Consider the following 72,089-nt stretch of genomic DNA (forward strand, 5'->3'; position numbering starts at 1 on the left):
CTTCCATTCGGGCAAGAAAAAGTCAGGGCAAAAGATAAGCGATGTTCACTGTCGATAACAAGCAGATGCTGATTGGACTGATCTTAAACGTAAAAAGTGCATTATTTTTCTCATATTCTATACTGTTCAATATGATACGTCTAAATGTCTTGACACTGCAAGTGCATTACTGACGTCATGATCATTCGTCAGTCACTGCTCGAGAATGCCCTCTGCCTCCTCCGAAATGACATTTACACTCATAGCTTTTCATCCTCTGACACGATGATTGTATAATTATCAAGATTTACGGAATCGAGATATTATGTTTGTCACATCCTGTGGAGATAGTGGTCCGATGCGAATTCTTTAAACTTCGAAATTCATGAAGAGCTATTACAGCTATTTCTTTTTTTTTAGTCCAAAGGGGCTTTGTCCCTGAAGGACTATTGTTTTAGTTTTGCGACTTTGCGTTGAATCACTATAAACGGCGAATCACTTTTCAAACTGTTGCCACCAAATGTTAGAGTCCTGCATTATATTTGAAAAAATTAAATAATAAGAAATCTGTATAAATGTATGTATATTTTTCGCATTGTGATATAACAACGGTACATAGAGCCATCGAATTGTAAATGATGTAATCCTCCTATGGATATAGGCATGTGGAAGACCAAATTTGGAATTTTTTTTTATGATCGATTTCATATTTTGTAAAACTTTACGAATTTTTGAGTAACAAACTCAAGGATTTAAAAGGGAGCAATGGCAACACTCTACGGAGAAGAAAAGACCTTTTTTATCTCCAGCGCGCGGAACTGTGTATCGGAAATTCTAAAGATATACTCATTTTAAAATAATTTTGTGACATTCCTATTGAACTGAATTTTATGGTTTTAGTGCAAAGAATATGATATTTAATAAATAAAAGTAACACACAAAACGTTAAAAAAATGCCCCCTTTGGACGTAATTTAAAATCTAAAACCTTTGAAATTCTTTTTCTTTTTTTTTTTTTTTTTTTTTTTTTTTTTTTTGTAAAACAGGAAAATTGTTTAATTATGATATTAATGCAAGTTCATGAAACTAATAATGGCCGTAATTGAACGAATGCTATTCACTCGACGTCTAAAATATTAAAATAGCCAATAACTATTTATTACATGTCTTTTCAGGCATTTAGTCTGTAACACGACATATAGCGGAAATTTTTGGAACTAATTTCTATCGGAATATTTCAATGCATGCCTTGAAATGTCTCTCCTTGAATTTTCGAATCAATCCGTATTTTAATTACAGCTACATTCTATGAATAAGCAAAGTTTAATTATGATCATCCTGTACATTTCAGAAATTTCTATTAACTGAAACATTTCAGATATTAAAACTTAGACGTACATTTTAAGGAAAAAAAACTGCTTGTCTTATTTTTGCAATAATAATAGCTATAAATTAAAAGTAAAGTTGTATGGGTTCCCTCAGTTTGAATAACCAATTATTCTAATTTTTGTTATCTGTTTTGAACTCCTTATTTCCCCTCGTATTTCCTCGCCAAAATGCAAAAATCAAGTGAAGAAGAGTATTTAAATGGCCGAAAAGAGAAAGTTATGCAGAACGTGATTTCACAAGTATAGCGCATATAGCTATTCTGTCCTTCCTGCTGTTAATCTTAGTTACTGCGACGCCTTCTGGTCGTTTTTTAGAGTCTATCACCTATGAATGTTGCTGAGTCAGCCTGTTAGTTTTATGTAGTCCAGCACTACTTTTTTGCCATTTAAAGTTACTGTTAAATTATTCGTAAGTTCCCACCCCAAGTAGTCGCTGTTATTTTGAGCACGATGTACGTGCAGGTGGATATGTGTAGTCTTATGCTTCCGGCTGTGCTAGAATTTCTTTCTCACTGTAGTTTGGTGAAGAATGTAAGAAGTGACAGTAGATGAAATGTATATTGCTACAGAGGTCTCTTGTGCAACTTCTCAAAGGAGGAAATATGTATCAGCATAAAAATTCAGCACATGTGTTGCCAGAATGTCCAGGATTGTCTTGACCTTTGAAAAATGCCTTTTGTTTGATAGCAACTATAACAGATACAAAATGTTTGAAGACATTTTTTTCCGATATAGGTTAAATTTTTTAATTACAGTTCATAACACAGATGAATAACTAACAGAAATTACATTAAAATATGAGGTATTTTTGAACCTGCATACGTTACTTCGACCAGTGATATAGTATGCTCTCTGCAGCCTATGCATACTTAGAGTCAGATTGAGGATTACTTATTAAAGTATTGTTCATTTTAAGATCCTTCGAACAGATACCAGTGAACGTTCATTGGATATATATATACACTGACTTAAAAAAGTAAAGTTCGGCATGGTGAAATCAATAATGACTGAAAAGTGAACTTTTGATTAACATCAAATTTCACTTGAAGGTAGAAAATGTATTTTTGAAAGAAAGGAAACAAGCGTTATAGAATATGAAAATATTTGAGTAATTAAGGAAATAATATTTAAAGCTAAAAAGAAACAAATAAAACTTACATTAATAAGAAATGTGACCATCCGCACCTTTATAGAAGCATCACTAAGAGTACCCATGCTTCCAAATTTCTGGCTATGACGAACTGGCTGGAAGAAATAAAGGTGCAGAAACAACAAACCCGGGGTTATCCCAAAGATTTTCAGGGGAATTAAGAAACAAATAAGACGGTCGCTCCATATGAGAAAAGTCCTCACACTTCAGGTACAATCTAACAATACTGGTTCATGCGGAGAGATATTATCAATCACAAGAAAAATTCAGAGCCAACTGCTGCAACGTAGAATATGACAATAGTATGCCAGACATCCCAGAACCTCGCAATTGTCTAAGAATCGTCTTTAAATGTGTTTAGCTGGTTAGCTGGGTGCTAGGTCCCCAGAAATTCCAATCCACACCATGACGCTGCCATTTCTGAATGCCTATGTTCGATGATGGTCTAGACCTTCTACCTTGTGCTTTGCTTTCTCTGGAACCTTGGATGTTTATCATTTGAATCCACGGAAAATCCGAAATGGTCGGTGAAAACATTGCATCAGTCCAGAAATAATCCGACTGAAATGTTGGCCGTACATCATTAATCTTGTCCCTATGTATTGGGAGGATAGTGGAACGCGGACGTATAGTCCTTTTATGTAAAACCTTCGACACATAGTACTGGAATACATTGTTCTAACAAATGGCATTGCAATCATAGATCGAATTGTCATAGAGGTCGTTCGTCGATCCCGCATGTGCGCTGTCAAAATATACCAATCTTCAGAAATTGTGGTATTTCTTGATCGTGTGTGCTCAGATCTTGGATTAGTTGTTTGATTTGTTTGGAATTGTTTTTGTATTTGGCCACAGACGGGTTGGTTACAAATGCTCATCTGGCCTCCTCCTAACTAACACACTTCCATCACCGGCACCAAGGCAAAACTGGCTTTCTTCAGAATACGCAATAGATCTCCACTCAATTTTCCAATGAGCTCTAGCTTAATACCACTGACATGGCAAACGGCAGTGGTTTGGAGTCAGTACAATGTGCGCTACAGGCCACCTAGCGCAGAGCTATCCTTCAAGTAACCGATTTGTTATAGTTCACTGTGTCACTATGGTGTCATTTGCAGCTTCAATATCTGCTGCAGACTCAGTATGATACCCCACAGCTAAAAGACGAACACGGCGGTCTTCCCGGTCAACAGTGATAGGTAATCACCCTGAACCGATCTTCTTTAGTCAGTACATTCCCTTGATCACTGCTGCCAACAATCATGCAAAGTGGATGCGTTCCTGCCAAGTCTTTCTGCCGTATCGCAGAATAAAAATACACTTCCTTGCAGTACTATTACATGACGCCTTTCAAACTCACTGAGCAGCTGAGGCTAAACTCACTAGGCTTCTTCCACTTTTAAAGGCATTCTTGACTAACATCATCTAACTACGTCAACTAATAAATAACACTTACAAACTTTACAGCGCGTATTTAAAACAAACTTGATTTGCATACTTATAATGTCACGACACTTATGTGCCTAGCATGAAATTTGAGTATACGTCATATTTCTGATGTATAAACACGCATACCAAAATTCGTTTATCTGAAACAAACAAAAAAAATATTCTCACCACAACGGAATTACAATACCAAGAATTTTGGATATTCTTTCAGTCAGTTCTACGTGTTAATTATGTCTTTATAGATCTCACTACATGGCTTAATCCTTATGATCTCCATTTGTGAGAGGCTTTTGGTCACCGCACCACCCAAGGGCCCCCATTCCTTGAGAGGTGGATCAAAAATTGTCTCTCAGATATACCACGAAAGATGTGAAGTTTGTAGATACTGGTGAAACCAACTTTGATTGCCGAAGCCAGTATGCTCTGGCAGAGTATAGGTTGCTATTTTGGAAAGCATTTTATACCTCAAGTGCCGAGACTGTCAGAAAACGGATTTCACCAGTACAATAAACGACTTCGGAGAGAGATATTTCTGTAGTAAGAAAAATTGAAGAATGCAGAGAAATAATTTAGGATTATAAGAAGTTAAAATTACGCTTTACCCATGCATGGTTTTCTGGTGTAACTCATAGCACGTAGAACTAGCATTAAACGTTTTTCGATTCAAATGTCGGCAGAGGTATATGGATATCGATAAAATTACGAGATCCAGTAAATAGAACAGTGCTTCTCTAGTGTCTGAACTAAGAGAATAAAGCGTCTCTAGCCTTTCTAGCAATCGATTCCAATGCCAGAACTGAAATGTTGCGTACTATAATTCCTCGCCATCTCGGTTTAGTCGAATGGGTTCTTATCTTCTCCCCAGCCACTCTTGCGATAAGAGTTGATATAAAGAATTGTAGCTTCCATTTTGAAGGAAATCATTCATGTCTTTTTGTAATACATTCTCACAATATTTTTTTAATCAGGAAATATTATGCTGAACCTGAATATGGTATTTTCCCCATAGTTTTTTAGGGTCAAGTTCTGAAAATTTGTGAAATATTTACAGAAATTTTTCTTTCATCAATTCGTCTAAGAGAAATAACTCCCTTAAATTTCGAAATGAGTTCGTCCATGTAGGATATTTTCATTTTATTAACAAAGACAAACTCTCACAAGCTAATTAGTGTATAAATATATTTCTATGCACCATTCCTCATTAGTAATAGCCTGCATGTAAATGAGACTAAATATAAAAGTGAATAATTCGAAATTAGAAATACAGAAGCAAAATCTTTTGAACTGAGAGTCAAACAGAAATTTTAAAGAAAACTTTGTACTCAATACTAGAGCTTACAATTTGGTTTACAAATGATACCCTTTCATTTGAAGATTTATTTCCCATTCGAGAAATCTTAATAAGCAAGGGTCGATATCAGATTCCTCCATCAGGTTAGATAATAAGCGTATACTGTTTGCTTTCTGTTTAATATCTAATAAAGTTCGAAATTTCTTCGAATTTAGATTAATTGGATTGCATTAATTGCAAGATAAATTTAATTACGATTATGCTTATTTTAATTTCAAGCAGAATATTCGCCCATATTTGATGTTGTTATCTTTTCTTTGTCTGATTTTAATTTTTATACTTACACATAAGAAATATATTCGCTTCTAATGTAAATATTAAAATATGTATGTACTAACTGATAGAATAATATCATACAGTTAGTAAAGTATATATTTCAATATTTATCAGTCTTTGGATTTTTTGCAAGTAAATTCTTGTAATGAATTGCATGAAATCAATTTATAAGGAAAAGGTAAATTTTAGTTTTCATAACTTATATTACTGTTGCGCTTCTTACAATCCTATATATTGCTATTCTTTCATGTGCTAATAATACAAATATTAATTATATATGTAGAATATTTTTTGTCACAAAGTATATCCTGTTTAGTTCATTGCTCTGTTGAACACCCCGTAACAACTGAAATTTTGCAATGTCAAGAATTCTTGAGAATTCTGATTTCAAAGAGGAAACAAATCGTTCTCCAGTGGGTACCTGGTTATTTTGGTCTTTGCGGAAATGAATAAAATGCGAAATTACAACTTCCTAATATGGCCATTTCGCATTGAAGCTTAATGTTTTCTGTATATTTTCTTCTAATACCTTAGAGATCTTCAACTCGTAAAGCCTTAGAAAGTTGGATTATGATAAGTCCTTCTCCTTTACCCAATAGACCCAGACGCAATGCAGTTGCGGCTTTCCGTCTGTCTACAGGACATGAATGCCTTGCCGCTCAGCTGCACTGCATAAACACTTCAAAGCGATCCCATTTCCTCACTTTTGTGATTCTGGAGAAGAAATGGACAGGGACCACCTGCTTCGATGTGAGGCTCTTCGTGAACTTACTGAACAGTCTAGATACTAGGAGGAAAGACAGCTCATAAGCAAAGGTCTAATGTCATTTTGTCCTTAGTTCTAGTTTTGTAATCTCTGTTCATAAGATTTTAGTTCTTTGTAAAGTTTTGGAAATGATCTTTGTAATGTTTTGGAACGTTAGCCATTGGAAATGAGAAAAAGTATATTTTAAGTATTCGTGGTGGATATCTCTGTCGAAGATGGTATATATTTTATTGAATTCAGTTTTATTGAATTGTTTTATTGAGTGCAAATTAACAGACTATTAGCATTGAGAATAGGTATCTTTTTCTGTAAAATTTGGTAAAAGCGTGATTAGAAACTGGCTACAAATGAATATGTGGGTACGCATAAATAATAATCATAATGGATGTAACTCATGAAAGAATAGATATATGCTACTTATGAATCATATTTGGTAAACAATAATTTGAAGCAGTTACGCGAGAACATTCAAAACAGCTCTTGTAGTACTAGATGTCGATACTAAGCAACCCCAGAGACAAATATAATGGAGTTTTAAAGTTCCTTTGAATTCATGATAGAGCTTTTGAAAACCAGCTGAATTGAGATACGAATTTGCTACACAGAGATTTGTAATACTTTTAAATTTTCAAGCATTTAGAACTATCCCACAAATAGATGCATGTCTTACTTGGTGCGCATAAACGCTAATTGTAAAGAGTGAATGGTTTATGTGCGGGAAGAGAAGAAAATAAACGGAAACGAACATTTGATTGCATAACTTTAGGTATGGCTGATATTTTGCTATATCGACTTCAACTAGAGTAAAACTGAAGAGTAAGTAATTCAGTGCAGTTTTTGAAAATTTGCATTAAATAATTGTCCTTTGTCAAAACACGTCCTCTTACCTTCATTTCATTTTTGTGCAAGATGTATTATTCCACAATTCAATTATTAGTACATTTTTTTTATTTTTACGAGTTTTTGCAACAGTAGTCAAAGTATTGCTTATTTATGAACTATTTTAAATGTTTCCCATGAATGAATTTCAAATGAACATAATTCTTATGAGAACAGTTTTCATTTATTGTTTTCTCTCTGTTTCAGGAAAATCTTCATGATACGCTTTTTTTTCATTAATTTAAATTTTTCGCTTACTAGAGCAAATTTTTCTTTTTTTAAAGAGGAATAAAAGCGGTCACGATTTCGCCTCTCAAGGGAAAGAAAGCAAATGCTTTTCTCTGAAGTTATGCTTTTTGAAATATTTAAAGTTGTCTTTAAGATTAATACTTGTTGCTTGATGAAATTTAAGAGTTACTTATTGTCAAAGTCCTTACATTTTTGAAGTGAGAAATGAATAGTAAATTCATGTGTGCGAAAGGACTCACCTGAAATGAATGCAGAATTCTCAAAAATATTTCAACTTAGGAGTCACGCTACCTATGGCAAAATAATTAAGAAGCACGCAACTTATAAGGTTTGGGAAGATGAATTAATTATTCATTCATTTACTTGAAAAGTTAATATTCATTGCAAAAGTAACACATGAGTGCAATGGAATTAAGAAGTCTGTAATGTTCACGAACTCAAAAGGTAAACTTTATTCGCAGCAGGAAAATGTCAGTGCAAATTGATATTCTTAAATCATCAAAAACTGCAACAACGACCTGCTGACAGAGTGGTGAATATATAATAGGTTCCTTTGGCTTTGACAGACAGCTACACGAGTTTCTACTAAGATTGTTAGAATTTTTAATATGCATTTTAACTCGAAGCAGCTATATGACCTGTAACTAATATTTCAGCTTGATTATCGCAAAGAATAATGTTGCTATCTGCCTAAGGGAAGGGATGCCTTTTCGGAGATTTTCTAAAAAATTGGCTCGTGTGCACGTTACACAGAATGAAAACCACGAAAACGCCCATGAAGCCAGCCCGTTTGTCTAGAAACGTATCCAGGTCGGAACTACCAGTGTTTAGCGATTTTACCGCTCTACTACTTGTAGACCAAAACGTTTTTAGAATATCTAATGGAAACATTAAGACATTTTTCATGATTATAACAAATACTCTTATCAATTCGATAGCCGAACATTAATTCTGTTGAATAATATATAAGCAAACCTATTTGAGTAAAATTTTACAGCCCTTTTTTCAACCAGCAGTCATTTAAAAATAATATTTTTTGAAACATCTAAAGTAAATATTTTTCCTTTTTTTTTCTAATAAATGATGTGTACCAAAAGGAAGTTTTTTTTTTCTTTCCAGACAAGTTATTAATGAAAATATCAAGAAATTTATTTACGACTTGTCGTTTTTGTAAATAATGTAATTCCAGGCTCTTATCTGACGTATAATTAGTTCCATGACCGCCTTTACGGGTCATATGTTATCTTGTGATTTAATATATGCTAAATTATAACTTAAAATATTTTGCTTTCTTACTTCCTTAAATGATGTAAATAACAGCTTAATGAATGCAAATTTATGAAACGCCGAGTATAAAATAAGTACTGATACAAACTTAGTTTATAAATAATTTTAAATATAGGTCTTCTTGAGAAGATCCCAAAGGCTGTGCCACTCAGAGAACATTAGAACTACAGTATCGATATTAGTGCGATCATCCGGCTTTGTTACTTGATTAAGACAAAGCACGAGGTTAACTGCCTAAGGAGAGTGATACCTTCGTTGAGAAATTGCTAAGGGAAACTGGCTGGTATATACGTTACATACAAGGAAAGTTGCAAAAACTACTCAAGTAGCATACCCATTTGCCCGATTAGAATGCGGATCTACTTATTATTATTTAGCGGCCTAAAATCTACTAAGTCATTGGTGAAGTCGGTGCAAAAGCCTGAAGCCGAAATTTAAAACTCAAAACTTTCAAGCCAAAATTCAGACTTTCGGGTCATCTTGTATTTAAAGCGTATGCTATCCGCAAAGATACTGCATACTTATAGACACAAACCCATGAACGGAACTAGACCCCAATTCCATTATTATAGCAGCCAGCCGCTCAAGAAGAATGCTGTACTAAATTGACCAAAGTTCAAATATCCGAGAAGGTATGGATGATTTAAAATGTATAATGCCATTGAGGCAAGAAGGTATTCAAAATACACTGCGAAACGAAATCTTCTCAAGAGATTCGTGGTTATGAAACAGAGGTGGGAGACACTCGGATTACAACCTGGAGTGTTCTCTTTCGGATTTCCATCTTAGTTGAAGCCTTAGAAGTTAGCAAGGTCAGGTGATACTAATATACCTACTTGTATGAGCAGGTGCCAGCCTTATTTACTGCAACTTGCACCTTTATCTCATATGGCAGGTAGTAACTCTAACCATAATACAGATCAGGTTCGATGAATCATTAGATATGTTGTGACTAATCCGAAAGCTGATATTATTCAAACTAATTAAAATATGTATCTATTTATGAATCTGGTATAAATCTTCATTATTCATTTCTTTACATCTTCTGTATTGTCAGATAAATAACTAACTTCAAATCATGCTCTGCTGTGACAAACAGCAATTGTTACCTTAAGAACAACTCTCTTTATAGTACTCCCATGATAGAGAAGATACTAATGCTACATTATGGCAGAACAAAGATATAATATCTTTCAAGCACATGTCTACAAGAATATTATATGCGCCTAAGATTATCTACTCCACTGAAAAATGCAATGTGAACAAAAAACTCTTCTTTCATGCAGCTGTCCCTGTTGGCCATCTGATCAAAGTAATCTGCAGAATACACCAAGTACGCTGAAGCCAGTGTCCCAACCATAATGGTCTCCAGGGACGCATAATCCCTTTACTGCACTACACGTTCACAAATTAGATTCCGGAAGTTTTGCAGTTTTTATTCTTTATTTAAGTTATGTATTCATTTCTTTTTATGAGTATTGTTCTGCCTGTCGTATAACACCAGAGAAATACGAAAGTAAAGAGACCAAATTTTTATATAGTTCTTTTGAATGCTAGTGCTTTAAATGAAAAGTGACTAGAGAGAGATATTTTGCAGGTACTGCAATGTATCTGCATATTTTGGGAAGTTTAACATATTCTTACTACCTCATATATTATTTTACTATCCAATATTATACTATTAGCCGTCCTTTTTTTTTTTTTTTTTTTTCTAATTCATTTATCTGTTATGTACTTGTTAGCTAATTAAAATTGGCATTACTTTTTTTAATTGACAAGATTTTAATTTTAAGTTTTTTTATTTAAAAGTGGTTTGAATTTATTGCATATCTTCAAGACTTTTTTCAAAGCTAAGAATTTTACTGATATGAGCTGTAATTGTTTTTTACCTAAACTGGTTTTTGATAATGCTTAATCTTTTAATAACTTTAAAGTATAAAAGCTCATTATATTTAAGTACATTTGAAAAATTAATTATTTATTTTTGTTTGGTTTTATTTTTTAATTAACTGATGCTTGATCATTTTGGTAAAAGAGGTAGGTACCTTAATGTTTAATAAATTTTTATTTGATTTTATGTTACACTTAACGGTTTTTAAACGTAATTGTTTTGCTAGTTTTAATTTACTTTACTTCTTTCTCTTCTTCCTGTAAAAGTAATAAATCTTTAATTTTTTGCTCAGGTATTATTACAACAACTTATAACTATGATAAAAGAAATTTTTTAAATTGTAAATAATTAGGCTAGGTATATGCAGCCTGGTTCCTACACACACTAGTGGCGGCTTAAGGTTTCACAGTGGACTGTAAAGGTTTTTGTCGGTTGATGAAGATCATGCAAGATAGAATCGGGCTTCATTTTATTAAATAGGGCGAGCGGTAAAGTCGCTAAACACTGGTAGTTCGGTCCAAGGTTCGAATCCCGCGAACGGGCTGGCTGCATGGGCGTTTATGTGGTTTTCCCCATGTGTAACGAGTATACGAGCCAGTTTCCCTTAGAAAGTCCTCCACGAAGGCATCTTTTCCCTTAGGCAGATAGACCTAGTGTGCTTTGCCATAATTAAATACACCACCACACACACACACATCATTTTATTAAATAGATTTTCTATAACTTATAAATATACACACAGGCAAAGTATAAATAAATGGATAAATTTAACTACATATTTTTATTAACCTGTCCATCAAAAATTTCTTTCTAGTTGCATTAAATTAAGTTTCGATCGAACTAGTGGGCGGTAAGGACGTTTTACTACCTACAAAGTGGGCGGTAGATATAAAATGTTGATTACCCTTGAATTAAACTTTTGAATAAGGAAACATAAAAATATTTCAAAAAAGACTGTACCTAAATTCTAGAATTTGTCTGAATTGTTCTTATAATCTTTCGTGCTGTTTGGCTTGGTGGTACGAAGGGCTGACCTTCGCTTCAGGATAACATCGTCTTGCTAAAAGAATAGGGAATACCTTGTGACTTTGACCAAAAGGTGCCTGGTAGCTATAACCTTGGATGAAAGGGGACGATGTTTGGAATTCCAGGTTATGATCATGGAAGAAAGGGTCTCGCAGCGAGGCTACCGGCTGCATTTTGTTTTGTTGTCTTTCTCAACGTGAAGAAAAAAATGTCTACGTGATGTGCAGAGTTTTCTCTGGTTGTTGACTTTGCCAAGAGACACTGATGCTACGGGGGAGAAGAAGAAGAGATTTCACCCAATCTTGTAGATCCCCTTTTGATGCTTTAAGCATTACTTTATACTAGTGAAGATGGCTGGCCCTTTGGGTTTGGCTGAACGTAAAGAGGTGGCTTGCTCACCAGAGAACAGTCAGTCGTCGCCGAGAAGAATTCAGAAGGGGCTGGAGTCTCTTGTCGAATTCTGTGGTGAGCTGGGAACATTTTGATGGCCGCAGACTTGTTGAGGGCTTGAATGAAGCTATAGCTCAGCCACCTCACCTGCCTATTTTCGGGTATACATATATATATATATATATATATATATAATTCATTTTTTTTTCCTTTTTATGTAATTAAAGTGGAATTCTATTCTTGGTTCCCGGTTATGGATTTTCCCTGCCAGAAAAAAAAATAAAGTCTCCAGCTCGGAATGGTCGCTCAAGAACATTTATTCCTACTAAATGATTTATTAAAAGAAAATTCGATTTAAAATTGTTCCCTTATCAGTTAAAATCGGCATTATAAATAATCTGCTATTAGAAATAATAACAAAAAAAAAATTTTATTCAACATAACGAATATAACGATCCACTATAACGTCTATCGATAGGTTGTATCTTTCACTATGTCATCGCATTTACAGGGAAGATTATTTTTAGTCATGTAGTAATACTGTAATGTGATAATCTAATTTTAGCTTTTAGATACTTCACATGCTCCTGTTGCTAAATTAATGAAGTTTAAGAAAAAGAAATTTAATCGTTTTAGCTCTTTAACTTTCACTTTAATCCCTGCTCATAATTTGAGGTTTGTATGAGATAAAGTCCATGAATTTATATGAATATCAAATATACCTGCAAAATCACATGAATAATTCTTATTAATAATATTAATTCACATAAAATAAGTGTGATATATTCCACCAACCTGATATAGTAAACACTTTAGCCTCTTCTTTAAATTTCCAATTTTAAACACGAAAAAATTTGATAAAGATTCAATTTTCCATTCGATAAAGATATTTTATGCGATATAATTTTTAATAAGTATGTCTATGAAACTAAAGATCTTTTGTACGTTCAAATTAAATCTAATAACTATTAAGAAGATTATATTTTGAGTTGATTAGAGAGAGAACAGCTCATTCTAAACTAAAATTTCGCAAGTCCTGTTTCGAATAAACATACGTGCAGATAAAATAATTACAATATTTTATGAGAAAAGAAAAGCTTCTATCAAATTAATGAAAGATTAACCAAAAGTTTAAAGCAAAAAAATAAGCATATTTTTATTTAATTTATCTATTGTCACTGAGCAAATCCATTATTTTTCTGAACTTTATCCTGACTTAGCTTAATTTAGCCTTGTAATTATTTGTATTTTGGCTGCAATCTGTAGTGTAACATCATATATGATCAATATGATTCTCACACATTTGAATATTACTCACAACCGCATTTTGAAAAAAAAAAAAATCAGTGAAGCTTTTCTCAAAGGAGCACCCCTAAATCTTTTCAAATAATCTTTTGAATTCTTCGGTGTGCAACAAATCAAATTCAAGTAATTCAAGTTCGAATCTGTTTTTTATTTAATATATAACATACAAATGTAATTAGAAGAATAGCAAGGGGAAGTAGAATTCAAAATAGGTTAAAACATAATCTCAGACAGAAGAAGATTTTCAGAAGAATTTTTTTTTATTTGCAGGGCATTCAGTCACATCCCATCTGCTATCTGCTTATAAAGAAAATTGTTTGAGAAACGTGGGGAAAATATAAACCACATGTATACAGAAATGAGCGGCCGGCAAAAACGAAAGTATCTGCACTATTGGTAAAAAAGTAATTAGGATTGTGTAACTTTTAAAAATGTTAAATTTGTTTTGGGTTGTGAAGAAATTTTCAATTGTAATTGGTGTTACTATCTAAGGTTAAGAAGGTAAGCCTCACTAAAGAAATTTTTAGAATAACCTTTATAGAATCAAAGCCGAAACTTTTACTAAACGAGAAGCTGAATTTGATCATATCATTTTCTAATTTTGGAACAAAGAATATGTGCACTTTGATCTGAAATTTAAAACTGTTTGATTTCAGCATTAAATTTGATTTTAGCTCTATTGTTTACCTTAAATCATTCTGTGTTTTCTTGTCTCCCCATGTGGAATAATTCTTGCCAAGAAAACAAGAGAAATTAATTTTTCTAATATTTAAGTATAAAAAAACTAAATTTTAAAGTTTTATTCAATTCTCAAGCTTGCTCAGCTCTCTCGTTTATTCTTTAGAGACTTTTCTTTGTTATGAACTCAATTATTTGGAACAGAGGATTTGTTTTCGAGGATGAAATGTTTCACATTTTTCTCTTATTTCACTGTTCGCAATAATCGGAGTTATCACTTTCAGTTAATTTATGAGCTACAAAATTATTCGGATCATTATTTTCGTAATTATCAGGAAATTCCTTAATCGATTTTTGAAGATCTTATCCTTGATTCTAATACTTGGACAATTTATAGTATCATTCTATAAAAACAGCGATAAAATCTTGCATTACAGAGCTCGTACACTCTGCTTGGAACTTCAGATTGAACTAATCTGTAATGAAAACTTGAACGTTAAAAAATGCATGCATAAATATATTTAAGATATTTTCAGTAAAGTGCTTCTTATAAATTAAATTCAAAACACATCAAGGAACGACTCAAAAAATTCTTAGATTTCAGTTTAAATTATTTTGAAGATGCAATGAAAGTTATGTATTAAACAAGCATTTAAAACAGCAATCAGAAATCTTTCTAATGGGAGCGCAAGGTGGGAATATGCAAAATCATGTTTCTAAACAGAATAAACAATAAAAATACTCAGGTTACCATTTCTCAAAGTAGCTGCTTTATACGCCTATAGTAAAAATTGTAAAGCAATTAATTTGAATCACTTCACCGTTTCCCTCGAGGAAGATCGTGTAACTGAAAAATTTAGTCAGGCTTCAGAAAAGAGATTCACTCACGGGTATTAAAACTCAAGGAAATTAAATGGGTATTAAATGGGGCCTAGATCATTACCCCATGAGTAAGAGTCATCATTGCGTTTATGTGGTGAAAATGAAAAGAGATTATTGGTCTAATTGGTCATGATCTCTCCAGTGCGGTGTTGTATCAGATTTATGCAAAGCAAAGTTCGCTTAAAAAGATAGAAAACAGGAATGCACTTCCACTATCTTTTCAGATTGTGTTGCATAGGGAATTTCCTGCTTGTTTGAAATCGTGCATTTAAGGTATTGTCTTTATTAGTTTTGAGATAGGAGATTAGGGAACACAAATTTGCTCTCTAGGATAGGACGACGTTGTGAATTTCCTTGAGTTTGACACGTATCAAGGTAAATTGTTGAGAACTTCTAAATAGTTCTTGACAGTCGGTCAAAGAAGAAAGGGAACATTTCTGAATTAAATTTAATGACAGTTTCAGAGAAGAATCAAAAGTGTTATCTCTCGGAGAAACGAAAGTCTACTTTTGTAGGAAGATGAGGTGTTCAAAATAAATAAATTATATCCACGCTTACAATAGTAAATCATACAAAAATATTTTAGCATGTAGAAGACCAAATAAGACTTGAAATATTTTGATTACAGAAATAAAATCCTACATTTCTTTTGAAATCTTTATTTGTATAATCTAATACAAATACTCACTAATGCTGTTTAGAAAAATTTTAAAATATATATAAATTATTTGAGAAATCTTTACTCAGTTTGACAATATGTACCTATGAAAACATAAAGTAGAGAGAGATATAAAGAGCGTTTTAAAAGTTAAAAATAATTAGGTTAATGATGGAAATTATGGACTGAGAAGAAATTACACAGAAACAATAAAAAGGGATTTTAAATGCTTTAACATTATTCTGTCAAATATAATCCATTATTATTCAAGGCTAAATATATTTTAAAACAGAATGCCAGAAACGCATTACCGTAATTTTTACGAAAGTATTAACTAGAAAATGCTTTTAATCTTTCACATTTTGTCATTCTGGTGGTTTATAAATTAAAGAATTAACCGTAATTAAATTACGAAATTAAGTTATTAATGAAAACGTGCAGTAATTTTCTCCACATATGTACAATCGTGAAGGCAAGAACAAAGAAAAATTACCACTAGGCTGCTACTGCATAATATTATAATGGCATATGTTTCGATTTTATTAGCAACGACCACCATTCATTATATTGTGCTTAACTTCATTTTTCGTGCGCGTTAATGATGCCTCATAGTTCTTTTTTACTGCCACAAGATAATTTAATAATATTTTTTCTTACCGATGTTCGCATTCCATTAAACGGCTACACAAGATAGAATTTTCGGAATATTTATTTTTGGTCGCTCTGTGCGGCATCTAAGAATTAGCATTTGCTTTATTAAAGAGTACATTAATCTCGCAAATGTATACCAATAAAATTAAAACAAGTTTCCCTTAAAAAATTATTGTCTGTTAAGCGCTGTCGTTTTATACTGTTGTCAATATTTGAATCCATTCTTATTGCATTTTTCCCTGTATTAGATTTTCTTGTTTGCTTTAAGTGAAACTTGGATGCAGCTCGTGTGTAGATTGAAGGACATTTGCCTCATAAAGTTTTTCAAGAATGATTCTTAGACTTCTTTACAAGCTCTTCGGTTATTCTCAATTATGTTCATTGCATTCGTATCTTGTCTCAAATTTGTGAAGTATTCTTATTTGAATACCTGCATTTTAATTTATTTAATTTACTTTAAAGTACGTTAAATGTGTTGGAAATGAGGATCGCTAAAAACGAATTGTTCTCAGCACTTACATTGTTATATCTTAATCTTTTTTTCTTAAGAGTACACCTTTTAGAAGAGAAAATATGCTTGGTATTTTGTGGGATGTGTCTGCTTTACTTAAACGGTCATGGGAAATTAAAAACTTTAAGTTAACAAATGCGTAGAATAATATCTTAAAATTATAATATCTTAAAATGTCAATATTGCTAAATATGTAAATTGTTTATACAGGATTTTACTCATAGTGTCCAATAACCTAAAATTCAAATATTCTTAAGTCTGGAAGCGTTCAGTTTTAAATAAAATATTTGATGTGAAATGCGTATCTTTCAGCTTAAGTTAGAATAAATATATTAAAAAATTTCAATAATAAAAAAATATGGATGATACGGACTAGGAAAAAATATTCCATGTTGAGAAAAGTTTATATTCCAAGCTAGGGAAAGAAGATAAAGTTTCATTTCAATGGCTTAGCTCTACGATTGAATATTATTCTATTCCTATTAGGTTTCGGTTTTCGTTTTCTTTCACAGATCGGATTATAATTCGTATTTAAGTAATAAGTGACAATGTAGATATTCGTCTGTATAGTTAAAAGTAATTCCATTTCCACGCTTACTCTGAGAAAAAAAAAAGTGTGAGACAGTTCTCTATCTCCCGCACTACTGAGCCGATTGAGGATATAAATTAGATTTATATATAACATTGTTTTAACGTAGGTATTTTGACCCGAAATCGAACTTTTTGTGAAATTAAATACAGATCTTTTTTTCCATATTTTTATTCCACGACTCAAATTTTCCAAAGTTCTAAGTTTTGTAAAAATCGTAAGATTAGATTTTAAAAAATTAGCTTTAGAAATTTTAGTTCCTCAACGCAAATTAAATATGGTATATATTTATTAATAGTTTTGTTTTATTAAATTTACTTGATTCCTCATTTCAGAGGTAGAAACTTAGATTCAATCAAAATGAAATTCGTAGAAAATTTCTGATTTATTTTTTAATTTATATTCTTAATAATTTTTACGAATTTTTCGGAAAACATTTTTTAATAAAACAAATTTAAAAATTTTTACGGTTATCTTAAATTATATGTAGTTATAAGCACACCAGTAACAAATTAGAGATTTTTATTCGAAATTTTCTAAGACATACATGAATTTACATATTGGCGCGTTTTGAAATTTGACATTTTTGTTTTAAGCAATAATAACGCCAGAGGTGTCTTGCGGTTCTGAAAATAACAACTATGATCAAAAAACGAAATATAAAGAAAATTATTTGAAAGAATGAAGTATGCAGCTTTTTTTCGCTCCTATACAGTGAAAGGTAAAAGAAAGTAGTTTTCCATATAATTAAGAAATAGATTATTTTTGGCGTAGTCTGAAAAGTGCGGAAAGATAAATTTTTCAATTTATCCTAAGTTCCGGAACTAATTTTACAAAATTTAATACTTAGGCATAATTTTAGCCGTAGAATCGAAAAGCGAAAAAAAGGCAAATGTCATATCAGAAAATGTCCAATTTTGTGTCAAAATACTTATGCTACCACAATGCTATAAAAATCTAATATATATCCTAATACTAAAGCGCTTTCGAGACGCAAGTTAAACTTCATCAATCGGGCCTGTAGAACAGGAGTTATAGAACTGTACTTTTTTTCCCCTTTTTCTTTGTGCAGAGTGTACCTTGCTGGGAAGTTCGTATATATTTTACGGTTATGAGTTTCTGAAGTAGACTGCTGTAACATGTTAGAATGAGTGTAATATAAATTTGTAAATTTTTGCATTTTTTATTGATAATTGTTACTACAATTGGATAACTAATTAATTCATATATATATATATATAATAGAAGCATATATATATATATATATATATATATATATTAGGGAGTTACTTAGAGGTACTGCATTTGCGTTCGGAGTATTAAGAGATTTCCTTGCGAACTTCGCTTTTTAGATGCGCATTGCATTACATCGTCTTTAACATTCTTTGTAGTTTGAAGTGGTAGCTGCTGATTGGTCTCTGCCATATTGAGAAGCGCTGTACGAGTACTTGTGTAGTAAGTTCTAGTGTTTCTATTGTAAAGTGTTTCTTTTGGGAAAATAAATTTTATCAAGCTATGATCGGTTCTGTGCACATAAAATCCATTACGAACGCGTACGCAAGCAACAGTAAAATATTTACATTTGTTAAACAAAAAAGAAAAAATTAAAATGTATTTTCGAATTAACATTAGAAAAAATAAAAATTAAATATTGCATTTGCGAACTTGAAAATTGAAAAAAAAATTAACTTTTGTAAAATAAATAAAGTCAAAATGTTAAAACATTTTTCTTTTTTCAATAAAAATAGAAAGGAAAATAAATGAAACTTGTGAAAATGAGTATTACTTCTATAAAATAAACCAGGGCTTTTGAAATTTTTTCAGTTGCAAATCCTTTTTATCATTGAGGTTTTTCTCGCGGCTCCAGGACACCCACAATGCTTAAGAAAATTTTGTAAGACCCTATAAAAGCATTGCGCAAATCCGACACACGCGGGAGTGAAGCTGTCAATTTTATCACTTGTACTGTAATATCTTTTAGATCATTAACTTTAATTTCTGATTTTAAGACAAAGAGCAATGTGGAAAATTTAAATAAATAACAGACGGAATGACAGCATCACGTCCCAAGTAGAACAGCAACGTCATAACGACGTTGCAAACTCGTCGCGGATATCGTTGCAATATGTCGTCTTTAAGACGCCCATATGTCCGCGAAGCTCCACTGTTTTGCAACCGTTGCAAAGACGTCTTTATTACATCATTCCAAATGAGGTTTTTATCCCACAGACGTCGTTATTACGTCTTTCTTGGGTTATATTTCGGTTGTGAAAGCACCGTATCACGACGTTTTAATGACGCCTACATGTTGGCAGAATTCGACCCTTTTTGCAACGGTTGTGAAAACGCCGTTGTTATGTCCTTGTGATGTACATTGATATATGCAGAAAAATAAGCTTAATAATTAATATACTTTTCTTCTTTTTTAAAATTTTATATTCCTTGTATTTTTCCAAAGTTTAAATATTTTATCATTTAAATATTTCATCATGAAAACCAAAAGGTAATAGATTTTTCTCTTTAGAATAATTATGGGTAATTAATAATAGCCTTAATTATTTTCAGTACTTTTAACTATATTTTTTAAATAACTTAAATTCCAAGTTACGATTATTTAAGATTTCAACACTTTTTTTCTTAATCCTTTAGTATGTAAGTGAGAGTAATTATCAAAGTGGTTGTTATAAATATATAACCTTTATAGTAGGTTTTAAGTAAATAAAACTCAATCAGACATAAATAAAAGTAAAGATATATATGTAGGTAAAAAAAAAGAGCGTTTCTGATTTATAACAGCATTATCACATTTATTTCTGTTAAATCTCAGAGACAATGAAAAATGTTAAAATTAGGAAGCGTAAGGTAACATAATCAGTATTTTATCTGAACTCAAGTATAAATTTATTCGCGTTTTATAGTAAAAATTATAACCATTAGCTTCTATATCTTCAAGATATGCAAATGAAACACTGTATGGAGTAATTCAGGCACAATAACACGCCGAATAAACACTAATTCAGAAGTCAAACAACAAAAATCACCGTTGTATTTACAAAATTTTCACAGGACTAGTTTCGATGGTTTTACCGAACCACCATCCTCAGCTGCAAAACCGCAAATGAACAAGATAGGAAATAATGATTAGATAAGACAAGAAAGCCTGGACAAGAATAAGCAAGTGGCGCCATCTGTTGGTGAAACCTGAACTAAAACATAATATCTTTAAAGGCCGAAGGCAAATTTGAATAGGAATTAGGATAGTTAACTAGAATAGAAAGATTTTTATGAATGTGAAATGCCTCTAGAAAATCCAGTTCTCCAATGGAAGATGTTTTTTGAATAATTATGGCAGCAAAAAAAATTGAAAGTGTGATTTTCGGACCAACAATGTTGAGCAATAGAAGACTTCTGTGTTTCCTTTTTTCTGACATATGCCTCATGTTCCTTGACGCGAAATTTTAAGGCTGTCTTAGTTTGGCCAATGTAAATTAAACCACACTGGCAAGGAATCCTATAAATACCCCAGGAATTCATATCCGGAATGTGGTCTTTAAGTATGGAACTCCGAATTCTATTGATGGGAGAATAAACAACCGAAAAGTTAAATTTCTGCAAAATATGTGTAACTTTATAGCTAATTGATGGAAAGAACGGAATGACAACAGAATTTTTATAATTTCTAAAACAAGAGTGTGCCTTTTAGTGTGTTGAGATGAGAATTTTTTAACTGCTTGATTAATAATGTTGGGTGAAATGCCCCTGTCAATAGCTACTGTTTTTAAATAATTTAGTTCTTCATCAAAAACTAATTTGGAGGAGCAAACTTGAAGAGCACGGAAAACATAGGAATAAAATGAAGCTAACTTTTGTTTAGTCGGATGACATGATTTAAAGTGTGGTGGAAGGCAAACCGATGAAGGTTTACGGTAAACCGTAGTACTGAAGTTGCATGTGTTACGTGTGACCAGAATGTCGAGAAACGGAAGGGAATTCCAAGTCTCAAGTTCAAAAGTGAACTGAATAGCAGGATCAATAGAATTCATTGTTGAAAGAACTTTATTTAAATCATCTTTATTACCTTAAAACAGGGTAAAAGTATCGTCTACGTAGCGGAAACATGCCGGGAAGTTTAAAGTTTCAAACAATTTTCATTCATAATAATGCATGTAGATATCAGCCAGGATGGGACTGAGAGGGCTTCCTATGGCTAATCACTCAGGTTGCTTGTAATATTTATTTTGGAAAACAAAATGTGTTTGTTTCAAACAGAGTTGAGTGAGAGAAATTAGCTCATCAATTTCGATGCAAGAGAAATGAAATTCGCGAAGTCTGATTTCTAGACATCTTAATGCACCCTCGACTGGAACATTGGTGAATAATGATTTTACATCAAAAGAAACCATGAGTAAATTACTAGGAGAAATGTTTTTAACCTTTTTTACAAACTCTATTGAATTTTTATAGTGTAAATGTTATTGCCTAATAGAGTTGAAAATCTAGAAACTAAATATTTAGCTAATGGATACGAGGCAGTACCTAAATTTGATACAATAGGGCGGAAAGGAATACCAATTTTATGAATTTTGGCTAGAGCATATAATCTGGCACAATTCGCAACAGATGGGATAAGTGAATGTTTTAAGTTGCCTGAAATGATTTGCGAAGATTTGATCGCAGTTTTTATTTTTGACAAGTCCGAAGGTGAAGGATCTTTAGGGATTGGATTATATGGTCCTTCGTTTAAGAGTTTAGTGGCACCATCGATGTAAGTGTTCTTATCCATGACGACTGTCTGGCCACCTTCGTCGGCCTTTGAAATGATAATATCTGGGTTATAATGAATTTCGCGCATTGTAGCTCTTTCTCTCGCAGTTAGATTTGGTTTCAAAGGTTTATTATTGAATTTCATGTTATGAGCGATAAGATGCATAATAATTTCTTTCTGTGAATCAGAAACTTTACTGAACTTGAAAGCTTTTTCGATAGGAGCCAAAATCTTTGGAATCGAGGGTTTACAGGTTTGTGAGAAGTTAAAATTATATTTTAGAATTCTCTCTTGTTCTTCTGAAAGACTAACATTAGAAATATTAACTATTGGCTTGATGTATACAATGGGAATATTTTTTGAACTACTTGAACTGGAAGATTGTAAAAGAAGTTTTTCGAATTTAACTGCAAGGGTGTTTTTATGACGGTTAACTGCATTCTCCGTTCTAGACCAAGACTTTTTTTCAAGGGTAGTGAATTTTAGATATAATTTAGCGAATTCCAGATGAAGCTTATAGAGTTCACGTTCAATTTTGGACAATTGTTGATGTGTATCCCTTATGACGGACCGAAGTATGGCAAGCTTGCAATTTAACAGAATTCTTGAAACGCGACTCGAAGGTTTTTGATTAGATTTGATTTGAATAAAATTGGGGATCAATTTTTTTACGTTTACATTTAAGTAAAAAGTCAAGATGATTCAGGAAATTTTCCCGTTTCAGGCGTAATTTAGTGAAACGATTAACGGATGAAGGCATGATAAGCAATGCAGAAAATCAAACTAAATTAACTAAACAATAATAAAACACACACAAAACAGCAGATAAATCAATCACTGAAATGAATAGAAAACAAAACGTTTGTAAGCAAAATGCATGAAATCGGACAAGCAAAGCACAATATCCAATTATACAAAATATAAACATAACTTGTAAATTGCAAAAAAGTACTTACCGAAACTCACGCAATCACAAAATGGCGGCCACACCACGTTCAAAAAAGAATGCAAAAAATAAGCCTGTTTGGGGCTTCTATAATTAAGACAAAATAACACGCGGAATAAATACCAATTCAGATTTACATTTTATAACTTAGTTGTTAATATATTACAGTATGTAATATATTAACAACTAAGTTATATAATGTAAAATATATTCTACACTAGTATTTACTCTTCCTCGTACCTATGAAAGGAAAACATTCTGCCACTTAATAGCCAGGTACAGTTTTAGGTAGAATTTGACAAGTCATCATAATTTCACCTTAAATTACACAGGTCAAAGTGTTGCCACAGTAACTATGCTATTAGACGGAAAAATAAAAAACAGCAGTGTCGCTGTTCTAAAGCATACATATTACTTAGAAAGGAGGTGGAAATAAGACCTAATCATTTTTAACAGTAATGGTATATTCGTATAGATTCCATGTATCTGTAGCATTATTAATCTTGGATTTTGTAGCCACCGTTGTGGAAAGTAGAACTTTAAACATTTGGTGGTAACACTAAAATATTTGCTAATTGTCAACAGCCGAGATTGCCGACAAAACATTCTTATGACTCTCAAATTGGATGTGGGCTCAAAATTTAAAACGTTTGCTGCATCCTTACATAAAGTTCAGCACTAAACATTTCTATTCTCCGTATATAGCTAATTGACACCAAATGATGGCGAAAATAGGACAGATCACACTGGCGACCGTGATTAAAGTACTATATTTTAGCTAACTGCAGGATTCTTAGCTTAACTTATGAAACTTTCAGAAATTATCTTTTTCTCTATCAGTTGTTCTAAACTGCAGATATCAAATCACCGACCACGAAAGTACGATTGTATTTTAATTTGAAGACAAGTCTTGAAAGTAACATATGATTAAACTGCAGCCAAATTCAATGTTTCTGATAAACTATTTAATATTTTATGTAATTTCTTCCTTTTGATTGAATTATAAATGCTTATCTCTTACTTGATTATTGCTTACCTGTACATTTCTAGGTAGCGTATTTGTAGAATACCAAAAATATACAGTGGGTTTTTACACATTTTAGAAAAATTTCGATAAAAAATAGAATATAAAAAAGGGACGTATTACAACAAATTATTATCTAAAATGAGAAATGTTGTCTGCTACATTTAAACCCATTCTTCTTTCAAATTATCGCAGGTTAGCAAGTAGTGGATCTAAGTATATGCTTTTGCGCTTTCCGAAGAGAAATAATCTTATCTTGTAACTTCGAAATTTTAGAAATGCAAGCCCAAACAAAAAATAAGCAACATTATTAATCAGAAAGGAAAACACCTTCAGTCATAACTTCTGCATGGAAAGAAAACTCCGAAAAATACCCGAAAAAGGTAAGTACTATTTTTAAAGTTAAATCGTTGGTAACAAGAGAAAATCTGCCAAAGCACAAATAAATTGCAATGCCTTTAAATACTTTTTAGAGACAATAAATAAAATAATAATATGTCTTATACTACTTAGAAAAGCTAAAACACATCATGTTCACCAGCTTTTGCCTACGCATGTGGCTCAAAACAGAAAAATTTGCAGAACCCTGTATCAAAATTCTTTTGCAGGAGGTAAATAGAAATGCATTGTGGCACTTGACGAAGTGTGGATTTACCTAAATCATTGCAACAAAAAAAAAAAAAAAAAAGAGTCTATTAACGAAACCAAAGAGAGAAAACTGAAACAATCTCGTTCCATTGACGCAAATAAAATTTCAGTAAGGGATTTGTGATTGCCACAGGATTCTCTTACAAAGGGAAATTAGAACTAAAACCAGAAGGAAAAGTGTTAAAATCAACTCAACATAGTATCAAGTGAACGTTTTGGGTCCCGCATTTACAGAAAAAATTCCATGTCTTCCTCCCAATGAATTTCAAACTGTAAAACTTAATCAATACAAAACATGCAGTCATACTTCGAAAAGTATTATACTATTCCTTGAAAAATTAAGACAGATATATGTGTTGCAAATATACTTTACAACTTGGTACTCCGAGGCACTAGACCGTTTCACTTCTTCATAATTGTACCTTTAGTCTCTTTAAAAGAGCTCTTTCTCTGTTCAAAGCCACTCCGAAGGATGGACTCTGGAAAATAATGAAAGAGGAAAGAAAATCTATACAACTGGAAATTTTGCGAGAAGCCGTTGAAAATCGTGCAATGGAAATCACGATGCAGATTTGTAATCCAGAAAAAAGGCAATCAGATCAAAATAATCTTTCCATATTAGTTAAACATTAATTAAAGGAAAAAAAACATTCATGCCCTATTTTTTAATACCTCAGTATTAATTTTGTTATATTCACGTTACGGATATTAATACCTTACTGTCTTCTAGATTATACATTATTTTGATTTCTGCAGCCTCTGAAGAATAACACAATGATGCATCTGGAGGGCAGGACGAAGTACCGTTAAACATATGCCTGTGTATTGATCTTAATTTTCTTTTCGCACATGGCGTACACATGTTACATATTTATTTTTAAATTCGTATTCCAAATGCATTTCAGTAACCAAAATTACAGGAACCAAATACTGTAAAAGTCCGAGGGAGGATAATAACCTCGCCCCTTACGAAGAAAGACACCTTCTGTCAAAGCACAAATAGCTTTAGTTCCGGCCGGGGAACATTAGCTCGAAGAAGCTTATAATTCCCCCTCTGTTAATATAGATTCATCCATCGATGAAAGTAGAGAGGCTCGTGAGGAATAACATCTCTTTGCTTTTATCTCTTACCTTTGTAGAAAGAAATGATTGTCTTCTTCACTGCTGTATTGCTATTTTGGAGAATTGCCAAGGTGCTAAAATGCGACGGGCCATTGGATTTCATTTTATTTCTAGTTTTCTTCTGTGGAAGGGAAAAGACGATGATGCACTTCTGTAGGCTCCTCTTTTTTTTTTTCTCCAAATTTTTAAACTGCCGTTATTTTTGCTCCTTTTAAGCACTTAGCAATAGGTTTCCTACAATAAAGATTGCTCTGTACATATTATATAAGAGCTTTGTCGATTGGTATTTTGACTGAATGCTTTCCTGTGGAAAATTGTCACTTTTAAATTTGTTAGCAGTTGCACTTAAACGTGTATCAATCTTTGATGAATTTCTCGTCATAATGGGACAAGAATATGACGCAACTTGTCTTTGGCAATTAAAAGAATCTTCAAGAATTTACAGGAAAAGAAAAAATGTAAAGCAATTTCAAAGATTATTTTCATTTAGAATACTTTTCTGTTAGATATATTATGAAACACCTAATAGCTAAAAGCACGTAACTCCTTGATATTTGAAAACATTTAATTTTAATGAATCAGCGTAATGAACAGATATTTACATATATTAAGAATTTTACGTGGAAAGACTTTTTATTGCATATAACAAATGTATAAGTAGCAGGACATAAGCGATTTATCTTTCACATAAAATTATAAATCTCATAAAATTTTCATAAACTTCTGTTCAAGACCAAATTCAAATAACCAATCAAATCATGATTTCGGATGAAAGATAACAAAGATTTCATGTCTCCATTTATTCATTATTGAGCAAGATACAGAAAGATTTTTAAAAGATATCTGAAAGAAAAGAAATAATGAATAAATTTACATAATAAAATTTACGGTAAATATTGAGAAAATAATAGTTTATCACACAGAAAAGTAGTTTAATATGACATGAATTAAAAATTAATCATTTACACCTCATTAAAAACGGACAGAAAAACCACAATTAAATATCTAAGATACGAAAAAAAAAAAACACATTTGTAAAGGTCGAGTTTTTAACGGTGGCCAAAAGAGCTATTTTAATGTATCAATAAAGATGGATTAGGTGGAATAGCGAAACATTTTATAGTTATAGCATGAATATCAAGGTATACTTTCATCGTATCTCGAATTTCTCGTATATAGAGGTGCTCGTATCTCGAGTTCCACTGTATACTGAATGAAACGCTAATTAACTGACTTTTAACATAAGAGATGCAAATTACAAAATTTCCCCATGTAGAACCAAACGTAGAAATAAATAATGAAAACCTACTTTCTTTCTTTTATTTACTAAACTTTTCGATGACGCATGCATAAAAATACACGCATTTGTATATAAATAATAATATTATTTTTTAGTGCAACTCTCAGCTTTATTTAAACTTTATTTCTTATTTCAACTCTCAGCTACACCTCATGGCGCTTCGTCTTGGACAAATTTTGCAACCTTGGAGAAAATTAACCAAAAATGATCTTCCTCACGTATTATAGGTGCTCATGAATCAATCGGGTCCTTTTCTTAGTAATTTTTAACTTTAAAAAAAACGTTCTTTTATGAATTCACTCAAAAACAGTGCCTTTTTCTTATTGCAAAAATTCGTTATTGAGAGTATTTATATATCTTTTGACAAGCACGAATAAAGATTAATCAAGTAATGTAAATAATAAGAAGAATGAATAAGATGTGACAGTGTAAACTAATTAGCCCTATTTATAGATTATTTGGAACGTTACACATGCTCGTTTTTGGAGACGAAAATAATGGAAACCTGGATTCTAAATCATTAAATTCTAAAATTTTTCTTCATAGTCATGTCATAATAATTAATGTTTTAAAAAGGATAACGAATTTGCTAGAAATGCACCCGTGTATATTCGCTGTGTGAAATCCTTCGTGTGTATGAAATTCCACATTTTTGAAGCATCACTGTTGTTAGCATTTATGTCATCCTATCGTCTCCGTAATGTGTGAACCCAGATCGTCAACATCGACCACAAGTTTACTTTTTCCTTCACAATCCGCACAGAATAAAATTTAAATAGTTCACGTCCAGTGACATTTGAAGAAAACTAAGGGAGTTAACTAGAGAAACTAAAATCTAATGAGGACACATTGTAGAGACATTAGGTTATTTGGAAGCAGGAAAGATGAAAAATAGCAAACGCCTTCGCCTTCCGGAGTCGAACCGCGGGTCTCTCAATTACGCACTGAGCGTGCATAACACTACACCACGAAGGCAGGCTAAATGCTTTATATATTTCGCCCTTTTGCTGTTTAAGAAGGCGGGAGAAATACCTTATAACATAAGATTATCTAAAGAGAGTAAATCCGCTTTTCGACCTGTCTCGACGGAAAACAAAAAGTTTTGAATTCTTCTTCCCAGCTTAAAATGTATTGCTATTACTACCTTTAATTTTGGATACAGGTGTCATAATTTTTCATAATTTTTGTCACGAACACCTTGTATATGACGCACGTGTATATAACATATTTAAATTCTATAATGTTTGACGTCAATTCTAGAGACTTTTTTTAATTTAAAATGCGGTCGTGGTTACGTAACTGTTTACATGAAATGTACATTCTATAAAATATGGATATTAATAGTTCACATATAAAAAAGGAAAAAGGAACATGAGATAGTAAATTGCTGGTGAGTTCAGACATTGACACTTATCACTTTAATATAAGACGTATGTACGACGTAAATATTTGTCGTTATTCCTGGAATATAAACGGAGTTAACTAGTGCATATTCACTGGACGAAGTTTTGCGTTAGTTATAGTTTGAAGCAAAGCAAGTGACTAGGAGTGAATAAAGCAAGGTCTTTAATTGTTCATAAAAGAACTATATAACAGTTCCTAATTGTTACAACACTATTCCATTAGTACTATCATACGGACTTTATTTCATTAGGATTATCATGCGGTCTTTATTCCATTAGGGTTCGCAAGGCGTCCTTTTCAAACTTCAAGGATCCTCAAGGAAGAGGAACATGCCATAGGCAAGTGGCCTCAAATTGCCCCTGAAGAAATATTATGTGGCCCTCGAACATTTTTCCGTTATGTGATTTTTACAAAAGGTTTCAAGATTTTAGTTACATGAAGTCAGAGTTTATATTATTTTTAACTATTAAGAATTTTTATCTTTAAGAAAAAGACCATGAAAATCCCACCAGAAAATCTATAAATGGATCTGATTAATTTGCAATGAATATAAATCTTGCTCAAAGATTTGAAGATACAGATTTTATTAATATGGTTTCGCGTTTGTCAGAATAAAATAAGTTCAGTTGCGAATATTTTCACTATTAACAAAAGCTCTGTTTGGAATACTATATGTGAACAAGCCTTTTATTGCTATTAAAAATTCATAAAAAATGCGAATGAAAAATGAGCATCTGCAATCAGTGCTGAAGATAATTTCTAGTAATGTCTTTCTAAGGCTACAAACTATTAATTAAATTAAATTATTAATTAAAACGCTATCAAGTGTCAAGCTGTAGTAAGAAATACGTTTATAATTATTGACATTAAAATATTTGTATTTCTATCTATGCATCGAAAAAACATTGATAAAATAAGCGAAAGGGACTAGTTTGTCATTATTTATTCTCAAGTTTTGCCCTCTTGTTTTGCTGCTCTGAAAACTTAGAAAGTTTATATATATTTCTTAAATTTTTAGTTTAAATTAAAGTACGTTCTTCAATGATTAATTGTACTGGAATTATTTGAAATAAATATCAGTCTGAAAATTTAATATTTAGCTGTCAATATATTGCGTAAGCAGCAAAAATGTCTTACTGGTACCCAACTTTAGATATGATACGGAAAATAATTATAAATTTGAATTATTTTGCTTTGAGATATTGTTATTACTGTTACATAATTTGATATTTTTTTTTTATTTTGTTAAAAAAATCAGGTCAATCAACTGCTTAAAAATTTTGCATTGGACCCACATGCCATTTGAGTTACAGAAGGTAGCATTAGACTTCGTGTTCTTTAAAGGAAACAAATTCCTCAGATATTTTTTAAAACACATAAATAAATCTGAATAACATTGTAGAATCATTAGTTTTCTGAGGCAGGAGATGTAACAAATGCGCAATTCCCTCGCCGGGACTCGAATCTGGACCTTTCGAATAACGCGCTAAGATAGAACCTTTACGAATTTCGAGTAGAACCTTTACACCACGAAGGCATACTGGAAAGAGAGTGAAAATACTTTAAGACATATTCCATGCTGACATAAAAAAAGAATTTTTAAAAGCTATTTTTTGGGTACATAGAGTGCATATATAAAGAGAGAGAGAGAGTATGAGAAATAAACTATTTATTTCTCACAAGGCAATTCTAATTGTTTTATTTCGCTTCTAAACTATGAAGCAAGAATTTTATAAATAAGAGAATTTGCAGTTTGTTCTTGAACATTAAATAATACTTCATTTAAAATTTAAATTATATCTTAGGAAAACTTTTACTGTAATAGACAAAGTAAAACTGAACTTGATTTTTTTTCAGCGTTGAGTTCGCAATAATTGGAATTTGTGCAACTGTTCCAGTATTAAATACTGTCTTATAAGTTTTGCAAATAAAATACTTTTCATTGTTATCGCAAAATCGGATCGAATATTTTTAATGATCATAATCTGAATGCCGAAACACGATCTCGGAAAACCGTTCTCTAAATAATGAAGAGACAAAGCAGCAAAAGAATTAAATAAAAGGAAAACTTTCCAAACTGTTCACGGCGAGTGACCAGAAGCCACATTAGGATGCTACAGACGCTTGAGTGAATCGCTCATTATTACGCTTAACTACGTCTTCTGTATGCAGTGTATCATGCGACTCCAAAGGCTTAAAAACCGTAAATGTGGCTTGGAAAGTCATAATAAAAACAGACCCACGAAACTGCTCGTAAACTCTGGTTTTGCGGCTTAACAGATCTTTTCCTATAGTACTTTTCCTATAGTAGTATAGTTAAGGTACATTGTTAAAGGAGCTTTACATAGAACTTTATTAAAGAAAGTAAACCTACAATTTAGTTATTGAATTTTCAGAAGGAAAAGGCTGATATATATGAATATGTGTTTAGAGCATTATTTTACATTCGAATATTCGCATTTTAGCAATTGTCTGCTATGTGAAGAATAAAAAAAGAACCCTTTTTCACGGTGAATAATAAAGAAGTCAAATACAATTAACAGAGAGAAATATTGAAACTAGTATTAATTATAAATATTAAACATTTGAGGCTAAATTAATGGTAGTCACATATTTTATTATAACTTTATCACATTTTATATCACATTTTATTTTATTTTATTTCTACCAGTGTTCAGCGACTTTACTGCTCGGCCGCTGGTGGGCCAAGAAAGGTGCGGAAACTCGCGCATAAAATACCCGTGCTTGCAGATACACGCGATGTTAAAGTTAAATGTAACGCTTTGACATCGTTGAGTTTGTTAAAGAAACATTAGTTAAAAAGTTTTGCAAAATACGAAATAGGTAATAGACCAATTCCAAATTTGGGCTTCCACATGCCAAATTTCGAGTGGAGGACTACGTTATTCAAAATTTGATGTCTCTATGTACCGCTGTTCTTTCACAATGTGAGAAATATGAATATATTCATGCACATTCTTTATTTTGTAATTTCTTTCAATTTTCAATATAATTCAGGGCTCTAATATTTGGTGGCAACAATTTGAAAAGTTATTCAGACTTTTGTAGTGAATTAACGCAAAATGCCAAAAAGGAAATTAATAGCCCATGTGGGTTAACGCCAATTTGGGCCTAAAGACGACTACACATAAGTTTGCAACTGCACCACATCAAACGTCTGTTAAAAAAAATTGCCCAATCAGAGCTTAACATATACCTTCTCTTCATAACATAACGATGGAAGGAGTTACTCGCCTGTAAGCTGAGGGCTCCATTGCTAAATAAAATATTCAGAGATACCAGTTTCAGAACTTTCAAATATTTTAGCATCGTAGGCTATAGGGTTCTTCAAAATTATTTTTTTTTTTAATTTTCTGCAGTTTTATTTGGTGTTTCAGCAAAGCCAAACACCATAACCTCAAGCAATAGCTAACATTTTGTCAACACGAAAGAAGACTTAAAAACTTAGAGAACATCACTGCTACTGCGGTGAGAATATAATGCCGACCATCCTGCATAGTGGCTCGAGACGCTGACTGCCATACTCAAGGTCCCGGGTTTGAATCACTGAGAAGGCATGCATACATGAAAGCGCATAGTTTCTGCGCGGCAAGGGGCATTTAAAATACACAGCGAATCCTCTCGAGAGGTCGAACCCTCCTAGGAGAGTTCTTCCGAGGAACTGGGGAGAAACTTAACTGTTATCTAGGTTTAGAAATACCTCAATCGCCTGTAGCCTACAGATTCTACCTGTACATGTGAAGGTACGTCGCCACTCAGATGGTACAGTAGTTATTGTCACTGACTGTTGTAGCAAAGGTACTGGGTTCGAATGTCGGGGACGGCATGGATGTTTGAAAGTATAGGGTATCTGTGCGTTAAGATAGGGCTCTTAATATCTGCACCGAAACGAAAGTCTGCTCAAGTGTTGGAAGAGCAAGAGGGCAAGCAGACATAAAGATTATCTCCTGGGCGTTCTTCTTCGGAATTATGTCCAGGGCGGATGCTTAGCAGTTAAAAAATATACGTAGATGGCTTATACCTGATTTGCTTAGTACAGCTATACCGAACACGTCTAAATGGATGGAGAGTTCCAGCCTTGCTTCAACGTTTAGCTGTGAAGATACGATTTTACTTACATTATTTAATGCAAATCAGTTCCATGCACTGTTCATTACGTTCTCACAGAATAATCCCATTTAATCCCTCATGGAAAGAAATAACAAAAGACCTATATGGCTTTGAAAAACGCATTTAGGTTCATTTATAATTTAAATTTCTTAATTACTTGTGAAGGATATTTCATTCATAAACAAACTTGAACTAAACATATTCAGTTTTTTAGTACCAAAATAATGATGATCAGCAAGCATAAATATGAACATATAGCTTTTTTATTACTAAAATAATAATGACCAGCAATCATTAATATAAGCATGTAGCTGGGTAGAACATTATATGGTACAAATCCTTTCAGAGGCACTGCTTTTTGGACCTGTTTGTGAAGACCTGTATTTAAACAGCTTGTATTAGCTGAATTTTTAATTTCTTATTTAGTCCCTGTTTTTATAGACTGACATTCAATAAGGTGATATTTATATTATTTAAGAAAATATGAAAGTAAAATGGCTTAAATTATAATCTAACATATACCAAGTGACAAAACATTTCGTATTAAGCAAACTCAGATGCAAAAAGGAGGAATGAAAAAGTAAATACTGATAAAATGAAAATAGTAAATACTGATAAAATGAAAATAGTAAATACTGATAAAATCTCCATTCTAATGTGCTCACTTCTCGAACAATAATTACTGCTTGAATGCGGCCTGTTTGGCCGTGGGCATAGTGAAATTTCTATTAACTTAATCAAATAAATTTGACAGAATCATGCTGTTTTAAAGAATAACCTTCTTTCGAAATGCGTGATGTGACTGGAAGCACATCCGGCTTGCAGTCGCAAAATTGGGAAATCAAATCTCATGAGAGTGTCAGTGATTTCTGTGCTGTTGTGTGCATTTATGAAGGTCTAACAGACCCTGAAATGGATCTTGTCAAAATCGGGCAAATGCAGTGGGCAGTAACATTTCAATATCTGGATTTAGTACTTAGCTCCCTATTAAGTGGGAAAGAATGTAAACAATTATCTCCTTCCTAACTGCGCGCCTTCATGGTATGATTGGAAGCACAGTCAGTTAGCAATTGAAACATCTGGACTTAGAATCATGGCTAGGGTATCACTGACTTCCCATGCTTTTGTCCTCCGAGAAATACTTAATTTTTCCACTAGGTTTTACTTCTCTACTTGGGAATACGTCTGTGGAACTTGAGAAGGTTTGTGATATGATTTTCAAATTAATATTTAAAGAACGTTCTTTCCCATATGTTTTGGAGATCAGGAATAAGATATTACGAAAAACCACGGACCTGGTAGCAGTAAACCGTTTTGAATTATTAGCAGTTAACAGGAAAAAAACTGTAACTATTATAAAAGAAAAATATGACTTCTGACTATATATATATATATATATATAAGAAGTTAAGAAAAAAAGTTGAAATCTTTTACAGTCATCATAAAATGACTTGTAATACTTAACTGCACGTAATTCAAAATTACAATGTCCTATGAGTCAGAATACAACATGCGATAACTTTTCTCTTCAGTAGATCATGAACTAAGGAACTAAGCCAAATGGCCGTAATCTATGACACTCCAGTTCTGATTAAAATACAGCTACATATAGCTATTATTTTAAATACTAATTAATCTAAAGTTTATGATAATTTTGTTTGTGTGCCCCCTTTCTTCTCAGTTGCAAATGTTTCATAGTTATGCCTTAAACAATTCTCCATATCGCAAATACTAATGTATTATATACTTTATTAAGAAAGTATTGCATTGATATAATGATACTTAATTGCAGCTTTTTGACACGGCTGTATCTGTCAGATCAACGCGCCCGATGGAGTGTTAACCATAATTGGAGTCTGATCCATAGACGGTTTAGAATTATCCTGATCCGTAATCGATTCGTTAGCAATTTCAGAAACCTGACCCTGGTAACCACTCCCCTAAGCTGAATCATCCGGGGAGGAGAACATAAGGTATTAAATCCTGACATAAGAAAAGTAAAAGGCTTACTAGAATTGGCGAAATACAAGATGCACACCAGAACATCCAGGAGATGAAGCAGTTAAACTCCCACATGCGACATCACTCTGATGCCTCTAGTTCTTATCGCAACGCCGCACAAACCTTGGAATGAATTTCTTATTGCAAGAGATATTCTGATTTCAGTGACTCAATCAGAGACACTTTTATTTTAAGCTAGTAGAAACTGGCCAACCAGAAGCGCCAAACACGATGCAAGCAAGTAATTGGAGTTGCGTAGATATGGCAGTTTCCACGAGTTGTTGCTTGCAAAGGTAATAACAAAGAAAGGATATTACTGTTTACAAATGTAAGTTGAGTTAAAAATGTTACAACGTAGAAAGGTTGCACAAGTTGCATGGCTTTGAAAACGAAATAACTACTGTAACGTTCACGTAATTGATTGTTGTGGTTTGTAATACGACTTGTTATTGATGCGGCGTGATTCCGATACAGAAATAGTGCTATTTATTTTTATTAATTTATGTTTAATGTAAACATCACTGAACCAGAGCTTTTTATAATTTTATCTTTTTTATAAAAATGATGCATCTGAAAGCAATTCTACACTGCCCATAAGTAAGTTCTTCGAAAAACGTTATTTTTTAAGCTACTTTCAGCGTCGCGGCACAAATTCTTACGCGTGAGAAGAACTAAACTGCATTACGCTACATATTATTCGTATATATATATATATGCTACACTCTATACATATATGATTTATTCTCGAATTACTTTAGGGATTACTGTCAAATAAATATTAAAACTGTATCTTATATCGGCTCATTCTTCTTTCTCAAAACAGTATTTTTATCAACAATTTTAATAAAAGCAACCAATTTCTATGCCTGATGCGAAAAATATATTAATAGTGTTTTGCCTGGACAATCAGCTAGCATCTTAAAGGAGGAACTCACAGAGTCGGCTCATAGAACGCTGATTTTATGGCACAATTTGGGGGGGAGGTAAAAACGTGCATCTTATGGGGGTGAGAAATAAGGTAAATATTTGAAAACGTTTTCTTAATGTCTAAATTATAATACATTGATCTGGACAAAAACGAGTTTCTGAATAGTTCAAACAAATTTTATATTTATACTGCATTTTTGTGTAAACAAAGATTTGCTATGAATATTTAGTTTGTATAGACGTGACATTATTGTTTAGTTGTATAGACAAGACTTGTAAGGATTGTTTTTATAAAGGATGCGATGAATATTGGTTAGTCATACTGAGGCAGCCTTTAGTCTGGTTGCAGTAAACTGGCGCAGGACAATGGAGCCCTTCATTTGAAGTAAGAGTTACCAGATTAGGAATGCTAAAAGCAGATGGTGTTTGGCGATCGTACGTTTCTTCAAACGATAATTTTAATTACAACTGTTATAATAACTGATGATTTGAAATTATATTTTCTATGAAAAAAGGACTAAAAGGGCCAAATCACGAAACAATTATCGTTACGTTTCCAAGGAAACATTACCTCTTACCTTATTTTAAGAATGGAATCGTCCTAAACCATCGAATTCAAACGCCTTCACTTCAAAACCGAGTTAAGTCTCACCCTTGGGATACATTAAAAAGTGGATTTACTTAGCTATCACTTTTAAAAACAAAAAATAATGTGGTACGATCTACACCGAATGTTGCACGTTGAGACATTGTTATTCCCGGGGTTTCCCCCCCCCCGGATTTTGATATAGCATTACTGAATAAATTATACCGAATTCATTACTCAGTTTTTTCAGTGATTTTATGATTTTATTTTTCTAAAGGTTTTCTTTAGATCATGGCTTTAACTTGCATTATATCGTGTTAGCGGTAACAAGAGTTATAGCAATTAGAATTAAGGAGACAGTAAATTTTAATTCCTTTAATTTGTTACCAGTAATTCTCCTGGAATTTTAAGTAAGAATTCGGTTTTTCTAATTTAATTTAAAGAGTCTGTGCCCGTAAGCACAGTTACACATTGTGATTACTTCAAGAAGTCAAGACACATTTCTCAGAAAAAACGTTTGCATGGTAACAGGAGCATTTCAGAAGAATAAAGATTTCCATCGTTACCTAGTGTTTCAAATAATTTTTTAAGAATATTAGAGAGCATCTTTTGCTGAAACTTGAGTAAACTTCTAAGCAGAATGTAACCGAAGCGTGTATTGTTTAATATTCATACTTCTCTAAGTATACTTGTACATGAAGTATTCTACTTTTTACTTCAAAGCAAATTCAGAAACACCTTTACTTCTAACAAAAGACAAGGAAATGAAAACTTAGTGCAAAAGAAACAAAAGCAACCATCAAAGCAGAGATGAAACATCTCAGAAAAAAATTTATAATGGAAAAACGTGCTGTTACATATAATGAGTTTGTTTTTATCACTCTGTATTTGACCGCAAAAATTAAACAAAAGAAATACGGGGCAGAAAAATTTGCTTTATTTTTTAATCCACGAAAGGTCCAAAGAAAAATGTTATTACTCTCCTGAAGGCTGATTTAAATCGTAAGGTGTAAGGGGCTGAAAAAATATATAACAAGACAGCCAAAGATAAAGAATATGATAAAAAAAACTGAAACGGTGATATAGAAAACTACAGAAAAACATTTTTCGATTGTAGTTTCAAAGGATATTTTAAAGAAAGACATATAAAAATTCATAAAAAAGAAAGTGGTTGCCAATGTATATTTACATGTAAAATGTATCTTTTTCATATATTTTTCTCATGGTTCTTTCATTTTATAAGATTTTATATAGATCGCTCATCGTGCTTCATTATGGTTGGAATTATTTTATCGATTATTAAAGTATTTACTGTTACGCTGTATCGATCCATATTTTGTACACTGACTCTGTTTAAAAAAAAAATCGATGGCTCTGGCTTGTGATAAGGCAAATGTTTCAAGATACGATTTAGATTTTTTCTATTTTATGTTGAAACTATTTTTGCAAAGGTTTTATTTAACAAACAAAATAAAAATAACAGAATTTTACTATTTGCACCATGGAATGGAGTAAAAGAAAAGAATATCTTTTAAATAAAACTCGTGTGAAAATTTTAATTTATTTTATGAATTTGTGGAGAATTTTAGGAAATTGCTTGATTTTTAGGACTCATTTTTGACGTACATGATTTTAGAATTTTAACATATAAAAATCTGAAAGGTTTCAGATTTTAAATTACGTCCACACGGCGTTTTTTAACATTTTGTCTGTTGCCCTTTTTTTATTAAATATCACTTTCTTCGCATTTAAATCATAAAATTCAGTTCAAGAGCAATATCTCAAAATAGCTTTAAATTGAGCATGTCTTTAGAATTTCAGATACAGAGTCCCGCGCGTTGAAAGATAAAAATGTTTTTTTTTTTTTTTTTTTTTTCTGCACAACGTTGCCATTGCTCGCTTTCAAGTCCTTGAGTTTGTTAAGAAAAAATTCGTTAAAGTTTCACAAAATATGAAATTGATTATAAAACAAATTCCAAATTTCAAATTTGAGCTTACACATGCCCATATTCGCAGTAGGATTACGCAATTCGAAATTCGATGGCTCTTTGTACCGTTGTTTCATCACAATGCGAGAAATATACATACATTTATGCAGATTTTTCATTATTTAATTTCTTCAAGTATAATGAAGGACTCTTAACATTTGGTGGCAGCAGTTTCAAAAGTGAAACGGACATTTATAGTGATTCAACGCAATATCGCAAAAAGAAAGCAACAGTCCTTCAGGGGTAAAGCCCCTTTGGACTAAAAATGTTGTTATTGTGACTTATCTTACTTCTTTGACAGTAAGATCAGCAAAAAACCAACGATGTTCATCGTGGCAAGGAGTGCAAAACAGGGCCTGTCGTTGGTAATCTCCTTGAAAACCGTACAGGTGACAGTACGTATTTGCTCAAATACATCCTAATTTTTATGAAAAGCACCCTGAGTGAACGGTCCCACCCCTCTTCCACCATCATCCTCTCGAGAGAACTTTCGGCTGATCGCATATTTAGAGAGACTTCTGGACAAACATTATACATTTACAAACATCGATTCCCTTCTCTGGGAGAGAAGCTAATACATAACTTTGAAATTTATCATATGATTACGTATTCATTCGTACGTATTTGTATTCATTAGCTCCAAAAGGACAGAGTTTAAGGTTTAAGAAGCGTTCAATTTAATTTTCAGTGGTAAAGTCTAATTGAGACTAAAAAGCAGAAATTAATGAACAATTAAAGAAAAAAAGGATTTTTATATAATAAGCTTTTATTTCAAATCGGTATAATAATTAAAAGGTTCAAAATAGAACAATGATTTATCACGCAGTTGTATGGAAACTGGCAAAGTTTGGCAAACAATACTGTGCAAAAAATTCATATACAATTTTATACCACGAGTAATAAAAGCGAGGTCTGTCCATGAGAATAAAAAAACTAATTCTAAAATATATTTGTAATGAGTAATTATTTGAGTATAAATATCAACGTCACCCAAGGCTTGAATTTTAGTAATGCAAAATTGCATATGAATTGTATAAACAGAACTGTTTAATGTTCTATTTTCACAAAACTGTTTGATCAACTGTTTGAGTTTATTAATCAAACTGTTTGAGTTTATTAATTATCATATCCATTTTAAATAAAAGCTTATTATATAAGAACATTTTCCTTATTTATATTTGGTTTACATATTCCTTTTAACTTTCTGTCTGTTTACAGAAACTATTAGAAATGAAGTCTAACTGCGTAGTTTTATAATATTTGTTATTTCTATGAACTATTACTTATTGCTTCCATTTCGAACATTTTATTACATTAGTACCGAATAACTCAGCAACTAAGCCTTTAAAACAGTCTGCTGGAGACGCTGATGTTGAGCATGCTATATCCTGTTTTGGTAAATGTGTATTTGAATTTCTGTCGGTCTAAGTAAGCTTGTAGTCTCTACTCAATTAAATTTAAGTTAATGAATTTATGCCATTGTGAAAAGAAGCGTTAAGTTTAGGTTGGCTGGTAAATTTGTACTCATAATTTTTGATTTAAGTACTCACAATTGGTGAGATAATGTAAACTTAAAGTGCTATAATTATATGTGTTTGAATGGCTGATAATTAAAACAAGATAGTTTGTTGGCAAGTTAGTTTTCTGATAATTCAACCTCATAGAACATATATAACACCTCATTGATATTGGAATTGACGAAGCTAAGTAATTTGGAGCCCATATAAGATATTACAAGCTTATTAATATTTTTTTTTGAATTTTTTATAATTCTGGCAAAATCAGAAAGTGACGTTCATTGGAGTACTGTGGCAATATGTTTTTTTTTAAAACTACACGTGAGTAGTAATTGTAAAAACTCTGAACACATTGAAAGATGACATTACACATTTTTACATATACCCAGCTGTTAGTTCCGAGAAACATAATAAAAATTCATAAAAATTAAACTACTCGAACGATACCAAATTTTATTGTAGAAGAAATTTTATAACAGAAGCTAACACTCTGCGCCACTTGAAATTTTACTTGAAGACACTAGAAAGCTGACTGATAAAACCGTTGATTGAAAATTAATAAGAATCTTGTTCAAAAGACGAAATCATCATATACTCACTAATACGGTAGGTAGACAGGCATTGTTATACTCTTTTAAGATCAAACCTTTCGTAGCTTACCTTTCTACTCAGACTTACGAGTCGAGGACATCGACGTCTTCGATAGTTGATCATGGTAAAGAAGAATAAACGTTGTCCTCTAATACACTGAAACAAGACCATGTAATACCTCACCTAATATTTGTGATTAGTATGATGCACAGTATGAAAAGATAATGCGATGGCCGCTTTGTGATTACATTGTGAATCCTATATAAAGTTTTCTGCAGAGGTTTCCACGGATACTAATTTAGTGGCTCTTTTTTTTGTAAATTTAATAGATCTTCACAGCGTGTCACTGATATTGTTTCGCTGCAGGGTCCTAATTCCGCAGAATTAATTCAAACTCCTTCAAACAATATTAAACTGAAGAGAGAGTTATCGTTCTGTTTAAAATATTATGACATAGTCTTAAGAAGATAGTAAATAATATTTTATTAAATCTTTAAATGAACAGAAAGCACAACTTTTGAGCACAAACACCATTTAAATGTAACATAGTCAGAAACTACACAATTTTGATTATTTAAGTGGGGATCAATGCTTTAATGGCGTGTTTTTAACATTGGCTAGAGAAATGGCGAAAGCCGGAATGTTCACATGCAGATCTGGACGATAGAACGTAAATTGTAAACGACAATGATCTCTATCGATCCAGATCTCTATCGCTAAAACACGCGAAATCCTCGAATACTCTACCATCTAGTTTGCATCCTGGGGAAGACTACAGAAAGCTGAAGTTACAGTAAAGGTTTTTAAATCATTGTAATTGATTAATTTACATGAAATACTCTGTAAACCATGCAACATATTCACATGTTTAAGAAAAAACGGATTACTGTATAAACTTTTAGCGTATCACTAAATGTGGATGCAAGAAATAACTCATGTCCATAAATTAAGGATAATTCGGAGTCACGCGGAAATCGAAATCTAAAATAAATATATCACCTGTAAAATCACTACACACATCTTCAAAAATCATATGCAAATTTCAGGAAGTAACCAGATGACACCGATGGTACGTCACAATGACGAGAGTGTAAGAGAGTGATATATAAGGAATACAGGCAAAGAAGTAAAATTGTTCGCAGGCGCTTTATAAGCATATAACGTTGCGCGCCTCTAACTAGCACGCAACCAAGAGGTGACTGTGAAAGCTTGTATAAACCACAGAGTCTTATAAAGGGTTTAAGTCCCTTTTTATTCAACGTACTAATTTACAATTGCGTCCTCTTGACGCTTACAAACTTTGCCAACTAGGCAGTCAAAATAAAATAATAACCTGAAAAGAAAATAAAGACAAGATTCTAACTACGAGGCTCTCTAAAATAACTAACTCACCGCGTTTTACAAATACCGCAGCTAACTCAGCAGACTTGAAGCTCACTGGAACAATTGCAACTACTTCCCGCCAAGCACATAGGCCGCAACGCGGGGTTCTTTAATTCTCGATTTCTACCTCCGCGCTCGCTAAGTAAGAAGAATAACTAACTCACCGAACTCGTTTCCTTCTATTTAAATCATACTACTTCCGCTGATAATTTGAATGCTTGCGCGTTCTACTCAAATTTACATATTCTGGCATTGGCAGTTCCAGGGGAAAGTAAGGCTTGACAGGAAAGATAGTTTAAACTTAAAATAAATGTTAGTTAAAATAAATATAAACCCTACAAGCATTTCAGTGCAATAACCGAATAGTTATGACACAAAGGACGCATTTGGATGCTTTTTTGCGTGGTAGAATTATCGGCCGTCTGGAATGTGGGCCTACCCAACTGGAAGTATCAGACGAACTTGGAATTGCACAGAGTGTCATCTCCGGGCTTTGGCAACGATTCCAAGATGATGGTAATGTGAGTAGACGTTACAGCGCAGGTCGCCCCAGAGTTACAACGCCGAATGAGGACCGGTATTTGGCAGTTACTGCCAAAGGAAACAGGCAGAGCACATCCTCAGACATGTCTCGTCAACTCTCTTCAGCCACTGATACGACAATTTCAAGGCAGACCGTGACAGACGCTTAGAGCAGATTGGTCTATATGCTCGTAGACCTGTAAGATGCGTTCCACTTACTGCAACTCACTGTCGCCTGCGGTTAGCCTGGAGTAGAGAGCATGCATTGTGGACACCGCAACAGTGGGCTTGTGTGATGTTTTCCGACGAGTGCAGGTTTAGCTTGCAGTCTGATTCTCGCCAGACTTTCATATGGAGAGCTCCAGATACACGTTACCACCAAGAAAACCTCATTGAACGACACCGTTACGGTGGTGCAAGAGTCCTTTTTTTGGGTGGAATTATTCTGGGTTCCAGAACTGACCTGCGTGTCCAAATTGGAACCATGACAAGCCAAATCTATCGGACGTCATTCTGCAACAACATGTACGTTTATTTCGGAGCGCCACGGGCGCACAATTTGTGTTTATGGATAACAACGTCCATCCTCACCGTGCAAATATCGTAAGCGAATACCTTCAATCGGAGCATATCACCCGTATGGACTAGCCAGCATTCTCACTGGACTTGTATCCAGTAGAGCACGTGTGGGACATGCCTGGCCGACGATTTGCAGCCCGTCAACCTTCTCCTCCATGTATACTGGAACGTCTGAGAGCATAGTTTTTTGAGTGGTGTAATATCCCCCAAGATCAGATCGATAATTTGATACTCAGCATGCCTAGGCGTTGTACAGACTGTATTGCATCGTCTGGGAGACATACAATGTATTAACAATCATACCAACCATGAAATATTGGTTTTTTGTAAATAGGTGTTTTTTGTAATTTGCTACAGGGAGGAAAAATCGCTAATTTTTTTTTAATAATATCAAACATATAGCATCTTTTGTTGCTCTTTACCTTTTGTTTAATAAGTAAGCTTTACAAATAAGTCAAATTTGTTTTGCTTCTAACTCTTCCTTTGCCTGATTTCGCACTATCCTTAATTTATGGACATGAGTGTATTTGGAAAACAGTGTCTAGTTTGCCTCATAGCATTCTTTTTTTTCTTTCAGCACATGGCCCACCAGCGGCCGAGCGGTAAAGTCGCTGAACACTGGTATTTCGGTCCGAGGTTCAAATCCCCCGAACGCGCTGGCTGCATGGGCGTTTTCGTAGTGTTCCCCATGTGTAACGTATATACGTTCCAGTTTCCCTTAGAAAGTCCTCCACGAAGGCATCCCTCCCCTTAAGCAGATAGCCCTCGAGGCTTTGCCGTAATTAAATAACCTAACCTAACTTTCAGCACATGGAATTTGGTCTCGGTAGATTTTGTACGAAAGTTTTAAATGTTTCATAGAATTTTAAATTACTTTGTATCAATTTTCTGTCGAAACTAAACCAACATTTCAAAGTTTATTATGATCCAAAGTGCACCAAATAAATGTGTACACAACCTAAACCAAAATGCGTATGTAGACATTCTTTTCAGACAGCTCGTTTCCATCATATTAGAAGACAAAATATGCAGAATATAAGAATACGAAATCTGCCCGAACATATATGCATTCTATCAGAATCCAGTTAGTAGCAATTAAATATCCCCCTCCATGAACAAATTTACAGATAGCGTAGGGATAAACCTTCTTTGCCGTCTTACATTGTACTGAATGAAATCTACTGCACACTAAGAAGTGTTTTTTAGACAAAACAGTACTTTTCTTAGCTTAAAATCTTATCAAATGCTCTTTAAATTGCATTCCAAATGTTTTTAAACAAAGAGACAATAGAAAGCTAAAATGTTGTGATTAGTTGCTTAGTTTGTAAATTAATGTATTTTATCAAAGAGAGTTAATTTAAAAATTTTTGATATTGAAAACACCGTAACAAGCGGTTTAAAGCTTATATTTATGAAGTTCAGAGTCGTATGCTCGAGGGTCTCCACATTAAATGACATCTTGAAATCTGCCATGGGATAAAAAAAAGTGGTATCAAATAATAAAATGGTAGGAGACGTAACTTATGTCCCAAGAGGGGTGACTCATTAAGCTTCAGGTAAAGTGAGGAATGTGCTTTATAAAACCACCGCTGAATATAAGCCAATATTTCAAGTAAAGAAAAAAAAACATTGTAAAAATTTGTTTTATATAACTAAATAGAAACAATTTATTAAAACATATATTCACAGATATAGATACATTCATCTTTTAGAAATGGTTCCTTCCATGCCCATCGATTAACAATTAAAATTGCTAAGTGTATTTATAACATACTAACATAAGAGGAATAAAAAACGAAAATAACTGATGAAAAAAAACGTGTTTTCAAAATTGCATGTTTGAAATCACAATTTTTCCCGCACATTAAAACTACGGGTTCTTATGCAATAAAAACATTCCTGAAGAGTATCATAAAAAACTTATCAGCGGCGAAAATAATAAGAACATCATAAAAGCGAAAGCTTGAAGGAGGTTTTTTTACGCTTAGAAGAACTTTATTTTTTATATGAATTTATTTTTTATAGACTTTTGCCTTGCATTTGATGTGTAGTGGTGATTATTGATTGATAAAATGCTTATACTATGAAACATGGCTTTAAAATTTTGTTATGATGGTATCGCAATCTTTTTTATACATACTATAATTTTCTAGAGATACAGGAGTTTTACCCCAATTTTTTTAATTTTTTTCGGCAAATTAATATTATTGCATCGTGAAAACTACTGCAGAGTTAATGTAAAAAGTAGACAAAGTGCGTTTTAAAGAATATTACTATTCTTTTAAACTTATTCTTCTATTGTTCTTTTATTTTTATGTTATTTTATTTAAAAGAGTATTATTATTATTTTTAAATGCACCTTTCACTTAAAGTACATTTAAAAGCCTAATATCTTGTGCAGTATTTAATTAAATAAATTAGCTTGAATCTTTTTTTCACTGACCTCACTTTTCTACTAAGATATTACTAAGACTCTTCCACTTGAGCTATTCCACTCCAAGCTCATTCAGCTGTCTCATCAATAAGAACACTGCAAAGGGTACAGATAGATAAATCGACAGAACCGTATGGGATAAATCGACGTTACACACTTAAAGAGCAATAGACATGTGAATCTGAAACAAGGTAGGCATCTGCGAATTGCTGAAGATATATAAGATTTCGGTGGAACTTGTTATCTCTTAAACTCCGTCCCAAAATTCTAATACTAAACAACAAATGTGAAGTGATTATTTCTCCGTTAAGACACATTTCCAATGCATTACACATATTATTTCGCTGGCATAATTATAATTACACGTGTCAATGAATTGTTCACCAGGATAATAATAATAAAGGAGGTATCAAAACTTAAAATAGGACAATGAGCATCTCATTCAAGAACTTTCAAAACCAACAAGCTGTGCTCAGACGCTGCGCATATAATTGCTTCCGTAGTGGCTTGGGGATTTCGCCTCTGGAAGAGTTAATTTATTTACTATAACGTGCAAATTACATTGGACAATTATCTGATGTTTTTTTTTAAATGTAAACCCATAACTTCATGTATAGTAGTAATAATAAATTTCATAGGAAATAATATCATCTTTAGTAGAAATGACCTCTAGAATCTGCTTAGGCATTGACTCTACTATTGTAGTGTATATTGTTTATTCCTGTATCATGGAACTACACTTTTATTGAGTTCTTATTCATACGCTCTTTTGTCGTACAGTCCATTTTTTTGACATGTTCCTTGAGAATATGCCACAAGTATTCCATCGGATTTAATTCTTATGAAATTCTACAGCAATCCAGCACAATGATTTTATTTTTCGACGTGAATCTTTGAAAGATTTAGAATTTTGACATGAAACCAATTCATACCGAAGTGTCCCTGCAACGTTTTTCAATAATATCACAATCCTATATTTTAAAATGTCTGTACACTTCGGCAAATCCATCATTTCATCAAAAGGAACTAGATTTCCAGTGCCAACTGCAGGAAAAAAAAACAAGACATATATTACTGAGGGTATATATTACTGTGTTATATTGAATAACTCATGCTTTGTCTAACAACATTCGTTTTGTGAAATATATAAAGTTTGGTATGTTTTGCAGTCATCAATTAGTATCCAAACTCTTGGAAGATGTTATTATTCTTTTAAAGTTATGTTGTTTTATTTTTATGTTGTTTTATTTAAAAGTAGTTTAAAATAACACCTGGAATTAGAGAAGGGTGTAAAAGACCCTTTTATTTAAAACTAAGAACTGAAGGCACACTTGATGCCTACAAGCTCACCCAGTTATCGTGAGATAAAATACGTCAAATGTAAAATTTAAATTAAATAAGCCAGTAGCCTAAGGCTGCACAGAAAAATTTAAGGTGGAATTTGCTCAAAAGTCTGACCTACGTTGAGATTCAGCATCGGTAATTATAACGCAAAGACAAGTCAACAGATCTCTCCTGAGCTAGCAACCTAATAACTTAGCCACGAGAGGCAGAATAAGCTCTATCTTACAATCTAAAAACCTCATCTTAAATACATGCTAGCCTTCCAGCACGCGCGTATGCGCAAATTTTACGACAAATTCAGATTTTAATGCACATTTTGCGCATATTGAAGCTGAGACGTCTGAAGGTCATTTCTATTCCTCCTTTATACCCTTCCCCATATCATGGTATAGGCCAACAGGAAGTCATTTTACTTTTTTTTAACTGAGCTTTTGTGCTTTTTTTAAACTGGGCTTTTGCATAAAAGTTACGACACGCGCGTGGTGGTGTTTTAAAATTTGGAAAATATATTTTTCTCAAATATTTTGTAATTTTGTGTTATTAATTGCCATGCATTATTTTAATTTGAATACATTTCGCTCTGTAAATTTTATATCTGTTTTCATGGAATAAAAACTTTTGCTTTGTGCGATTCTCACACATTTTACGCATACAACCTAGACATTTATGCAGGTCAGCAGCCTGCCGGACTATATAGACAATGAAATGTGGCATTGGATGCTGTACAAAGACTTATTGCACCCATAAGTGGCACTGAAGGAAATATATCTATGGACAACTGGTACATGAGCATTCCCATGGCCAATGAATTATTGAAAAAGCACAAATTGGCATGTTTTGAGACACTTCAAAAAGATAAGCCTGAAATTCCAGAAGAATTTCTGCCAAATAAAACAGGCTTCTGTTCTCTTCGCGTTTCGGGTTTAGAGGTAAAGAACTAACTCTTACTTCATATGTTCAAAAAAGGAGTGAATCGGTTCTTGTCCATGCATGAGGATAATCAAATCGATACATTGTCTAAAGAACAGCTCAAGCTTGAAATGATAACGTTTTGCAACTCTACAAAAGGTGATGTTTATACTGTTGATGAGTTATGTGGATCTTAGTCTGTTTCAAAAATATGCCACCGCTGGCCTCTAACGGTATTTTTCGGACTAATGAACATTGCAGGTATAAATGTTTTTATTATTTATCGATCAAATAACGACCAAGTGAATATGAACCGAAGAGCTTTTCTCAAAGATTTAGAATTAGAGCTTGTAAAAGAACATGTCCTAAAAAGGGCTGCAATTCTATCTCTCTCGAAAGAACTCAAAACTGGATTAAAAAGGTTGGCAGGAATAGAAGATGTAGCAGACCTTCACCCTAAGAAATTTTTGGTAAAAATATGTTGTCACACTATGTGAGGATTGTTCAAAACGAGGTTATTTAAATAATTAAACTCAGGTAGGAGGGGGGCGGAAAACCTCTGTGTTATTTATATTTTTAATATTCGTATTTAGAATTTGTTCTTTGATAAGAATAATTGTATGACATTATATTGAGTTTTAAGGGAAAAAAAACTAGTAAGAATGCAGCCTTTTCTTATTCCTCTAGTGCTTATCAAACCACTCTTTATTATAAACACTTATGTTTAAAATATATGTACATATGAAAACTGATTTTTCTAATATAAGAAATCATACATGTATCTTATATAAGTTAATAATTTTGCATAAATTTCGATTTTTATGGCTTAGTTTAGGTAACCAGTATGGAAATGTTTGTATAACTTAAAGTAAGATTATTTCGAATTAGAACTGGAAAAAAGGTTTAACAAAACTCACAAAGCTATTAGTCATTTATAAATCCATTTAAAACAAACAAAGAAAATGCATTTATTTATACGTTGAGGAGTGAACTCCGAAAAACAACCACTGGGGTAAAATTTGTCCCGCGCGTGTACTTAACGTAGCGCAGTTATGCGCGTGTGCTGAAGGGATATAAGTTTACCATATGCAGACTTATTGAAGTGACATTGCAGAAATATTTAACTGTTAATGGAATAACTGGAAAATAAATCATGTATTTGCTCCTATTTTCAAACATCACGCAAGAGAATGTCTGGTTGAACACAAACTTAGATATCAGCCAGGTTGACGCAGATACTAACCTGCTTGAACAGAACACTCTTCGCAGTCTTTGAACATTTTCTGAAGTTTTCACATCTTCTTTTACCAAAAATAAACTGATTGCTATTCACATATGGTTGCAAAAACAGTGCTAACAAATAAACCCTCCTTCAAAAAAAAAAAAAAAAAAAAATGAATCGGACTAAACGTATTGCAGAGTTTAGCTGCATAATCATTGCAAGGCTTGTCTTTGCTCGATATCGCTGCCTGCAATTTCAAGGAATAAAACTAGAGCTCAGTGCTTAGAACTTTGGACGCATATAATATATTTATTGCAAACATTTTGATTAAAAGTAATTGATTCTTCTTTTTCTTTTAGTAGATAAGACGCATAAGTAACATGAATTCTAACTGCTGACATATTGAATATCTTTATTTCGGAATACCAGCAAACAGCAATCCCACAGAAGGTTACAGATCCACTGGCATCTAAAATCAAAACCTTTCTGATCCTTAGTAGCAAATATTTATGCTGCAATAGCTAAAAACAGAAAACTATGTATTAAAATATTCTGCTTTCTCACTATTTTAACAAAGAAAAGAAAAACTTTAAAGAAAACACGTATTGAACATATAACAGAAACGGGAAAATGTAAGCTTTAGAAAACACACTACTCAAGTAAATACAAAGTTAAAAAAACAAAACACTCATTACACCTGAAAAAGTAGAAATTCCAATACATCACACAATGGAGGTATCTTACACATAACGATGGAAAGCATCCAGTAAAGCAGCGAAGGTTCCGATTGCAAAAATCAACAAACACAAATGATATAAAATGGCGTATAAGACGGACTTTCCAAGCGAAAGAATATTTTATGAAACCCCTGCACGCAACAAACATTGAAATGATGAAATAACAAAAAAAAAAAAAAAAAAAAAGACTGAGGTAAGAAAACAAAATAAAACTTTCTTTTCCTAGAAATAGGAGCAAATGGCAAAAAGTAGGAAAAATAGATTTGGCTGAGTAAAATCTCTTGCAAATGTATTTGCACTGTAGAATTTATAACTTATAAAATGGCTGTGTTGAGCAGTGAAATTTTTATGCAGCCAGCTCCTCAGTCAATAAATTTAAGGGAGAATATACATAATTTTAAAAGTACTTTCAAGTAACTTTTTTAATATCTTGAAATGTTATATTTGAAATGATCTAAACATTGCTATATTGTCTTCACGCAACTGATCTCTTTTCTGAAAGGAACAACTAATTCTAAGGTACATTTCTTAGCTCAATGAAAATCAGCAACATTCTATACCTGTATAAACGTAGGATCTAGGATATGTATGAAGTAAATACAGTGCAGATGAACCGTGTTTGTATTATCTTTTAAACCAGCTAAGGGTTTGCTCAGAGGGAATGGGACTATTCACCGCCGCCATTTAGCCGTCCCCACTTCCCCATAATGCCGTTTCGCTTTTGGGGCAATTCTACGTCAAGATATGTTTTCCTCTACAAGCATATATAATACTTTTTATATTGTACGAATTTTATTTAGTTTAATATTTTTTTACATATTGTATACATCTGGCTATCTTAAATTCTAAACGATAAAAGGTTTTTAATTAACCTAATCTTCTAGAATCACTAAAATAATACCAAGAACTAATATTTCTTAAGCCCTACACACTTTACAAGTACTTTTTAGTACTAGTATGTATTACTCACAATTACAAAGCTTCATAAATTCCCTTCCTTTTCCCTTAACAGTGAAATGTTAGCAAGGGGCAATAAACTTCCAAATTTGTTTCACATAACTCCCTTCCTCTCTAGTCGGCGATATGATCCATAGTGAATACGCTATCGGCGAACTCTTATGTAAATGAAAGAGCAATGGCGAAACGGCAATGGCAATATGGCTACAACCGAAAGTAACCTGATAGGAAATCCTAAATTTCCTGAAACTGCCATGAGAAAGAGGAGTTTTCTTGATTTTAATGCCCTCCAGTAGTTTGCATCTGGATTTTTTGTACGTTTAATACATTGTTTTAATTTCTTGGACATATTTCAGAACACACGTGTATATATTTTTTAAAGATGTTACAAAATATTCTAGGCCTCATACATAACGCCTGGCCTGTCAGAAGGCAAATCGTTTTATTTAATACATGCTTGTTATCTCATCATGAAAAGTTGGGTCCTTCATCTATGTATGTGTTCAGAACTTGATACACATTATCTTTTAAATTGACGAATATTTTAGTTTCTATTGACTGTCACAAGATTTGAAGTTTAACGTTTTCATGGGAATGAATCTTTTTAACATAGGAATAAAGTTTATAGACTTAACTCAAACATATCTTATCATCAAAGAAAGTCTTCACCTTGGTATGTCACCCAATAGGTCCAAAATGGATAACTAAATGCATCGGGACGGCACAATTAAGGACCATGATGAATAACCTAGGCTAGCAAAATATGACCAGTATTTTAAATTAAATGTGGTCAAATGCTATTGTCAGTCTATCATTCAGCAATGCATATTATAGTATATGCTTCGAAGTAATGTGAATATTTATAGCAATGCTTTGTATGCATTTAAGAACCGTGCAGCTGTTTTTTAATAAAGTGACTTCAATAAATAAAACAACAGCTGAAGAATAAAGAATACGAGCTTATTATCTTAAATTTCGTCAACTATTCCGTCGGCCGTGTGAAAAGCAAAGTAAATGAAATTACTATTATAGATTCAGTTTTATATATGTTTTTTTTTGTTTTTGTTTTTGTTTTTGTTTTTGTTTTTAATTAAAACATTTATTTTGGTTTTAAAGTAAGTGGTTTTTCAACTGAGTGTATATACGTATATGATGCTTGGGAGTGCTTTTAGTACGAATAAACCGTTCAAATAAGTATATAAATCCATAACAAGAAAACCAGATTAACAGATCTAAAACCCAAACTGGCAAAAAGTTTGCCTAAACAGAATTCTGAACATCAATGATAAATTATTAATATCAACGACTCTCTAATTAAAATCAATTGTAAATTGAGTCTTTCCACTCCTACCTTCTTGGAATGGAAAGGTTTTAAACAAAATCGAACTTAGATTAGCAAAATATAAGAATTTAACTAATATCAATTGCAAACACTTAAAAATCAGATACTTGAACATAAACAAAAGTTTATGGTATCCAAAATTGACAAAGCAAGCAATAACTTCAGTTTATTTGAAAAACGAGTTTACAGGAAACTGATTGAATCTGAACTTAATCAGCCAATTACTTGCCAAAACAACTAATACTTATATTCACTCTGTTATCAACAAATGCCAAATTTTTAACCGCAAACTCAGAATGTCAGTACTTATAGACTACAACAGATTTTTCTAACCTTTGGCTTTGTCAAAGTTCCACAAAACACCGCTGAAATTTGGGTTTATAGCTAATGATGCAAAATAATAAAAATGAGTATAGACTATATCTTTGCTCTCATGCTTCAGAAAATTCAGTGACTTTTACTTCAGCTCAAAAAGATCAAAACTTCAGTTAGAAAATCAACAACAATTAAAAGATAGAGAACTTATTACTAAAAAGTAATAATAACAAAGAGATTATAAATAACATAGAGAACATACAGACATAGAGACATAGACATACATATGCTCATAAAACATAGAGATTAAAGAAATCAAGTGCTACGATTTTGAGAATCTGTAAACAACTTATGATTTGGAAGAAATTTACCATATTATAAAAATATTTTTGCAGCGTTTTTTTTTTTTTTTTTTTTTTTTTTTTTTTTTTTTTTTTTTTTTTTTTTTTAATGTTTTCAATTTTAACTGAAGAAAATTAGAAGGCTTTCCTAAATTGTGCTCACCCAAACGTTTTAACCTCTACTTTTTTTCTGATAAATTTCATTTCCAGAAATCTCTTAAGCGATCCAATTTGAAATTTGTTTTTTTCAAGAATATTCAGGTTACATTGATGACATAATTGAATTAATAATTTAGAGAACGTAAACTTTCGAAATACACCCTTCTTGCCTATCGACATTTTAATAGAAAATAAAAATTTCACTCAACTTGTTAATATTTTTTTTAAAACAGCTGGTGTTAACCACCGAATTTAATCTATAATCTAATTATGTAATGAACGTATTATCCGAAACCGACAATGAAGTAAGGCAGGAGGAGCTCATTAGTAGCAGGATTTTTATATAATATAATTAAGTTTTAAATTCCTGTAAAATTTTTAATTTATGTAAACTTTTATTCATGTATTTGTTCCTGTATAAATTAGAGTAAAATATTGCTGCTTATTAGCCTTTTATTATTAGGGCGATTCTTTTTATAATGCTCAGCAAACGTTGAGTGAATATTTTTTTAAATATTCCCTTATTAATTTTCTGTTTCCTTGACAATTTACTACAAATTACAATCTTTCAGGTATTTTATTATTATAAGGCTTATATATTTCTACCATTCTCAGTTATCAATACCTTGTGGGCCTCAGAGGGCAAGGTATCGCCAGTTTAAAAACCTCATTTTTAAGACTACATTTTCTTCTTCGCTAACAGGCCAGTCAAGAATATTCTTTACTAATAATTTTCTTCTCTAATTTGCGTCCAGAAATAGAGCACTAAAGAAAATTACTCCAACTGGAATTTTCCTCACCAATTTGCAGTTTTAGCGTATCAATTAATAGCAGTCAGCTACAATCGTTATTATATCAGTTTAGAAAGTTTAACTCTAACCAGTAAGAACGAAACTTTTTTTTTCTTATAGAAGTTTTCCCACAAAATGGCTAAACACCAAAATGCCGCAGAATTTTTTTTTTCTTTTGCAGTAGGGATTTGTTAAATATTTAGTAAGTAATTAGTTGGCTTTTTTACATATCATACATATATACATTTTAATATAGAAATAAAATATATTTGCTTATTCTTGAGTCACCCATTAAATATCGTGCAAGATGGACTGGTTCGAGGAGATGCCAAAGTATTGCCAGCCTCATTCATGCAACGTTAAACTCTTCAGTGGATTATTAAAACATGTTCTCGTCAGAAACATTGAAACGAATATTGTTAGAATTAACACAGTAAATTTATTTTGTATAATGCAAATGAATTTGGACAGTTTCACAAGCTCAATTCCCAAACAGGAAGTTCACTCTAAAAACTAAAATTTCCATAATTGACGGCATTATTTATAGGTTGTAATGTTGCGCGCTTCCAACCTGCACGCAACAATAGTGGTGACTGCTATGAACTGGAATGTATACAAAGTCTTGAGAAGGGTTTAAATCCCTTTTTATTCAACTATAGAAATTACAGATGCGTGCTCTTGACGCTCACAAACTACGCCGACCCGGCGGTAAAATAAAAATAAGAAACTAAAAAGGAATAATAACAAGTGACTACCTACGAGGCTTTCTAAAACGTAACTAACCTACCGTGTCAAGCACACAGGCCGAAACGCGTGGTTCTTCAATTTCTAACTAGCCACCTCCACGCTCGTGAAGCAAGAAAGCACACTTTCGAACTCGTTTCTCTTCTATTTAACTCAGATTACTTCCGCTGACAATTTTGGATACTTTGAGCGTTCTACTAAAATTTACATACTCTGGCATTGGCAATTCCAGGGGAAAGTTAGGCTTGACAGGAAAGATAGTTTAAACTTAAAATAAATGTTAGTTAAAATAAATATAAACCCACAAGGTAAGGTAAATAGTTCAAAATCAGGCTGTTACAAAATAAAATTCGTTAAAGAAAACCAAAGCCAAATGCACTGAATTCCAAAATTTTAAGTGCGAAAATGAATTAACAAATTGAAGGCTGGGTGGCCCATTCTCAAACAGCAGAACGAAGACACAATAAGCAAACCTTAGGACATTATACAGCGCTCTTTGTATAGGGTGCTTGTGTCCATTAAACCAGAGATGATAGTTGGGTTCCTTGTCTCTATATCAATCCCTTGATTGAGGTATCAAGCAGAGCTCTATTCAACCTTGAAATGATGGAAATTTTGAATTTTCGCTTTTCAGCGTCAAAGAAAGCAGTAATTATTTTGGAACATACAGTTGATTCGTCTTTTAGAAAATGAAAGCTTGATCCTTATATTTTTTTAAGTATAAATTCTGTCAAAGTTTTGCACTCCCAATGGGGATTTTGTAGTCTTTAGATTTCTTTAAAAACAGAAAAATATATATTTACGGTAGACGTGTTGCGCCCATAGACACTACACGGAAAGGGAGGATTGCCCTATGGAAGTATTTTTAAGGGAAATTGGCATATATACACATTACACATGGAACAGAAAAATCACGAAAACGGCCATGCAGTAAAGTCCGTTCTGCGGGACTCGAACCCTGGACCGAAATACCAGTGTTCAGCAGTTTTTACCGCTCTGCCGCTGGTGGGCCTAGACTAGATATTGAATCTTTCCTTTGCAATCATGGTACGCCCACCAGCGGCCGAGCGGTAAAGGCGCTGAACACTGGTAGTTCGGTCCGAGGTTCGAATCCCGCTAACGGGCTGGCTGCATAGGCCTTTCTTGGTTTTCCCCATGTGTAACGTGTATACGAGCCAGTTTTCCTTAGAAAGTCCTCCACGAAGGCATCCCTCCCTTTAGGCAGATACCCCTCGTGTGCTTTGCCATAACTGAATAATCCTAATCCTTTGCAATCATGCATGCTTTAAATGAAATTTAAAGATAAATTCGTCAGTATTTGTTGGTAATCGATTTAATATAAAATACAGTATAACCTATATAAGAACTTCAAACAAAACTTTAAAATATAAGTTCAAACAAGTATTAAAATACTTTTCAATTTTTATATGAAGTAATCTACTTTTCTTATCAAATCGGATACTTAGAATTAAACTTGGGTGTTCTGAAGTTTGTTATAACGAGGTTCGATTGTATTCCATTCCCACTTTATTGCTTAAAAAGGGTAGAAGTATAGTTTTAGGCTTTGGTATTTCTGAAGATTAATATGTGGCTTAAGTGAAATTTATCCAACTTTTATTACATTAATGATTATTAATTATTGATTATGTATATGCAATAGTAACTTTTACTGCTATTGAACAAATTTATTACATTACAAAATATGTTACTGAAAGAAAGCTGGAAAATTTTATTTCATCATAAAAACGTCTTTAAATCAGTTTCTCGAAGCTTTGTAATGTTTTTATGTCAATGGCAGTAACTTCATAAACATAAGTCTCAATCTTATATTAAAAAAAAAAAACTTATACATTTATGCAACATAAAGACCACTAGTATGAAATTGTTCTCTTTAAAATTCTGCAGTTTCTTTTCTCACAATTACAGCTATGAGAAAGGACAGAGATAACCCGATTTTTCCAGACATTCAAGCAACTTTCTGTGAAGAAAGTTTCTATCGGTGATAAAGCGCAACCGAAGTAGAATAGACACAAACGATGAGAGGTGCATAAATAGGAGATAACGGAGGACAGAAGTGTACGAATATCAACAAAGATGCTGTATAACCTGCATTTACTCTTCAAGCTGGCTGCAGTGTCAAACGAGTTTGCCAGATAGAGATGGTATAGCTCAAAAATGGTATAAGGTCAAAAAAGGGGCATAAAGCAAGAACAGTGTAATAATAAACTGATGATGCAGATTTTTGGTAGTAGGGTAGTAACGGGTTAAAATGGAACACTAGGACAGTAAATTCGTGGTATAAATATCTGTGATTATATTCATGAACGGCAAGGAATTTTTTAAGGTGTGTACAATAGCAGACTTTTGCGCAAATATTAAATAAATAAGAAAATTTGGATTTTTTCTGTACTATTTTTTAATTATTTTTATCAGATTATTTTCATATCTGAATGCTTTTTATGTTTTTTACATTAATGTTTCCTCAAAACTATTGCTAAAAGGGATCATATTCCATAACCCAAACGAGAACTTTCAAATAGTTTAAGTGTTACTAAATATCAAACGCGTGAGAAAAGGTTGCTCTGGATGTTTACAAATTGCTCTCCTTCTTTTCTCAATGCCAGGTGATATATTTTAATGTGCTGCGTAATGAAGAACGTCCTTGCATGCACAATATAACACAAAGCGTAAATGAAAAATATTTCATATATAACGAAACTTTTTCTATTATTTTGGAATTCAATGTATGACGTTACATTCTGAATAAAACATCTAATTGCCCAATTTGACTTGTTGCACACGAGCGAATTCAATAACGCAAATTTCGACAACTGCACGCAATAACTCGAGCCTAATTTCTGGAATTCAGCGCTTGATGTTTATTTCTAATACTTCAAGGGTTCGTGTTTTGTTTGCATCTACCATTCATTTCAAATAATCCCACAAAATGTAATCTAAAAGAGTTATACAGCAATTTCTCGGAGGCCAAATAAGAGTTGTATTTTGCGAAATTACCTTTCATCAAACATTTTTGCAATACGCTGCTAGTGGCCTTAGCAGTGTGACGTGTGGCACCGTATTGTTTAAACTACTGTCCCTCAAATCAAGGATCAACTAATTTGGCCACAAAAGTTTTTTTATCATCAATCGGAATCAATCGCTAGTCACTGTAACTGCATTTCCTTCGTCGTTTTGGGAGAGAAAATGGACCGATGATGCTACTATGCCATAATGCCATAAACCTTACCATACAGTGGCATTTTTTGACTGTAAAAGATTCTGGGGCATCTCGTAGGGATTGTTTTCACACAAAAATAAATAAAAAATTGTTTGCTAGATTATCTAATTTATTAGAAATGAACTTCATACGAAAATACAATTGTTTGCCCAAAATTAACGTTCTTGAAGCCAAAATGAATTGTAGATCATCAGAATGTTCATTTAGCCATAATAAATTGATAGATCCTATTAAATACAAATAAAAATTTGCGATAATGATAACATTTGGCATATGGCTGCCTTTCCGGCTTAAAGTCATATCATTCTTACTGGAATACTCTTTTTAAAATCATCGTTTAGTTAAACGAGAATCAAGATCTAAAGTAATTGTTTCAAATTCCAGAATTTTACTTATTTTGGAATGTAGATTTTAAATAAAGTGCATAACATAATGCTTATTTAGCTGTATATTACTTATATGCGTTATTGCTTCGTTCGTTTTGTTAATTTTCTCTCCTTAGTTAGAGACTTTTTCATGAATTTGCAAACAGGTAATCAGGTAAAAGTGCATAGAGCTGCAGAATCTTCACGACAGAATCGAACAGCTATTGTCCCAAACCAGCTAGACTATGGAAACTTTGAATTGACTATATATTATTTCTAAGTAACATAGAGTTATGCCTCGGAGTTGTTACATTTAAGCATAAAATTAGCATAAATAACACAAAGTAGTTTATTATTTAGTATACTCATTACGTATATACTGAAGAGTTGATATTTTGGAGATCGTTGCATTGGAAATTATGCCTTTTAATGTAAATAAATAAACCTATGGGATTTGATTTTGCTAATATTTTGGAAGTCTGATTCTTGCTATGCGAAGTTATTTATTACAGATAAGACTGTACTGAGGTCAAATCTTACAGTCCAAAGTTCATAAATAAAGTTCACTGTCTCAGCTCAGTAAGTTAGGGGTTTACTTATTATTATTATTATTATGGAAATTGTTAATGTTACTCGGAATCAATTATTGTGGCTCCAAGCCATAAACATGAATCTGTATGTTTTCCTTCTTTTAACTGTGTGTGTTTTTGTTCTTCGTTTTCGGGGTTGTGCTCTGTGCTAAAAGAGGAAGATATGAATTTTCTGAAATGACTGAAATTACTGTTACATAGTAGCTATCATTCAAATTTTCTCAAAATCAACCTAGCATCAGGTAATTAAATGCGTTTCTCCTCGCTACCTTGAAAGAATAATTCTACAGATACGTGTTTTTTGCATAGTCCCGATGACATGTTAAAATTTTAAAAATGAGGAATTAAAATAATTTTACAGATGTATTGAAATAGAATACAGATAGATAACTGAAAACAAGAATAACTATACTTTCACACATACACAGTTTTAATTAATTTGTAACTATGAAAAAATGTTTTGTACAGTAAGCATAGATTTTCTTTCATAGAAGGTTTAGCTGCCGTTTTGAAAAAAATAAATCAGATCTCTTTTAGTTGTCTAAAAAATCGCATTTTTAGAAAATGGCAGAATGAAGAGAAAGGAAGAAAATGAAAAAAAGAAGAGGACGAGAAATTTAATTTCATTATTCTAAGAAAAATTACTTAGTGTATTATGCGTTTCTTGCAATTTCATGCACTAGTATTTAATTGTAATTGCACTGATAAATATATTGGAAGCTATTTGAAACTATGAGCTACGAAAATAAAATGGATTGCCTGCAGACTTAAGTGAGTAACAACTTTAGTGGACAAATAATCAATTAATCCATTTGATAATGATATTTGTAATGAAATGCATTGAACTAATCAGGATTCATGAATATGGTACTCCAACTGAACTTGAACAAGCACTTGAAATTTGACTAAATTTAATCAGTTAAATGCCACAAAATTAGAGTCGTTATTTCAGTAAAAATCATCCTATGATCTACGAAAATGAAATGGATTTCCTGCAGACTTTACTTAAGTGAGTGGCAACTTTAGTGGACAAATAATCAATTAATCCATTTGATAATGATATTTGTAATGAAATGCATTGAACTAATCAGGATTGAGATCATGAATATGGTACTCCAACTGAACGTGAACAAGCACTTGAAATTTAACTAAATTTAATCAGTTAAATGCCAGAATATTAGAGTCGGTATTTCAGTAAAAATCATCCTAATACACTAAGACAGAAGTCTAAATAATGCAAAAAATTGTGATAAAACTAAAAAAAAATCAAGGTATGTTTACCTAGGTCTGTTGTGTTATCAAGGTATGTTTACCTGTACTGCTAAACGCTGGGTATCTTAAGCCAATGTAATTATTTTGTGCTGAAATAAATAATTTTTTATAAAATATTACGAAAATTCATCTGGGAACTAAATGATAAAAATATGACAGAAACATGGAAATAAAAGTTCTGAACTATCTACTCTATTTCACTCACGCATCAAAATTGAATATAAAAGATTTATCGCAGAAACTGATTTCAACGTACAAATAATTGGCAGAAAGATGCTTTATAAATATTTTCATTTCGTTATGAGCTGAAAAAGTCATTAAATTTCTCAATCGCAAAACGCTGTGGTTTACAAATTACTCTTTCCCGCAGGAAAACATGCTTCTACCGATAATGAAGTGCGCATATTCGTCGGTTAAAGAAGACAGTGCATTAATTAATTTCCTACAATTATATGTGTACTTTGCTCCTTTTTCTAAAAAAAAATGTTTATACTGTAAAAGATCTTTTAAAATTCTATAGGATTTACAACACTTAATACTCATAGTGTTCAACAAAATGTTTTAAAACAGACGTTAAAGAGCGCAAATCATTTACCAAAACATCATCCAATAACTGCTTAATTGTGACGAAAATACAAACGTGTTATTTATTAAGCATATAGTTGCTGCATAAACATAAATCCAAATAAGAAGTATTGAATTTAAGTTTGACCTTCTTCAATAAGAAAGCTCACGATTAAATATGCTGAGCAGTTCAATTTTGTAATTAAATAATAAATAGAAATAAGGTAAAATTACAAAAGCAAAAAATGTACATAGTTAGCCAGTATAAAACAATATCCACAAGGAGAAGAGAATATTTCATGAGAATATTTATATTTTAAATCTACGAAAAAAATGTTGCACGAGCATAATATTTAGAAATCATAAATTTCAATAAAATGTCTTTTGAACTTAACTTCAGTAAAACTTTTATAACTGAAAGGTCAAATAATTCTGTACAAAATATACAGTGTATGCCATCCCAAGCATAATTAAAAAAATAAAACGATATAAGAAATATCTATAAAAATTAAAAATTACGCCAAATAAACGAACTTTCAGATTATCAAAATTTACTTTTATTGGTTTTAAAAATTTCACTTTGTTAATCACTTTCAAACTGATTAAATCTGAAAAATTAATGAACATCGTATAGAGCAGCACTTGCGAGTTTGGGTAGAAGATGCATAATCATAAGGTAACGTAATTGAAAAGTTTTGAAAAAGGCATACTAAGGATGGCTTTAGTATCAAAGAGCTGGAAGAAGCAGAGATGTTTATCTAAACATCTTCATGCCACTGAAATTAATCAGCTGATTCAAACTTCTGAGTAAAATTCCAAAAATTTGTAAATGCGCAATAGGAGAGAATTTAACTGTAATTTAAACAAATAAATGGCAAGTAAAACTATTAGTAACACGGTTGAACTTCTCCAAACTAGATCAGAGTTTGTGTCGAATCAAATAGCGCAGTGAAGTAAGAATAAATCACAACCTCAACGCTACCTATTAAAAATAAGCCATATTTGGGCAAAAGTAGTTGATGATACAAAATAAAATCTACAAAAACGTGAGATAAAAACGTATCCTTAAATAATAATGCAATAATGAAACAAAACGAACTCATTTAATTTTAATTTAATTAAACTTTCAATTTTTTCTTCTTGCGAGTGACATCTGGACTTTATCGTGTTGACTCTTTCTGCACTCCTTTTTTATCAATTATGCTATTGTCTATTTGTTGTTAGAGTGACTTTCTATTCTTCTAAGGGCATAAGAGTTGACAGAGACAGAAATTTGAGGAATTGAAAAGCATTGTAAACAATAGCAACAATTTCCCTTTTAATTTATTGGGTTGTATGTGTTATATGTCCCTTTAAAATGTTTATTTGAACTTGGTAAGCAGCAGTGCAACACGTCCTCATATTTATTTAAATTACATTTGACTTCCTTCAGATTATTTTGTACTTTTATGCGAATTAAAATAATTTTTTTATTATTCTAGTTTTTCAAGTGAAACTATATGAAAAGTGTGGATTTTGAATGTTTTAACTAAGTTTCACTTCCTCCCAGGGTAATTAAAGCAGCCGACTATCATTTCTTGAAAATGTTTGTCAATTTAGGTTTAAAATATGTATTTTATTTAAAAACGATGCTGAATTTGTATATTTAAGATGTCATTTTTTATTTCGCGTTTACTATTGCTTCAGCATTGATGTAACCTTTTAGCATTTATTTAATAGCTACTAATGCATTTTAAATAAGTTTCGTTGCACATACATATATAAAAGAATTCAAAAAATAAATGAATCTGATTTTAAAACACCGCATTCAAAAGAATATATTTTGTATCAGAAAGAGATAAATGTTTCGAGTTAATTCTAATCATTTACTTAAATTAACATACGCTAATATTATTCAATAGGTTTCTTCAATTGGCGAATTAGAATTTTTAAGTTATTGTAATTTATCAAAGTTAGTTAATATTACCAAATCTTACCTAATGTTTCGTCAATAGTATTAACTTCCATTCTGCTTCGCCCAAAACTCACTTTCTAATATTTGATTACTCTGTTTTCTGTTTTGCTTGATAAATTTGCAACAGTTAATACCTAATTTTATATATTATTTTATACGTAATTTTTTATATTTTCGTACATCTTTCTTAACATGTTCATGGGGCGTATTTATGGTTCATAGCGCAAAATAGATTTGCTTTTTGAAAAGCAGAAATTGTATGCGTTTTTTCCTCCAGAAGTATGATATTTACCTAGAATATTGGTGCTAAACTATATCAGAATTATTCTTAATTTTAATTTGAGGCTTATGTTTTAAAATTCCACGGTCTATGTTTCCTTTAATTACAGCCATAGATAGCATTGGCTCAACTGAATTACCCGTATATTATCCCGGATTCGAACTTGGATGAACAGACAGGCTGCATTGTTGGTTTTCGTAGCTTTCTCCGTGTATAAGATACATTAAAATCAGATTTTTCTAGACAGTCCTCCTCGAAGGCATCCCTTCTCTTGGGCAGAAAGTCTTGGTATACTTTTCCAATTTAAATAACCCGACTTAACATTTACTTCTATTTGCTGTTGTGAGTTTAGAGTAGAAGCGATTAATTATAGAATACTCGTTAAGAATTATGAAAGTTTAAATTTAAGCAGATAAATAAATTTTAATGGATATTTTAGATTTCACTTTGAACTAGAATCGTTCCATTGCTGAAATCCTCTGAGGAAGAGCTCACGCACATTTTTGTATATACATTCATTTCTCTCTAATTTAAAGTCTTTATCGACTTTCCTAATAAAATAGCGTTTTGTAAAAAATCAGTATACCTGTTCGCTGCAATTTTATCTACGTCGAACTGTCACTGTTCAGTGACTTTACCATTCGGTCGTTGCTGAGCTTAGGATCTTAAACTTAATTATATCATTTATTGTACAATTTTATATTCGGCCTGTATAGGGTATTATTTAGAACCGTTATTAAATTCCAATTTGTTATTTCTTTTGCTCGTGTATACTTTCTAAATTTGTTTACCAATTATTTCTATGAAGCTCAAAATTTAACTTCAGTTGTATCACTGATACTGACATAACGGAAACGTTTAAGGAAAACACGTTCGTCATATTTTATTGCACATAAATAATAACTTTCGATCTCCTCTTTGTTTCTTTTGAATTTTTAAAATATTGTTTTTAAATTACATTTTTAGAAGTTTAATCAATTATTTCGTTACTGAAATGAGAAGCATACTAATCAGAAGTACCTTTTGGTTAAAATGTGTAATTAATATAGCTTATCTTTAACCAACTTGTTCATTAAGTGTGTAAAGGATGAATGCTTTACCCCACGAAGAAATCTTCTTACACCATTCTTCCCTATAAATGCCATCCACAAAAGCCACAAGATAAAAAAGAAAAGCTTTCTCTTAACAAAGCGAGGTAGGTTCTTACCCCTCGTCTCTCCAGATGGATAAAAAATAGGGTACAGAAAATCGCATTCAATCTGGACGCCAGCTGAATTGATTCGATGCTCTCAGAGATTGGGCCTGTCTTTCGATTATCTTCGCACACTTTGGGAAGGCTCGAGAGAGTTTAATATACAACCTGCTCGCTGGCAACAGCAGGCAAAAGCTGTCAGGAATTCGGAAAGTGAAACGGTATCTTTGTCTATCAAGAGATAACCCAATTGAAGCCAGCTGTCTGCTAGTTTTGGGGGGCGAAAGACTTAAGAATGAGGTTTAAAGTATGGGAATGCTTATGAAGATGGTTTATCTAATTCTTTTTTATACATTCTACGTTTCACATTTCGAGCAATATCTTGAAGTCATGTCTCTCATCTTCCTGATAAGGGATAAAGTTGAGTTCATAATAACTGATATTTAATCTTTGACTTTTGTCACCTACTTTTAGCTGTCGACGAAAGAAAGTTGCTTGCCGTAACGTTTACAATCCTTAGTTATTTAAAAAAAATTAGCATCTATAACATCTATCTATAAAGAAATTAGCATCTATAATTAAAATCTATCTATCTATATTTAAAAAATAGCATCTATATATAAGATGGATAGTTATTATAGGATATATAAATGATTATATAGATGCTAATTTATATTAGCGTCTATATAATCATCTATATATCCTACAATAACTATCCATCTTTTTCGGAATCAAATTTCTAACGTCTGCAGTCTCCAAAACTAAAATTCTAGCAATTTATAATGCTAGTAAGATAATGATTGCATTAGTCTGCAGTTCATGAGCACGTATATTATACATTGTGTTTTTATAACTATGCGAACTAGTGGAAAGAAAGGCGCTACTGAAAGAATGAAAAAAAAATTAAAGGTTTTTAAAATTAGATTTTTTTTTGTTTTTTTAATAAAACTTTTCATATATATTGAAGTCTATGTCTTCTATTGTTAATGGGAAATATCTGCCAATCTGCATCTACACTGTCGCATTCTTAAATCCAAAATATATTGTAGATATACGTATCATAGATTATACGTATCATAACTGCGACATAATGAACGATTTTGTAAAGCATGCGATTATATTTCAGATTTGTTTAAAAATATGACATAAGCTAGTGCCTATGTATAGCTTTTGTATTCAAGACGCAGTGAACATATTTTAACTGTTTAAACACTTTAAGTTACGAAGTTTGTCTGCAAGACTTTTGAATTGTGACAAGTCAAAAAATCAAAGGTATTTTTAGGAAAAATAATATGCATTAACTGAGCTGCGCAATTATTATTCCCCGTGCTCAATGGAAAATTGTGTACAAATTTATAATCTTTCACTACAAAATTGCATTTAGATATGCAAATACTCCCGAGTTAAACGATTGGAAACATCTGTAATGCCCCACATTAGAGGACAAACGCGAAACGTTTTCTGAAAAGCAGAATAAGTTTCCTTACTGTTTTGAAAATTCTAAATGTGCTGTACATTGTAGTGACCAAACATTTTGATTTTATTAATAAAACTAATCAGGACAACTAACTTCTTTATCCGGACTTTATTCTCAAACCGTTTGCGATAAATATATACATACAACTACAAATAAATAAAAAAAATAAATAAATAAAATAAATGACTCAAAAATCCCTGTTTTCGTATTTTAAAATTAATTTCTTTTTTACATTTATATTACGACATCTACCTTTTTGTACGTTGCCACAATCCTTATACACACGTTAAGAAAATTGTTATAATTATTGAAAAAAAAACAATAATTTTGGCTGCCTTACGAAAAAATTTGATCGAGATATTTAGTTTCAAAATTTGCAGTATTTGACATCATTTTTTAGCCTTGAGGAGTCGGTTACTAAACAAATTTTAGTATTCCGAGATTGGCTTTTCCTCTTAAATGACATTGTTTTGTGATTTTCTACTGTTTTTAATTTCAAATTTTATAACAGTTGTTATGCCAAATGAATTTTTACGGAGAAAATTCATAAGTTTTCAAATTCTAAAAATGCGTTTTCAATATTTTAGTAAAGTTTTGTTATTTTAGAATCGTAAGCTGGCACTCCTACAAATAATTGAAGTATTTTTTCATTTTTAATTAATGAAAATAGTATTTCAAGTTGGAAACGTTACAATACGGGTTGGATATGTGCCTGCCGATATTTTCTACATCGCAAATGCCGTAAGCTCTTTTGTTTGGAAAAAAAAATTACATGATCTCTATTTTTCGCAAAATTCTGCATGCGAAAGCTGGTCACATAATCTCTTACTATCAGAAACATATTTATGAACAATATTTTATTATTTAGAAATGCAAACATTTCGCTCTTTAATTTGTGTACGGCTCCTCAGTACAATCTCTAATTTAGCAAAAAATTCTCGGTCAAATTGTATCGTACAGGGGTCGCACGCTTTCATTTTTACTGTTTTTATGAAATGCAAAATTTTGTTAAATAAATATAGAGAGAAGGAAGAACGTACAAAAAGGTTAGATCTCTTAGTTTTCACAAAATGGATTTCTTTAAATTTAAATGCTAAAACATGAACATTTGTGTCACTTAAAACATATTTATTGTAGAAATTACATGTTTTATGCCCATGGTTTCAAAACTACGTGTAATATATACATAGTTGATTGTGTAAAACAGTAAATACTGCATAGTTTACCTGTGTTATCAAACATTTCAATTTGGGCAAAACCTATTGCTCTAGATTGGTAGATATGTTATACAGGTATATTTTCAGTTTCTAGATTTTTAAGAGATCTTTTTTACATACGTTGTGTATCGGGAGAGCAGAGTGCTTTTCATATTCCTTCCATATTAGAAGAAAGTTATCCATATTAGAGATTGCATACATTTTGCACGAAAAGCAAAATGTATGCAATCTCTAATATGGATAATTTTCTTCTTTTTCACTGAGTGAAAGTATTCTTAACCTTGCAACTTGACCATTTTAGATATGGCACTATTAAATAACTGTAAAAAAATAAATCTCAAACTAACATTTTTCGAACAGATTTTCGAATTTTGAGTTTAAAGAATAAGATGAGTTTTGCTAACTACAAAAGTGTATAAAATATCTAGGTTTGAAACGCACAATGCTCGTACATCACGATAAAAGCTATAAGTCGCCCAGACGGAGTAGTGGTTAGGGACACGGGCTGAAATCGAAAGACTCGGGTTCGAAACGTTAAGAAGTCAGGGATATTTTCAAATATATAGTAACCCTGTGGCATGTGTACTCAAAATATAGGATGCTTCAAAAAGAATACTGCGATTTAAAAAAAGTCAAATCTACTCAGTTTTTAATCTGTTTTGATCGAATAACTTACGGGTTTAAAGAGGAAAATTTCGATTTTCATGTAGCTAGCAACATATAGCTCTAGCACTCTTCTTTCACCAACCAGTTCTGTGTTCGTTTAGATGGCGACTGTGTAACAGAAATGACTTTGTGTTTTACGCTTCCGTGAGTGACAACATCTAATGTGAATCTGTAACAATTGTTCAGCGTAATCTTCGTCAAGAATACCATGGTGTTTAAAAACCTACCATTTCTGAATGGTAGGTTTTTCTGATTTCTGAATGGCATTAGACGATAGAATAAAGAATTAGAAGGTACGAGTTGCCTTTAAAATGAAATCACCTGACCATCCCCATACGTCAATATGAAACGGGGGACGCGTCCTTTGTTTTCACTGGTTTACTATTGAAAGAAAAACGTGCGACTTTTTCCTTCCTTTCCAAAAAAATTGCAAGTTGTTCGTTTTCACCCAATCAGCTATCAGCTTGTTTGTAATGGGGAACCAGTTTCCCCTATGTTAACCCCATGGAGGTAGGAAGTAAGAAGGAGTCGCCCTAAACAAGTTTCTCCGTACCCTGCTCTGAAGCACCGGCGATCCCTACGTGGTGACCAAAACATTGGGTCATTTATCATTGAGTTCTATGGGATTTGACGTGTTCGGGTGTAAATATTTTGTAATTACGTAGCAAATATACATATAAATGTATATATTTTCTTTTTTTACAACACTTCAGAGTCCTAAGTATGTGAAAACAACATATTTTTAAACAACATTTCATTCTGAACGGAATTAAATGCTATACTTTTCACAGGACAGTTTTCTCAGAATGGTTTAATTTGAATGAAATATTTTCACAAGTTTTCGTTAATTACATTAGAAAAAAAATTAAGGTAATTTGATTTTATTCGGTTAAGGTACAAAAATGAAGATCAAAGTTTATTGTATTATTAATATTAAAATTATGCATTATTTCTTTTCTATTTATAGAGCTTCTTCCTAAAATACTTTCTTAAATATGACATGATTTTTTGGCTTCTTTTAAATAGAAAAATGTAAGTCAATTTATAATTAATGCTCTATTCGGTTCATTTTAAATTAGAGAATTATTAGGTATTAAATAGTATTTGACTTTCTCTGAACATTTCTGAAAGGGAATAAAACAAGTTTTTTTTTAAGTATTATTTAAAACTTGTAACTGAGTTATTATAAAATGTAAAGGGAATAATTCTTTTAATTATACTTATCAGATTTTTTTTTTTACCCTTCATTTCAACAATACATATTCCAAAACTCTTTATTACGTTCTTAAGTGCGCATCTCATAGCATTTGCTTTACAATATCTTTTAACAGATTGCTTTCCAATACGAACAATTTTTGCTTAAATAGTTTTATAACGTATTTGTCAACAGGATTTCAATTTATGTTTACTATTCAATATTAAGGTTATTATATATTTAGATAACATTTATAATCATTATAAATTAGATACATTCAATCATTAGATTTCTTCACAGTACTTTTACAGTTGTTTATAAGTGAATAAATTCTTCATTTCAGATACGTTTATAAATAATTTAATGAATATTTAAGTATTTTGTCAAAGGCAGATACATGCTTTTTGCAAGCACATGCATAAATACCCATACATATTTCCTATTTATCATTTCCGGCATGTGCAAATCTTTAATTTCTGTGCATTCACTATATTTTTCGTGTAAAGTAATTTACACTAATTTAGCATACACCCGAAAGTTTTACATAAAATATATATGAATATAATTTGAATGAAAATTATAAGTATTATTTTTGATACCCACTCAAAGGTCAGTTTTTCTTCAAAATTCCTCCACGATGGCATCTCTCTCTTTAGGCAGATAGCCCTTGCATGCGTTACTCTATTTAATAAAAACTTATCTGACCTATGTGCCTAATTACAAATATTTTAACATACATAATTTTATATTTACATTTAGCCATCAAGTTTCAAACTTTTCAAATCTTCTAGAAAATAAATTTTGGCAGATCTCTTTTAGCAATTTTCTTAAAATCTATATTTTTGTAGTGCAACAGCTTATAATTTTATAAAACAAATTCATAATCAAAATCGCTGTTGTTAGTTATCGAAAAATAACCAAGATGTGATTTTTGCGTAAATGTCACTAAACTATACAAATTGCTATTATCCATCCCACTATGAATGTTTCTTTCATGCGAAAGTGTCCCTTTTTCGATTTCTATGGAACTGTCGTGTGTTGAAATACTATCAGAATCTTGTCAAGCGAGCTTCTGAATGTAAACAAAGAACAACCCCGTCTGGTGACCCAAGCTTCAAAGCAGTGCTTCACTTCTAGCGCGGAATGGCCCCTCCTCCCTTTCCTACCTCCATGGTTAACCCCAAAGCGATCTATGGTGACTGGCTGTTGTGACAAAGCCGAAAAATTGTTCCAAACAGTTGTTCTTCCGAAACAAACCGCCGTGTGATAGCAGCCTTAGAGAACTTAGCATTCCTACAATAAATGTCTGCCGTGTTTTGTGGCTACATTTGTTTTTCAAACAATACAGAATTAAGTTCCTGCAATATCTCACACAGGTCAGAAAGAAGGACGTGTAGAGTTTTCTGAATTTATCTTTCGGAATGCGCAAAAGATGATAATGTTTCAACACTCTTCGTGTTCAGTGATGAAGCTACTTTGCTTCTAAGTGACACGTCAACCGTCAAATTGTTAAAATATTGGCTATGGAGCAACCACATCAAATTGCACAGCATGAAAGAGACTCACGAAAATTTAATAGTCTTTGTACTATTTCTCGAAAAAGATGTATGGCTCTTTATTTTCTACATGCCACTATTACGGGAATCACATATCTTGAAAACTGGCTACTCTCAGAATTAGAAACTGATTCTGATGACTTCGTTTTCCAGAAAGATGAGACATCAACGCACTAGGTCATGGAACTTCAAGAATTTTTTAGAAAGTTCATTCCTCAACGATGCTTTGCCATTCATGACCTAATGATTCAGTTAAACATGACTGAATTCAGTGTAAGATATCATCTTGAGAGGTTTATAAAAGATCGTTTATGTGCATCCACTTCCAGGTCTTCCAGGTGCGTTAGCCTGGAATACCTGAAAATACGAGTAACAACAACCGTGAAAGCAAAGCATGCACATATACTGGCAGAAGTTTGGGACGAATTTCACTACCGTATAGGCATATGCCCCATACTTAAAGGTAGACATATTGAGAACCTTTAATTTTTGTTTGTAAAAATACTTTATGATTAGCCATGTAATATAAAATTAATCTTAAATTTCTATGTTTAATATTTTTCATAATATACGCATTTCAAGTGGGATGATTCTTAGGGAAAGAGGGATAGGAGGCTCTCGGAGACGACCTGCTGAGTGCGGTCTTGCATTACTGGGCTGAATTGGGAAAAGTCGTACAGACACCAATCCATGGCGTTAGCTACGACAGGCATAATACTGCATTTCTTACAATTAAATAATTAGTAGGCTTGTTCTGATAAGATTAGACAAGTGAGTTCAGCAACAATTGTAAAGGATGTAAATCAACGAACCAACGCCCCCCCCCCCTTTTTTTTTTTTTTTTTTTGAAAGTTAGATATTTAAAGATTTTTTCAAATAGCGTTTTTAATATTATTTTAATTATTATACTTTATTTAGATTACCAAGATCACGCAGAAGAATTTCGTTCACAGAGTCAGATTTGTTAGCCATAAAGAAATTTTGCAGAAATTTGGGTTGGAATGAATGATCAGTACTATCAGTGTATCTATCGAAGTACTCATAACTTCTAAAAGTAAATTTGATAGCTTAACTACACTGAAAACCGTAAAATTGGACACACATGCATGTTTAAAGAAGATATATTTTGATGAACTGAAGTTTCGAAAGCGACAAAGATTAATACAGCAAATAGTAAGTGTAAGCAGCTTCGAAAAATGAAAAATTCGTTTTCTATTATTTAAACAATGATTTAAAAATTTACTGTCGAAGAAAGCATGCTTAAGTGAGAAAGTGAAAGACATTTTAAAGCTGAAGAATATTCATCACAATGTGATATATAATTAAACTCTCAGATATAAAAATTAAACTGTCAGAGACTGATAGAGCGACCTATGTGGTTTCGCTTTTTTTTTCAATGCTTAGATATACTTTCATAAAATTCTAAATTGTTAAGCAAGTTTAAGATGGATTCAATGCACACAGAACCCATGAATACATAATGAGATTTATTACAGTTCTGGAAGTTTCCGCGCAAAAGTCCTCATACAGAATTTCTCAGAATGACAGAGCATAGTCAGTAGCAACTACTAAGAACCCTGAACATATGTTAATGGTACAAGCTTCAAAAGCATAAATTCGCACAGAAATATCTCAGTATTCTCAACTGTCAATACTCTGAAATAAATTCCGAACTAAACAAAAAAAAACTATGCTCTCCAGATTCTTATATATTTTCCACTTCCGTCCCCAGAAAATTCCAGTGCAGTCTATTTCCTGAAATTGCTGGGAGTAATTACATAGGGACACATACAGTTATTTATATAGGAGTCTGATCAGTTAAAGGTACGCAGGGGCGGAACCAAAATATCTCCAAATGGTCGTCAGATATCGCGACTTTTGGCGATTTTGCTCCAAATTCAGCAATAAAAATTGTTGACCAAAACCATAACCATCGCCAAGCCATTTATTTCAATGTTAAATGTACTTACCCTTGTAATCATATTTTTACGGCGGTGCTTCTCTTCCTGAGCATTTCATGTTTAGTTATACAAGAGATACTGCAATTTGCATTAATTTTAATTTTGCTTTCATTAAAATTATTTTTATGTACACAAAATGCATAACATTGCTTCGTTCCCAGGGACTACACTCCTCGATCAGGTTCCTGCAGAGGAAGTCATGCTTATAAGCTAAGAAAATTCAATACATGAATATTAAATGGAATCCTAAAAATAATAGTTTCATAATGAGAACATGGTCTTAGTTTACTATCTATATTATATACTCTATAAGGACCGCATACTATAACCATAGAAAATCAATAGTAATAGACGAATGTAGGCTTAGAATCTGATAACTTACAAGTCTAAACTACAACATCGTTCAGCCTGATCAGGACTGTGAAGAGCCAATCCATGAATGTGTGTTACGAGAAAGTCCTTTCTGTCCAATCGGATTG

The sequence above is a fragment of the Stegodyphus dumicola genome, chromosome 10 (genome assembly GCF_044657685.1).
Source record: "Stegodyphus dumicola isolate Sdum_Otavi_A_Nest chromosome 10, ASM4465768v1".
NCBI lineage: Eukaryota > Metazoa > Arthropoda > Arachnida > Araneae > Eresidae > Stegodyphus > Stegodyphus dumicola.